At 32.4% G+C, this 60,948-nt stretch overlaps 3 protein-coding genes across 7 annotated transcripts; 1 reads left to right on the top strand and 2 right to left on the bottom strand.

Annotated features, from left to right (window-relative positions):
• Positions 1-1,057: 1,057 nt before the first annotated feature.
• Positions 1,058-11,853, bottom strand: LOC143041868 (ragulator complex protein LAMTOR1-like). Of its 2 annotated transcripts, XM_076213995.1 has the most exons (7): positions 11,731-11,853; positions 9,221-9,285; positions 8,583-8,690; positions 7,033-7,119; positions 5,979-6,053; positions 5,388-5,514; positions 1,058-3,859 (listed from the first exon to the last, which is right to left on the bottom strand). In XM_076213995.1, the coding sequence occupies exons 1-7, from the start codon at positions 11,770-11,772 to the stop codon at positions 3,767-3,769; spliced, it is 597 nt and encodes a 198-aa protein (XP_076070110.1). In that variant the 5' UTR covers positions 11,773-11,853; the 3' UTR covers positions 1,058-3,766. The 2 variants fall into 2 exon arrangements, with proteins under 2 accessions (XP_076070110.1, XP_076070111.1); XM_076213996.1 differs by lacking the exon at positions 8,583-8,690.
• Positions 11,853-37,002, top strand: LOC143041867 (asparaginyl-tRNA synthetase-like). Of its 2 annotated transcripts, none has more exons than XM_076213994.1 (13): positions 11,853-11,900; positions 19,701-19,810; positions 20,258-20,378; positions 20,909-21,049; positions 21,948-22,028; positions 22,695-22,822; positions 24,362-24,494; positions 24,853-24,954; positions 25,889-25,926; positions 31,025-31,091; positions 32,724-32,855; positions 35,407-35,531; positions 36,822-37,002. In XM_076213994.1, the coding sequence occupies exons 3-13, from the start codon at positions 20,298-20,300 to the stop codon at positions 36,964-36,966; spliced, it is 1,173 nt and encodes a 390-aa protein (XP_076070109.1). In that variant the 5' UTR covers positions 11,853-11,900; positions 19,701-19,810; positions 20,258-20,297; the 3' UTR covers positions 36,967-37,002. The 2 variants fall into 2 exon arrangements, with proteins under 2 accessions (XP_076070109.1, XP_076070108.1); XM_076213993.1 differs by lacking the exon at positions 11,853-11,900 and adding an exon at positions 13,216-13,368.
• Positions 37,003-48,693: 11,691 nt separating this feature from the next.
• LOC143041866 (uncharacterized) lies at positions 48,694-57,292 on the bottom strand. 3 transcript variants are annotated; one of them, XM_076213992.1, is made up of 2 exons: positions 57,201-57,292; positions 48,694-51,377 (listed from the first exon to the last, which is right to left on the bottom strand). In XM_076213992.1, the coding sequence occupies exon 2, from the start codon at positions 51,365-51,367 to the stop codon at positions 48,830-48,832; it is 2,538 nt and encodes an 845-aa protein (XP_076070107.1). In that variant the 5' UTR covers positions 51,368-51,377; positions 57,201-57,292; the 3' UTR covers positions 48,694-48,829. The 3 variants fall into 3 exon arrangements, with proteins under 3 accessions (XP_076070107.1, XP_076070105.1, XP_076070104.1); XM_076213990.1 differs by having other exon boundaries at positions 57,153-57,245; XM_076213989.1 differs by lacking the exon at positions 57,201-57,292 and adding an exon at positions 51,930-52,076.
• Positions 57,293-60,948: the final 3,656 nt, after the last annotated feature.

The following is a 60,948-nucleotide window of genomic DNA, read 5'->3' as shown; positions in this document are numbered from 1 at the left end:
ATTGTGTTGCATCTGTGGCTCATCATACAGATATGAAGATTTTTCAAAATGTATATGCTCTTTTTTAACTTTTGATATGGTATTTTGTCTTTTCTTGACTTCTCACTCTGCCTCTGCAAGACTCTGTATCGTTCCTATTGTACTCAGTGGAGGATCCAGGGATTGGACAAAGTTGGAACATCCCCTTTTTATGATCAATGCTTTTGAATAGGGACACACAGTTGGAGCCCTTTTATCCTGGGTTCGAAAAAAAACACCCTTTAAAAATGACTGGATCTGTCCCATGATGTTAATCAAATGGCACTGAACGGTAAAGATTGCTTCAATTTATCAGTGGGAAGTAAAATTAGATATTGAATTGGTTGTTACTCATTTAACAGCTATTCTAGACAAAGGAAGATAATTCCAATTTTAAAGATGAGGTTAACAATGACATAATTCATATTTTTAGAACAGATATTAGATTCCTGCACCTTGCAAAAGTTTTGTAATTTTCTTGACAAGTGAAACATCATTTTGTGCCTTGAATATCGGAGCATTTATTACATCGATAAATTCTGGGAAATGTTAATGGATAGTATGTATAAAGTGTTATTATCAATGCACTATATTTTGTGTATCAAAAAAGGTAGTACTTTACCTAAAAACCGGTGTAATGATGATCTATAATTCTGACACTTACAAAATATCTCAAATCACTCACCAAATTCAGAAATGTTTCCATACAAGTTTAATCAAATGACTCGTAAAATGCAAAATTGTATATCACATATTAATAGTTTAGCAAATCTTTCTAGAAATATATACGTCACAAATGTACCTCAATTTTTTCACATTTCTCTTTTCAGTAATTGTTCTCATAATAGAGTTGGATTTTGTAACATTAAAAACCGTTTCTGCAATAAGGTAAACATCATATCTATTAATGTTAGATTAAATGCTTGGCTTTTCTTATATCAAGCAATGGGTGGTGTATATACGTGTTAGTGTATGTGTGTGTGTGTCTAAGGGAGTTGTCAACATTTGTTGAATACAATTAAGAGAGAAAATCCCAAAATTTGATAAAAAGTCTTTATTCATAATAGTGTTTGTGAAAAATGTCCACCTTCCAACATTACATTTTAAGCACAGATTATGATGTAGACATAAAACATAGAACAATTAATCACACAAAATATTGTACATGTAAATGTCAACATTCTGGTAATATCTACAATTTACTTTTAGTTATTATTTCACATCTATATCTTATCCTAAAATAAGTTACAATCAACAAGTTGGCTTCACAATTCTTATATCCAAGTAATGGAATGTTCATTTTAATTCTAACTTTAATGAAAATAATCTCTATCTCTTTTTGTTGTAGTTTCATTTTGTTATTAGTAGTGTGTGCTATAACTAGAAAACAAATGAAATAAGGAAATTATCGAGAAAGTTATATAGTCTTAAGCATGGGATGTATACTCTACTATTTTTCTTACTTAAAAATAAAGTAAATGCTTTTGGATAGGAACCTGTCAAAAAAATGACAGCTATGCATTTGAATTGTAGGAACCATCACCAACTCATTCTTTCAGCTTTTGAGAAAAGGTTATATTAATATTAAATAAATTTTCACTTCTCCCTTATTGGTAAGCAGGGAATTTTGAAGATTCAGAATAAATCTCCAAAATATCCCCACATAAATCTCATCTTTAAGAAAGAACAGAATCATAGACAACAAAAAATACACAACTAAATCCTTGAAAACTGGTTTGGCCTTTGAATCAGGAAATTTAAAATCTAAGAAATTAACTCATTTTAATGTATCTCAATCATAAATACAGTATCCATCATTATACATTTTCTATAACATACTAGGAAGATATAAAAACAATATGATAATAAAACTACAGATCATGTGTCATCATTTTGCTTACAAAGATTTGACAAACCCCATTTTACTTTCTGTTCCAGTAAATATTAAGTTAGCCAAATAAAATTGCCTTTCAAATTTTTGCAGTCATGTAGCATTAGGACAAATCAAGACGACCCCAAAGGGTCTTCAAAAAGAAAGAAGTGTTTGTCAGATCCTTGTTAGCAAAGTAAGGACACAGAATCGGTATATTTATCATTTCAATATATATATAAAAAAATATAATTAATTGCACATACAAGCAGCATTTATTAATATGCACCAAGTATCTAAAGTTCTTCATAAAGTGAACTTGCACATGTTAGGCCAAAAGATTATTTAACAATTACATTCTGGTTAATATTAGAGCTACCATTCCTTATGTGTATGACAATACGTTCTAATAAACATCTTATATAGTAACAAAATCATTTACTTTCATTTGTATATATGAGGCATAAGCTAATTAAGAAAAAATATATGTATTTTGTAAATAACCTTTTAACATACACCTTTAAATGTTTAGAATTGTATATTTGATTCATCATACCTTTAACCAATGCAATGTTATCAAATGAATAAAAGTAAATAGAAAATATAATTGGAGACAGTATCCAAACAATTAATAGCAACCAAAAAGGTTTACAAATGATGGCAAAAGATCTAGAGTACCCTGCCATTTTAATGCCATATACTCAAGGTAATTGATATAAGATTATTAAAATACCATTGATAGAACATCTTAGGATTAAAGTTAGTTGTAATTGACCTCTCACCTCTCAAAACAAAGATTGAAATTGAAGGAGCTGTGAAATACAGCACTGAAATTAATTACAGTGGGTTAATTTATATATATTAGTGAGGTACCAAATTTGTTGGCATAAGTGAACTGCAAATTTAAACGTTCAAAATAAATACATTTTTCTTCAATTCACAAAATTTGACATCCATGAAATTATATGTATCCAAAGTAAGGCATTTTAATGACATGCAGTAACTAAAAGGCAAGTTGTATGCATAAACAATTTTCCTTCTAAAAGAACTTTTACTCTTTAGACATTTCAATACATGTATCACAAAACGAAAATAGGTAAAAGTTCTAAATCAAGGCAAGTAACGATAGTAGTATGTAAGAGTAAAAAAGAATGATGTAAACATATAAATGCACTCATTCTATCTAATGGACCTAGTAAACATTTATTTTGCAATCATAAAATCTTGCATTGACGTTGTCAAATATTGAAAGAAAACATATTTTATAACATCTGAGCAAGGTTTGTTTTCATCCCGCCTTGATATTGCCCACCATGCATGAACATTACTAGAACACAATAATTAAGGATCTCATACAATTTCATGTAGTCCAATGAGAATCAATCTCTCTGCTATTTATAGAAAAAAAAAATGATTTGATATTTTGAAAAATTTGGTGTGTGCCCAGAAGAACTTCGACAGAATAAACCATGAAATTTCATATTTGGAACACAAAATATTTAGGTCCTAAAGTATATCGGTTTATTTGTTAATATGGTTTTTGTTTGTTTTTCCATTGTATAAATTTGTGAATTAAAGTTGTACAATGATTTGATATACAATAACTAAATCAATTCTAATTCCATTAATTAAATGCGCATAAACAATAGTGACTATGGAACAAAATAAACATTTTCGATCATTATATTTTTACTCAATAAACATGATGAACTCCGACCTTTAAATCATACAAACACACAAAAATTCTTCTCTCCAACTGTAAATCTATCTCGCATTTTATACACTCTCTCATACATTTATATATATACATAAATACATATATGTACATATGTGCAGTAATGAATATTTAACAATAAATCCTAATATAACAAATGACTATCATGGAACACCAAACGGTACGACTAAATTCTCTTTATGCTGAACCTTAATCTCTTTTATGCATCTAGATGCTTTCTCTGTTGCATTAGTTATCTATAAATAGAAATAATTTCATTGGATAAGATGCTGTCAGCTGATAATTATTCAGTCTGGGTGAACAATAATTTGTTGGTCTACTAAAACTTGTATTGATTTCTGCAAAAGACTTTAATTATATAATATCATACTAATATTCTTGCTTTGTATAAAATCATGATGAATTGTTTCTAAAACAGAAAGTTCTGTGTGCATGTTTTTTTTAAATCAAGATACTGTAAATTCAGAAATTATTGGGTGCATTTATTATTGTGATTTTGTCATTTCAAATTTAGCAAAATTGAAAAAAATCCTGCTTGACTCATATAAAAAAATTCAAAATGCGAGTTTAAATGATTGAGATTATAACCTTGTTGCATTTTTTACAATAAAAACACCAAAATAATTTCTGAATTTACAGTAGAGCGAAACAAGCTATAAAAGTAACCCTTATAAGGAGAAAAGCTGTTGAGTCAGGTCATCTTCTGTTAGTCTCAATGACTGTGGATATACCCATGCATTTTAAGCCTCAACTCAAAGGTCACCTTTTACAAAGTTAGTTCTTCTGTATTAATGGTAACCTTTATACACAGGTGTGACTGTTATTTGAACAATGTCAAGAATCTTTACAGACTGGCTATAATCAAAGGATACACTTATTAAAATATCTCATTTTAAACAGATACAAATAATTGATGTCTATTTGATTATTTAATATTTACATAATATATTCTATTTCTATCATAACCGTTTTCAATCAATGGATTTTGCGTTTATTACTGCCCAGTGGATACAGAGTGTAAACCTAGACCCTTTTGTTGAAATATAAGTATTTTTTTTCTGGAGTTTATCATGTTTATCAATCATAAAGGAGTAGGGGCATTAAGGCCTGAATTTGGACCACAAAAATAAACGTTTGATATCTATTTCAAATTGGCACATTATGTTTAGAATTGCATAGGTTCAAGAAATATAAAAGAAAAACATAAAGATTTTTACCTGATGACGTTACAATTACGTCATATTATGTACTATTTTCAAAAATAAAACAATGAAAAATAGATTTTATGCAGTTTTCCATCTTTTTTCTGTTATGGAAATATCGTGTGCATGCAATAAACAACAAAATAATTTAACTGAAGCTTTACTATTACTATTGACATGATCCCACCAAACATAAAGTTGTTTCTTGGGTGCGAACATACTTTTTCAATCTAAAATAGTCATATAATTTTATGAAAAACAAAGAAAAATCCCGAAATTTTACAAAATATGCAAAATAAATCATGATTTGTTGCCATGGAAACTTGTTCAATGTAAAATTTGTTTTGTTTCTCTGAGTACCTTGTGTTTCAGTTTCAGTTATTTAAGAATACATATGATAACTTTTAAATTTGCTGTAATTTTTGGGCCAAATAAGGACCCTATTGACCATACTCCTTTTTCCTCAAGTTTGTCTGACCAATTTTAGACAATACTTTGATCAATTTTGTCATTCTATAATATTCACTGGCTACTGTCATTGACTGTATATTTAATTACTTACCAACTGAATATCATGTAATGAAATCGGTTTACTGGCTAGCACTGACTGTGGAGCAGTAACACAATTAGGTAGGTTTGGTTTCTGTTTTAACCGACTACTGCCACCTACTACCATGTTAACTCTGTTGCTGAATAAAAAAAGAAAATATAAAGTAATACGAATTTTTTAGATTACAAGTTACATTATTTGATCACAAAATAGTGTTAACCAATGATTCAAAAGGGAATATATTATACACAAAAACATAATAATGAGACATTTAAAATTCTCAATGTTTAACAATGGACACTCATTCCTATTAGCTGCTTTTTCTTATCCTTACTTAAAGAATTGAATTTCCATGGGTGTGTCTAGTTTTCATACATTGCTCTACATGTTTTCAAAAATAACTAGCTTAGATTGACTTATTGTTGCTCACAAAATATCTAATGACAAAGTACTAGATGAGTACCAATGAGTTATGTAATGGTTCATTGTGCACTGTTTGATTAAGGCTTAAGGCCCCTAATGAAGAAAATCTACATGAATGAGGTACTGACTCCCTCCATGCAATGATATTTACAATGTATTGCACCCAGAATTGAAAATTACCTATACTGTCTAGTTCTCTCTTGATATTCTGTTTGTTCTACTAAGTTACTCTCATTTGTAACATCTATCACATCCCTGAAAAAGAAAGAACTGTCTGTGTTGGTTAATCATTTCAGATAAGATGAATCTATAGCCATGATAGCAATGAAGACATAAGGCCACAATTAAAAATATTTTGGTTTGCCCAAATCCTACCCAAGGTTGAGACAGTGGGTAGGTAGCTAGGTAGGCATTTTCTTTTCTTTTTTTTAAAGAAATTTACGTATCGGATGTTTATTAGTCTTCATGCCTATCTGATTAAAAAAAAACTTCTTCAAATCAGGACAATAAAAGAATTTGAGTAGGCAGCTTTTTTCTGGGTAGGTAGGGTTTGGGCAAACAAACCTATTCTTTTTTTATGGCCTTATGAGGTATATTCCAAAAGCAGTTGGTAAAAGGTTTTTCAAGAGATATGCTGAAGAAAATCTGTGAAACAATTCTGAACATCCTCGTCCTGTATAAATTTTCATCAATATCCATGAAGCTGTTATAAAGGAGTTCTTCTGCTCTCTAGACATACCACATATTGAAGCAAATAATTTTAATCATCTCCTCTTTAGTATGTCTAATTGCATAGGGACTATATTCCTTCCAGTACATCATCAGGTTGTGTAATTCAACAACTCAGTAAAGTTCGTTTTTTTTTAATTTTGTCAAGCTATTTAGGAGGATTTGATCTTCAAAAAAAACTATGACACTTACAAAAATATATTGCAATATACTTAGATATTTTGTATTATCTCCCCTCTAACATCTGGAAATGATTAAATTCCTTTTTGCACATCCTCTAGAAGTGTTCTACAGCTGTTTAATGTTTCATTTTTTTCTCTTTAGTTAAGGATAGTCTGCACTTTCAATACACATTGATCAACAGATGGACTGACAAGGTAAATTCCTGTATGCAGCTAAAAACTTTGCTGGGGGTATAAAATGTATTTTAAAATGTACATTTAGCATCTACCATCCTTTAAAATGTGTGTTTACACTTTTCAAATGAAAATAATATTGAACCAACCTTGCTGTTTTCTGTAATATTCTTTCTAACGCTGAATGTTCATCTCCTTTTGGATGACTTACTATTGCTGGCTCACTGCTTGGACCACTGTCAACATTCAAATAAAATTGACAATGGACATTAAATCATTTTTGGAGATATTAAAATATGTTGAACAAATACATGAAAAAAGTATGTGCTAGTCATTTGTACATGTTGTAAAGTAGGCAAATCAATCAGTTTTGCAATAACATACTAGAAATTATTATTTCATTTGTAGCAAAAATACTTTATATTTATTGAAAAAAGATTGAATAAGCTTGCCTTTGATTCTCTTAACCTTCAATTTGACAAAACAACCTCATCTATGTTTATTTTGTCTATAAGTCATGCTTTTTTGGTGTAAATATACATTTCATACAATAGTCTATCATGGACTGATGCTTAGTGAAAAGAAATAATATAAAATAATGCATAAGAGATACATGTAGTTTACTCTTTACTTTATCCTTTTATTTAAGGAAAAGAATACAGAACTGACTGAGTGCCATGATTTTCATAAAGTTTATCACTAAGAAATATGACAAGAATTTGAACATATTGGAAAAGCATTCACTTTTTAGGTAGTTATATATAATATTATGAAATTGTACACTGTAAATACAAGCAAGGACGAAAATAAAGTATAAGGATTAAAAAATCTTTCTGCAAGCTAAAAATGTTTCAAAATCACATGATGAAAGACATGAATTTTCCATATTTCTGTTAAATTCCTAAGGTGTACAGGTTATGAATGCACTGTACAAATACATTTTCACTAAAATGATGATTATTGTTAAATATAAAAGCATACCCTGAAATTCTCCTACAGCATATATTTGTACAAGGTAAACACTAAATTTCTAGAAATGTTTGAATTATCATTATGTTTGTTTTTAATTGGAGAATGTTGAATTTAACTTGCACATTGTTGCAGAAGTCATCACTGAGAATATTTCCAAATTATCATATCAACATACTGAAAGCAGGTTTGTCTGATTGTCAAAAATCAGCATCAAGTTAAATTTTTCAAGACCCAAATCACTGACCCTTCAAATGTTTATGGTATCAAACCTGTAGGATCACATCATGTTTGAAATTACAGAATTCATTGCAATTTTCCCCAAAACAAGTCATTGTTTAATATTTTATGAAATCAAATCCAACTATCCAGATTATAAATGAATCCCTGTGAATGTATCGCCCACAAAACCATACTTCAGCAGTCATGGTAGATATCAATATATCTATAAGAAGGAGGCATTACTACATTCATAGTTTCATTTGCAGTTACTTATTTAGTCATGCAAGTAGGGTTTGTGGAAGCTATATATCAAGTCCACTTTGAAGCCACAAACTGTTCATGATGGTTAAAGGTCAAAGCTATATCTAAAGACAACTGTACAAGTGAAGCAACAAACTGTTCATAGATCATGTAGATATTTTATGGTAAAAGCCATTTTTCAAATTTTAGCAATGTTAATTTATAACAGTGCTTTGCTTTAGATTGATCATGCCATACCAAACTTTACCTAGGTAGTGTTTGTATAATAGGAGGAGGATGATAGGGCTGGGGCGGTTCTGTAAATGCTGGTTTCGGTTCTTCTGTTTTGATACCATAACAACAGCAACAACTAAAACTGACAAATTACCAGTAATCATGATAATCAGTCACTCCAATGTTTAACATGTTCAAAGCTTCAAGTTCAAGGTAAATCTTAAATTAACAGAAACCCAGTAAAATTTGCTTTTGTCAAGTTTAATGATATAAGGCACGTCATATACATATTTCTCCAATAAATGCGCAAAATATGATGATGTTTTTTTACTAATTGCATACCGGTAAATTGATAGATTTTATTTTATTTTATTGGTTGTTGGTTTGCTGTATTGTAAAGATATTCCACCCACATCTTGTAGCAGTTTGAATGTTATACATTATTGTAACATGTAAAAGTGGACTTACACCAGGAAACTATTGCTAAGCACTGTCAATTACATCATGTGTACATCATACATGTTACGTGTACATGGTGTAAGATAAATCTCAAACATATATAATACAGTAATCATGGTACTAGTGCCTCCTAAAAATGATGTGTGATAATGCAAGCTATATATGATTACAAAATGTACCTATAAAAGTTTATCAATCATGCATTTTACTTACACAGATCTTGGAGAATGATTTTGTACAGGGTTTATAAGTCTAGTTGTTTCATCAGGTTCATTAGTCTGAAAAAAAAGTATGCACATTACAAACTATACATGTCAAACATATGTTCTAATATCTTAAATGAAAGATGAAACTGTCAGTCTGCAGTTTTCAAAGAAATAAAAACTTTGTAATACATTGTTTACATTTAATGCTATCAAGATTGTCACCATTTATTCCATTTGTCATTTAGCAAGACATCCTTCCTAAAACATTCAAAGTAACATTCTGACATGCTTGTTTTTTTCAGCAATACCTCATAAGTTTTTGTCAGTTGATCTCATTGAGGTCTAAGCGTGACGTGGGATTGCAGATTTTTTTGTAAGCGTAACATGTGAAAGTCAAATTGTTGTGCTGTGAAAATGTAAAATGAAGTCTATTGGGACACAAAAACTTACAAAAAAAGGAGAATTGCTTACAGAATGTTACATTGTACATAGTGATACAGGGAATCTGACAAAACAATAAGCGGGATCCAGGATCAGAACCCCCAATGAGACCCCCTTGTCAATTAACATGATTAATATTGCCTTCTGTATTTTGTAGTTTTATTCTGCTTGATTTTATATTTTAACATATATTCAGCAGGAAAACCCTTGGGTCTGTTCACAATGTTTTCTTATTAAAATACTGGTTGAATTAAAAAATGTTTTCTAAACATGCTAAATGTATATAATTATATTTTCAAAAATATAATTTGTGAATTTTATAAATGAAATATTTTTTGTGATCATGGTGAATAGTTTAATAATTATTTATTGTGATTTATTGAAGATTACCATGATTACTGTTAATTGGTATTAACAAAGCTAATTTCGTTTTATTGTTCTGTGTTTGGTGGACAGTAAAATGCAAGTACAAAATGTAGCAAGCTTTGTACAATGTTGTAAGATAAAAAACAATGAAGATTTTTAATGAAAAAATACTGATAATTATTTTAAACAGTTTCTGACTAGTTTGATAACTGTTTGGAATCTTAATTCTGCCTTTCATAGCCTTTGAGATGAATGACTTGGTCTTCTTATCCATTTCGTCAAGATACAATGTAATCCACAAAAGAAATCCTGATTACATAATAAAAATGTGAGCGAACATGATTTTCAACGAACCGATCTGTATTTTTCTGACTGAGCCAACCAAGTCTTTGCTCTTCATGCTCTTACTCACAATCTTTGTTGCTCAAGTGAGAGGCAGCAAATACAAATTATTGGTTTTTAATTATTTGTACCGCAACTATTTCCAGTACATGTTTACATTTGTCATTAGATGTAACCATTTCTAATTTCTGTTACTGGTTTACGAATTTATTATAAACAAACCAATGCGGCGATCTACACATGTCCTACTAAATTTGTTAAAGGAGCCATCCCTGGCAAACAATCAGCGATTGAACCCTTCGATGTAGACAACAAATATATTATAACCGAGAAAGTGATTCAGATGATGAAATAGATAGTGAAGATGACTGTAAATAAGAACAATCAGAAGACCAGAATGGGTCCTTCATTGTTCATTTGCCAGTGGCTGTGAAAAATATTACTAATATTAATAATAATAAAGTTATATTGTCGATAAAATATGTTAATAAAAATTTTCTTTTAGCAATGTTTAGTATAAAATTTACAAAATTTGTAGGACTGACAAATAATCTTGCTTTGACGGTCCCATGACAGACATGACAGATAGGTCAACAAAAGTTTTCTCGAACTCTGTTAATTAATGAGAGTCTGCATAGTATACAAATATGGACATAATAAATGGTTAGATCATATGTTTTCATAGGACATATGAATTCGTATTGTGCATCCTTTTTCAAGGGAAATTGTGACATCACAAATTAATGCATTCTTAATAGCATGAAAACCAATGAGGAAATAATGAGAAGATGATAAGCTCGAATTTGCTTTTACCAACTTTTAACCCTTTTAACACATGTGTCCACACAGACTGTGCTGGAGGGACACATCTGTCCATGTTTTTACTTACATGTATGCAAGCTTCTTTTCATTGCTGTATCTTTTTCAAATAAAAAACCAAAGATTGACAAATGATTAAACAATGTTATATTTTTCTTCAATGTGTCCCGAATGTAACGGCCATTATGGTGTGACGTCATGTATCGAATGAAATCATTGTTGGACATCTGAAGTCACAGACATCGAGCTGTCATATTTTCTGGCACACGAAATGCAACCTAGAAAATGACTGACAGCAATCTGAGGTTTAAATAAGGTTTATCAGTTTGGTGTGCTATGCGAAACTTGAATAGCTACCATGTTAAATATATCCCAGACCTTAACAGTGATTGATAAATAGTATTGACAAGAGCGAAATTTGGTAAAGAGCGAAATTTAGTAAAGATAACTGTAGTGTAAAATATATCAAGAGGGGGAGGGTCTACACATTTATAAATTTATGCTTCAGTTTGGTTCAGTTAAAAGTTTTTAAAAAGAGGGAATGTTCACCAGTGTGTCTTTATCATCTTCGCTGCTAAAGCAGCATCCCATATTTAATGGGTTTGTTACTTTCTTGAAACTATATATACAGATCTGTCGCTTTTTTCGGTTTTATCCTTGACCTTAGGCACTCACATGACAGATAGGAGGAAATTGTAAAATTGGTTGATTTTGATTGGGTAATATTTAATTTTATTTGTTTAAAATATGTTTCAAAAATTAATTGATTTGATAAAACTATTCGATTTCAATTATTGTTTGTATCTCGATAGAGAAAAAGTAAATTTTGTACTTATTTGATATGTGAATTCGGATATTCATTTCGAATCTACAAGATGTCTGCCTCCATAGAATCCATGACAAGTCGCCCCACTGGCAAGTCGCCCCACTCCTAATCGCCCCACTTTTTCACCAACTCGCCCCACTTTAAAAAAAAAAACGCCCCAACCTGGATTACCAAATCGCCCCACTTTTTAAAAAATCGCCCCACTTGTGAAATGTGTTAAATCCCGTTAATATTACTCCTGAAAACTTGCCCCACTGAATGGAAAACGATAAAATCTAGATTAATATATTATTAACCAGGATGAATTTAGTAAAGCCAACTCGCCCCACTTCTGGAAAAAGATGTTATCCCGTTGTATATAAGTTAAATTCCGTGAATATTACTCCTGCGAACTCGCCCCACTTATGGAAAACGATAATATCTAGATTAATATATTATTAACCAGGATGAATGTAGTAATGCCAACTCGCCCCACTTATGGAAAAAGATGTTATTCCGTGAATATTACTCCTGCCAACTCGCCCCACTTAAAAGAAAATGATAATAATCTAGATTTATATTATATTATTAACCAGGATGAATGTAGTAATGCCAACTCGCCCCACTTATGGAAAAAGATGTTATCCCGTTGTATATAAGTTAAATTCCGTGAATATTACTCCTGCCAACTCGCCCCACTTATGGAAAAAGATGTTATCCCGTTGTATATAAGTTAAATTCCGTGAATATTACTCCTGCCAACTCGCCCCACTTATGGAAAAAGATGTTATCCCGTTGTATATAAGTTAAATTCCGTGAATATTACTCCTGCCAACTCGCCCCACTTGTAGAAAAAGATGTTATCCCATTGTATATAAGTTAAATTCCATGAATATTACTCCTGCCAACTCGCCCCACTTATGGAAAAAGATGCTATCCCCTTGAAAACCTTATAGAAACTTCTTATATTATTCCCTTTTTTTAATATAGCAGTAAGAAGTGAGTATTAATATTTCCACTTATGAATAGTACAAGTATGAATAGAGTTAAAATAAATATTTAACATGATTAAACCAATTTCACATGTGGGACGATTTTTTAAAAAGTGGGGCGATTTGGTAATCCAGGTTGGGGCGTTTTTTTTTAAAGTGGGGCGAGTTGGTGAAAAAGTGGGGCGATTAGGTGTGGGGCGACTTGCCAGTGGGGCGACTTGTCCTGCTTCCCCTCCATACAAAAATAAAAAAATGTCAACATTTGCACTTCGAGGTCTTAAAAGATCCTTTCTATCTAGATCTTTCTCATTTACTCAGTACAGATTAATCAGAAATACAATTAAAGACATTTTGAAATGTAAACAAAGTGACGCAACAGTGAATGCAACGGTAATTTAACTTAGGCAGAATCTTACAAGAGGTTTCGGTCATAAATGGAGCCGGTTCGGCCTTGGTGGATTCGTCCTAGGTTGTTTCGGCCATGTAAAAGAAATCATTTTAGTCAGACCAAGGATTTGTATAGTGCATCATTGCATTGTAAAAGAGATTTGTGTTGTGTATTTTTTCATTTATGTTATTTACTTCTGGCAAGGCTATTTTTTTTTTCTGGGACGCTTAAATGCTTAAGGTTTAAAGCAAAATTGTGATTGAAAAAATTTCCTGAAATATTCAAGTAAATATCATTCTTTTAAAAAGAAAATAATCATGAAACATAAGAAAGAAAACCAGAAATAATTTCAAATATCGTAATTGTGAAATAATATCATGATTTACATGTAATAAGGTAAGTCATGTAAGTGGAATACTAGTAAAAGTGAGTTGTTTTCAGATCTCAATACAAATATAAATTAAAAGTAAAGGTCGAAATATTGTTGCATTACCGGTACTACTGTTAATGGAACGAAACGAGTGAGTAGATTTTCACCTGGACAGACGTGTTTACAATATGTCCTGTAGATGGTAGACCAAGGTGAATAAAATGTTGAATACTTAAATCATGAACTGATGAGTTGAGAATGGAAACTTCCGACCAACTACCAGAGGAGATTACAGTAGTTCTGTCACTCGTAGAGAATCAATCCGCCGATTGGACTTTAACTAAACGGAATGAAAGATACTCCATGCAGATAAAATGGCGACAAACAACACAAAAGCCTACAATCACGACGAAAAAGAGGTCATCAAAAGCACGTCAAGACAGGAATCGCCGTTGACGACAAGCCTTCCTCCTTCAAAAGCAACAGAAGTCTAGTGAACCGACAATAAACACAGAGGAGCAGGGACCTACCGCACCACCCCCAGTTGTCGAGACAAAAGAGTTACCTTCACCAGCCATCAATGATGATATGGATACCGGTATATCTATCTCGCAAATAGACGAAATCTATCAGCAAAACAGACTATAGCTGAAGAGCAAAAGATCAACACAGACATCCAGAAAGGACGACTACAGAAGTAGATCCCGCTCAACAGGTTGTCGATGGTCGATCTGAAGTGGATAAAACTCTACAGAAAGAGAGAAAAAAGAGACAGCTAGATGCTCGAAGCTACACCAAAGGACTAAAGGTGAAGAAAGTATGTTTGGATCTTCCGCAAACTATGTATGTGATGGATATTGCCGACAACGACTTGTATCTGCTCGTCAATAGCAATACTTTGGAGTTTCACGACTTCATCTACAAAGACCAAGACAAAGACACGTACCAATACATCAAAAGAAGTTTCGACACTTGGCTTGATGTTAGGAACAGCAAGAACTTTCTATTCAGTCAAGAAAGGATGCAAGCGATAGTGACAATTGCAAACAAATACAAGTTAAAATTAGTTTAAAATAAAGGGCGATATAAGCCCCAAGACCTGTTAAATTCCCATTGTTATACTTTGTGTTAAAGGGGCGAAATAAGCTCAATCCCTTTTTCTGCCCTTAGAAAAAAAAAAAAAAGTAATGGAAGAATTTGAGTATGATATCAGAGACATATGTCTCTGAATTTATCAAGTATTAATTATTTAATACCATTTTTTTAAAATTCAATATGAAATTATGTCTCTTTTTTCAAGAATATAAATAATACATATCAAAATTAAAAGACATTGAAATAAATAATTATGTATGAACTCAAAATATTTAATTACTTAATATGTTAAATTTAACCCTGAAACAGTTAATTTATACTTAAACATCGCTCTTACTTCAAGTACTTTTAATACTTTGATAATGACTATTACCCAAAGAGATCTTGCGAGGTTTAAATCTGGCCGTGTGATATTACGGGATTTTGCCGAGTTGCAAATCTCTTGTATTATATGTCTCTGATGATATTTTTAACTATATAAATAGTTTTGTCTGGGGACAAAGATGTAGTTGTTGATTATATAGAAATAAGATATTAAATCATAGCATAACAATATATTGGAACAAAAGCAATTTCAACAGATGGATTGTATTTACCTGTGAAATGTTATCTTTCTTATTAAATCATGTTGTAAGTCATCTTTTTATATAAATATGATAAATGAACATATCAAAAATAAGATTCAAGGAAAAATTTCAGTATGAAACAGATTCAGGAATATATATTAATATCTAAAATATAAATTGCTCACAATTTCCTCCCTTTGATTGATAAATTATGCAAATTTGTTGTACCTTTGTGAAACATATAATAACTATAGTCAGGTATATATATATATTGATTGTGAGTAACTTACATAGTAGTTAATGGGACTCAATTTCACAGGTTTCTGTGAAAAATGATACGGAAAATATTTACAATATATACCGATACATACTACATATCCGCATAACACCGATAGATTTTAACTCTTTTGGAAAAAATCTACCTGTGAAATATCATGTCTAGAAAAAAAATATGGTGACAAATTATCCCCAGGATAAAAGATCACAGAGGAAGAAATAAACCATTACAAAGGTGTCCGGACTCCCAGAAAAAAAAAATAGCCTTGCCAGACTAGTTATTTACATACTTTTAGGAAAAAGCAGGCACTACTTGTGAAAGGGGACGAAATCTGTATGAATTTTTTTTTTAATTCAAACATATGTTATTAACTCAGATACTTTCATGAGTTGTCTACTTTTTATTCCTCAATTTTTCTAAATCTGCAATAACATATGTTTGTTATTTGTAAAATTATTTCATTTATAGTGGGCTCTAGGGAACTCTTGAGACTTTGTGCAGAAACTAAATTTTGCAAAGCCTTGGTAACTAATTTTTTTGATTAGTACATTTTTGATTTACCATGGTAAATTAATGAGACAAGGCTATTAAGAGATCAGCTATAGCTGTGATAACAAGGCTCAGTTCTTAAAGGAATGTAACTTATTATATAAGACACTTGGGAATTAATGAGAAACTTGTACAGAACCTCATTACATGCTCTGGTCATTATTTCTTACAATAAACTAGAGTACATTGCATTGTAATTAAGCATGATGTATGCCTGAGCAAATGCTTTGAAGTGATATAGAGAAGCTGTGATAACACCCTTTAGTTATTACAGGCATATTTTTTTCTGTAATAACATATACATTTTTTGTAGGTGAACTATGCAAAATTGACAAACTATGAGCTGTTATATCTTTCAATAGATAAGAATACATAGAGTCTATGGTCAGGTTGTTGTCTCTTTGACACATTCCCCATTTCCATTCTCAATTTTATAGAGACAAAAGTAATACCAATAGAACTTTTATCATGTTTATACATTTCAACTAAACTAATGATGTATATTGTCCCTTTGAAACATGTAACATAGATATGTTCATGTTATCACAGTTCTTTGTTTTTTTTGGTCCACAATAACAAATGTATGTTATTTTTCTGCAATAACCGTATAGAGTTATATCCCTGACTGTAAGTTACGAGGTCATATTCAATGTAAATAAAGAAACTATCATCAGGTATATCAGGAAAAGATGCCTTTTTCAACTGTTTCTTATGAGAGAACATGGACCCCTCCTTTTTTTAAATGGCATTAGGTTTGGTTACCTATAAAGATTATTTGAACCAATTTTAATGAAAAAGTAAAAATTGCATTTTTTTTTAAATTTGATAAATATATGTACATGACGTACATAGTTAACCGTTACAATAAGAAAAATTAGCTACTCCATACATGGTAGTGACTCCACAGTAAAAAGTAGCAGTTGATTAACATGTGAGCTGGGTCACATAGAAATCTACCTTATGCAATTTTCAAATGAATATCAATACATATTTTAACTTATATCAGGTTGAAAAAACTCTGTGGAAAGACTGTAACCATGGTAACTGTTTGAAAATTCAATTGTTATAAGAACCATTTATTCTTCTTTTAGTTCGTCTTTGAATGTTCCAAGAGTAACCAAAGTCGTAAACAATTAAATGTGTATGATTACATGAAGTCGATTTCTATTCGACACTGCTCACATAACAGAAGCATAAACATGATAAATTCTTTTCATGTATACACATGGAAAAAAGTATTGCAACACCAAATTGAAATTGAAATTAAAAAAGCACTTTTTATTTTTTGTGATATAATTTGGTAAAATAGAACTACTTAAACATTATTTAAGTATCACCTGAGTTTAATCAATAAATATCGACTCGGTAAGTTTTTATCTGCACATGCAGCTACTGTACCAGTAAACAGCAAAACAGGTGTTTTCATCCTCATTGTTTTCAACACTTTAAATAACCAAAATTTTAAAGTTATGTGATTGACACCTTGTAATGGGTCATCGACAACTCTTAACTGCAGCAAGATGACAGATTATCAGCATGAGTGAAGCAGGAGGTCGCTGTAATAACTGCACGTATTGTTGGTCATCACCATTCCACTAGAAGTTGTTTTGAGAATTAAAAATGGCACTAAACGATGTTAAAGACCTTCCGAAATAAAGAAGACCCTCTATACCATTTGCTAGGAAAAATCAAGCATAAAAAAGGTTGGTCAGAAGGAAAACCCTTGCATACAATACAATCCAAAAAAGAGAGTGTTTGGCATACAGGGACCTTTTAACAAGAACTGTTCGAGATTGACTCATCGCTACTGGTTATCGTGCGATAAGACCATTTCGAAGACCTTTGTTCAGGGTTGGCAAAGTATTACCCACCCGGGAATTCCCGGGCGGGAAAATCCGGGTTTTCCCGGGCTGGGCAATACTCCCAGAAATGGGTAATAGTGGGCATTACTGGGCAATATGATTTTTTAAGCTTATTTTAACACAAAATAGTAAAGACTTGTTATACTTTTTTACAGATAACCATTGACGGTTATTTCTAGAAAATTAAATTTCATTCTCTTCTCTAGATCATTTGTCTATTAATCTTATATGTCATATATGTAGGTAGAATACAAGATTTGCACATTTAAAGATACCTTTTAATTACCAAGTATTGTTTCAATAATCCAAACTTTGAAGAATGCATTTTATTGCAGTGTTAAAGTGAATTGTTAATTTTAATTGTTATACATTCATATTGCTAAATAAACACCCTACAGGGTCATGCCATTAACACTTATAAACTTAAAAGGACTGATTATTGTTACATAAACAAAACTGTGTTCTAATCTGAATAATTACTTATTAATTAGTGACAGTACATATACATTATTTAAATGTGATTTTTCTTTAATACATGTAATTATTAATTCTTAGTGGAGCTATATTCATTTGAAAAAAATGATTTATTTGCTGTCTATTTACAGTTTGCCAATCTAGACAAATGCTAAACAAACAAAATAGGGTATAAATATCTTATTAAATGTATTGCAGTGTGTTTATCACTGAATCCTCTTTAAAAATTCAGACAAATATTTCATATTACCCAGTATTACCCACTAAAACCCAGTAAAACCCGGGTTTTCCCAGTATTTCCCACTGGGCTGGGCAATACTCATAAAACCCGGGTTTTTGCCAACCCTGCCTTTGTTCACGAACAGACACACAGTTTTCCGTATCCAATGTAGTGCAGAGCTCGCTAAAATTGAAAAATAGCATCATGGAGGAAGATTCATTGTTCCAATGGAATTCGGGTCATCTTCCGTGGACGGATCGTAGCCCAGATTTGAACCATATCGAGCATATATGGGACACTATTGGGCGGGAAGTGCGCGAAAGGACACCCCAGTTCAAACACATCATGAAATAAACAATGCCCTTCATCAGAAATGGTTGCTGCTACCTTAGCAACAAATTAGTCGATTTTTGGCAGGAATCAGAAGACGTTAAGATGCGGTTATCCGTTTGAATGGAGGCTGCGCACAAAGTACTAATTCTTTGGCGTGTAACGATCAACCATGATGTGAACAGTCATCTGAAGATTAATTTTGAAATGTCTGACATTGTAAAGTTCGACTACAGTCAAAGTTGTAAAATGCATTTTTTTGTACAAAAAACGCTTCATTTTGTTATTAAAATTGTGGTTATGTAAATCATTTTTTTTTAAACATTTTTTGTTCGTTTCAATGCCAATGTTATCATAAACTATGTTTCAATAATATTATACAAATATCTTATTATATATCATCCAAAAAAAGAGGCTGATTTTTCAATTTTTGAAAAATCAAGGTGTTGCAATACTTTTTTCCATGTGTATATATTACTAGAAAACTTTAGATTTTTTAATTTTTATTATATTATGGTAAATAATAAACATGTACATGCATGTACTTCACAATAATGGAAATGATAGAATGGAATGAACATTTTTTTGTAGGGTTGGGTGAAGACATTACAAGTCCACAAGAATGTAACTTTCATCAAAGTTAATGATGGTTCATCGTTGTCATCACTACAAGTTATAATACCTCCAGAGCTCAAAAACAAGTAAGTTACCATCAAAGATGAGAAAATCTTTAATAAAGGTTTTGTTCTAAAATTGTACAAAAATATTGTACAATTTTAATAATAGTTGAGGCAACTTTATGCTACAATCATTTTGACAATGAAACAAACTTATTCACTTAAGGTGGTACCTAACACTTGAACTCAAATTAATTTGGCTCGTTTAATTTTCTTAAAATTTTGACAAAGTATTTACTTTGACCCTTTGACAAAAATATAAAAATTTCAAAAAATTTGTACCAACCCTTTTATCAGAAAATTTACACTGGTTATATAGCAATTTGACAACCACTTATTTTGATCATTGAGAAGCTTAATATTCCCTTAACAACACAACGTAATCAAAACGTTAAGCTGATTTTACAGAGTTATCTCCCTGTAGTGTTAGGTACCACCTTAAGACTAGAAAACTTATGTATGTATTTTCAGTGAAATCACATTTGGTAGCAGTGTGTCAGTAGAAGGGAAGATGATAGAAAGTCCAGGACAGGGACAAGATTATGAACTGTTAGCAGAAAAAATATCTGTGTGTGGAGCATGTAATCCTGAGGTTTGTTTAGAGTTGTCTCCCATTGTCCATTTTTTTTTTCATCTTAAAATAAAACACTAAAACATTTTTTTTGTGTTTTTCATGTTGAAATTCAAAGTAAATTACAACTGACAAACATTTAGGACTGCTACATTTTCAATTTGTGTACAAAATAGTCATCATGATCATGTGATTTTGGAATCCAAAACTCTTATTTACTGATATAGACCATATGTCTTGAAAGTGAAATACAATGTACATATACAATAATGAAACACACACAGACTAGACATGTACAGTTATATAAATAGATCAGTTTACCTATCTAGGCAATGTGACATGAAAAGAAAAAAAGTTTAAAAAAAAAAAGAAAAACATGTTACATAAAGAAAAAATAGAAGGAAAAAAATTTAAATATATGTTTATTTGTTAGCATTTCAGGATTTCCATGGATGGTAGTTCTATACTTACATGTACATGCTTATACAATAAATAGTGTGTTCTATTGATCTGTATGCTGTATGCCTATTTCACATCATCTATTTTTGCAGGAGTTTCCATTTCAGTCCAGAAGTAAGATACCAGTTGAGTATGTTAGAGACTATTTACATTTGAGGCCCAGAACAAACTTCTTCAGTAGTCTCCTTAGACTTAGAAATGCTACAACCAATGCTATTCATAAATATTTTCAGGTATTTCTATTTACTAGAGTTATTTAAGTTGAAATATGATCACTTTGTTACCACTTTGAATATAAAAGTTTATTAACTTTAAAATTTATCGAATATTTTTGACAGAAAAAGTGGGATAACATTTTGACATCAACCCAACAACACAATAACAAGATATCTACATTTACAGGTCCTCATATCCTGATCATATTATATTCGTTTATAGTGTATTAATGTACGTTTTTTGATTGAGTTAAGCCTGCCAATTAATATTTTATAGTGTGTTTTTCTATGTTGTGATGTTATGCTATTGTTTCAGAAAAAGGGAGAAGGTTTGGATCCTTTAAAATGTTTAAACCTGCTGCAAATGTTTGCAACTGTCCTAAGTCAGGAATCTGATGTACAGAAGTTGTCTTTGTTTATGTAATTTATACGTGTTTCTCGTTTTTTTATTTTATATAAATTAGACCGTTGGTTTTCCAGTTTGAATGGTTTTACACTAGTAATTTTTGGGCCCTTTATAGCTTGTTGTTCGGTGTGAGCCAAGGCTCTGTGTTGAAGGCCGTACATTGACATACATGTATAATGGTTTACTTTTATTTAAATTGTTATTTGGATGGAGAGTTGTCTCATTGGCACTCACACCACATCTTCCTATATCTATTTACTTCACTATAAAACTTACTGTTTCAGTGATTTTTTCTTCTAATAATGTATCATTTTTATTCCAAAGTATTGTTTCTCTTCAAATTGAAATTAAAAATGCAACAACTTCAGGATATCTTTTTTATGCCCCCGCCATTGCAGAGGGGGCATCAAGTTATTTTAAACAACAGCTTTGAAGGTGACTGTGATCATACATGTAAATTAAATTATTTCTCCTGTGACAAATTTATTGAATTTTTATACCTTTTTTCAGGAAAATGATTTCCTATTTATACATACACCAATCCTGACATCTAATGATTGTGAAGGTGGTGGGGAAGTCTTCAGTGTGGAGGTAATTTTATCATTTTCAGTATTTGTTCATCCTAAAAGGCAGGTAAATGACATTTTTCTAACTTTCACTTAAAATGTTTTTAGGTCACAGAGAATATCAGTCACTTAAAATAATTGTGTTAAGTGTTGCATTTGGAAATATGGTTGTCCTTTCTAATGGTACGATATAGGGCAAGAATGTCAAATGAGATCACATGTACCTGCAAGACTTTCTCCATGTTGATTAAAAAAGGAAGAAAAAGAAGAAAGGTTTTTGTTTGCAATAAATTGTATTGATTTGGTCTGTTTTAATATTAAATGTTTAAAACTGTCTGCGATCATAATTTCTCTTATATTAGAAAAGGAAAGTTAAATGGAGAAATTCAGATCTTTGAAGGAAAATTATATAGACACATGATCTATAGTCTAATTATATTGTACCCATTAGAATTTAAAGAGAAAATAATTCTCCTTCAAAAATAGAAGAGAAAAGTGTATAGTTTTTGTCAGCATCCCATAAAAGATAATTGGTAACTATGGTCATGATGGTAAAAAAAAGGATTTTATAGTAAAAAATGCTTCTTTTTTTTATATCAAATTACTTAGTAATGAGTAGTTACCTTAATTGACCTTAAGCATTAACAATTGAAACAAAATATGCATAAAATGTTTGTACATTTTATTTTAGCCACATAATAAAGATTTGATACCTGAACTTTCAGACAGTGAAGAAGAAAACAAGACACCAAAGTTATTTTTCCGAAACCCTGCTAATTTAACAGTGTCAGGACAACTTCACCTAGAAATTATTACAGGGTACGTAAGTTTATTTTTTCTATAAAATTTTATTGATGCTAATTTCAGTTTTCCTATCAAAATGGTACAGATTTCTTTTTTCAAGTGCTTAGTAGTGCAAAACATATGCATATTTTGCAAGGTTTGACTTTCAATTCGTCGATATTCATGCAATTACCCTAAACACAGCTTAAAAAAATGTATAAAACACTTTTTTGTCATCGATGAGGTTGATAATTTGAAGCTATAATTGCACTAGTGCAATATGAAGTAACATTGCTGCTCAAACTTTTCATTATGTTCTGCCGGATATTTTATGTTGCTGTGCATTTAAAATCTATACTATTAAACGAGAAGACCTCATTTTGGGTGTCGCTTCTCTTCTTTCCACAATAAATTAATCAACACGCCTCTGTGTCTTATAGGTACAGTGCATAGTCGCATTTGTCATCCATTCATATGATTATTCAGATTGAGTTATTTTGGGAGAAAAACGAGAAAAAAGGCATCCGGATATTGTCCCGTCATTGGACGAAATTATAAGTCAGATTATACTTCCGGATTGCGGTTTTTTGTATACTTTGAACATACATATATACTACGAATATTTAATTCTTATCTGCTATCATTTTCAAGTTTACTATGCACGGCGGTCACAGAGTTTATTAAATAGAGGGTCTGTATACTATATCAATTACCACCATGGATCGATTAGTAAAATTAGAATTGAAAGTAAATACACTTTATTTATATAGTAATGAATGTTCATAATATCCAGATAAGCGCTAAAGTTATTCATGTGAACTTTTGATACCTTTTTTGAAATTCTCCAGTCATTAAATCTTTTACAAAATTCATTGATTACAAAACAAGAAGATGTGCCATGTTGAGACAACTCTCCACAAGAGACCAATGAATGTTAATAATATCCAGATAAGCGCTAAAACTATTCATGTAAACTTTTGATACCTTTACTGAAATTCTCCAGTCATTAAATCTTTTACAAAATTCATTGATTACAAAAAAGAAGAAGATGAGGTATGATTGCCATGCCGTGGAGACAACTCTCCACAAGAGACCAAAATGACACAGAAATTAACAACTATAGGTCACCGTACGGCCTTCAACAACAAGCAAAGCCCATACCGCATGCTCAGCTTTAAAGGGCCCCGAAATGACAATGTAAAACAATTGAAACGAGAAAACTAGCGGCCTTATTTATGTACAAAAAATGAAGAAAAACAAATTAATATACATGTAACACATAAACAAACGACAACCCCTGAATTACAGGCTCCTTACTTAAATGTTCATGGCATACTAAAGGTATGTTCATATTGAAATTGATAGAAAACCAAAAATTGGGAATTTCGGAAATAAAGGAGGAGGGATAAAAAAAACACATTTCCCTGTCCCCAATAACCTATGACACTTTTGCTGAAATTCTCCAGTCATTCAATATTTTACAAAATTCTTCCAACAACACTAAATACATACTGTAAACTACGCTCTGAATGCCCGCGATTTCGCGGGTTTGTTCTAGTAAATATTTATTTTTAGTGCAATATCAAGATGTTACAACTTTGGTCCAACGTTTCGTGCAGACATGTCAGTAGATAGAACCCACTTGGCAGAGTTTTACATGGTAGAGGCTGAAATGGCATTTACAAAATCATTAGAGGATGTTCTTGAGGTAAATATTTGGTTTAATATAGAAATGATTTTAAACGCAGAATCTTCCAAAATAATTAGGTTTTAAATTTACCTTAATGTCAAAGGCATATCACAGTGAAATCTTATCCCATTGAGAGTAAAAATCTGGCTCAGCTTGTCTTTCTAATGCAATGTAGGCTTTATACTCATCATCATGTTCTGGCCCTGAATATACATTTAATTTGCCGCTGGACATTAAACAGCAATCATTCATCCATCAAGTCTCGAGTGACTTGAGACAAAATAAATCTGAAGAAAATCAAATTCAACTTTGAACATTGACAATGGAAATGGAAATCAATATTATAGCTTTTGTTTTATTTTGGTTATTTTAACAGGTGATAGAAAGTCTAGTAAAGTTTACCATTAGAGAATTACAGAATACTTGTGATGATGATTTACAGTTCTACTATAAATATGTAGCCCCTAAAGATCAACAAGTAAGTCAGAATTAAAGTTGTCTATTTTGTCTTGTAAATAATAAATGTTGAAGAATGTGAGACAAAGCCAAGGGATGCTAATCTGGCGATAGTTTTAATATTAGGTCCATTCTCATATATACTTTAAGCAGTACATCAATTTTATGGAATTATTATAAAGTGGCATGGTTCATCTGACCTTGACATCATATCCATGGACCATTGATAATGTTGAGTTATGTGCTATACTAGTAGAAAAATCTAGATCTTTTAAAGATATTTTTAATAAAATTCAGTCATGATCAGAAAAATAAGGAGATTTCTCTCTAAATGTCCATGTTTTAAAACTAAACTTACCGTATGGTTTGGCAATTAATGTATGTAACAGCAGTTACTGAAAAAAATGAGGAATAAGATGTTTGTGGAATAAATTAATTCGCCGTTTCAGATTCTAATGCATCCTGGGTAATATTTTCAAAAGTGTACACCACAACGTCCTGATTGGTTAAACATGTCATAAACAATGGAAATTTAACCAATGACGTGGCGTTATTTTCATTTTGGGGTACGAACAATGAAATTACCCATGATTCTTTAGATTCTGAAACGGCTAATTGTCACTGCGTCTATAACAGCCACACAGATAAAGGATAGATATAGCAGTATACAATAATCTGATTTAAAAAGGATTATTGCAACAATTACAATTTGATCATTTTTCTCCTACTGGTCAGGAAATATTGAGTTATTTACCTTTGCATAAAATCATTTTCAGTTGAACACACACCATTTGTTTAAAAACGCATGTTAAAAAATGAATGTTGCAGGATTACAATATAATGCCAAAAATGTGTAAAGCAAAATTGGGAATTACAGTAAAATTTGTTAATCATTTGTAGCATTAAATTTATTACATTTATGTTTCACATTTTTATTGGTGTCCTTTATATTTCAGAAAACAGTTCAAACAGCTCTAGATAAGGCTTTTACAAGGTACTTTTAATCTTAAGATATGTGTTGGATGATAGCTAAACATGTTAAAAAACCATTGTATAAAAAAACTATGTTAACATTAATTAGGTTGCTCTCTGTAGGATAGAATGTATGACCCTCCACAATATGTCCATTTTTTCCAGCAATATTCAAAATTCTTTGCCAGTTCTCCTTTTCTACACTCATTGTCTTACAGAAAACCAAGCAGACGCTGAAAATACTTTTGATATATTATTGATTGGAAGGTTGGGATTGATTTTGGAAGTTTTGGTCCCAACAGTTTAGGAATTAGGGGCCAAAAAGGGCCCAAATAAGCATTTTCTTGGTTTTCGCACTATAACTTTAGTTTGAGTAAATAGAAATCAATGATATTTTGACACAAAGTTTATGACTACAAAAGGAAGGTGGGAATTGATTTTGGGTGTTTTGGTTCCAACTGGTTAGGAATTGGGGGCCAATAAAGGGCCCAAATAAGCATTATTCTTGGTTTTTGCACAATAACTTCAATTTAGACTGTTATTGAACAATTTAATATCATTATATGTATTATGAATTAATTATATAATTATGTATCACAATATATACTTGGTGTATTTTCAGATGAAATAAAAATAAATTACAAAAAAAAATAACTTCAATATAAGTATATAGAAATCATTGAAATTTAAACACAAGGTGTATGACCACAAAGGGAAGGTTGGGATTGATTTTCGGAGTTGAGATCCCAACAGTTTAGGAATTAGGGGCCAAAAAGGGCCCAAATAAGCATTTTCTTGGTTTTCGCACTATAACTTTAGTTTGAGTAAATAGAAATCAATGATATTTTGACACAAAGTTTATGACTACAAAAGGAAGGTAGGAATTGATTTTGGGTGTTTTGGTTCCAACTGGTTAGGAATTGGGGGCCAATAAAGGGCCCAAATAAGCATTATTCTTGGTTTTTGCACAATAACTTCAATTTAGACTGTTATTGAACAATTTAATATCATTATATGTATTATGAATTAATTATATAATTATGTATCACAATATATACTTGGTGTATTTTCAGATGAAATAAAAATAAATTACAAAAAAAAATAACTTCAATATAAGTATATAGAAATCATTGAAATTTAAACACAAGGTGTATGACCACAAAGGGAAGGTTGGGATTGATTTTCGGAGTTGAGATCCCAACAGTTTAGGAATTAGGGGCCAAAAAGGGGTCCAAATAAGCATTTTTCTTGTTTTTTGCACCATAACTTTAGTATAAGTAAATAGAAATTTATGAAATTTAAACACAAGGTTTATGACCATAAAAGGAAGGTTGGGATTGATTTTGGGAGTTTTGGTCTCAACAGTTTAGGAATAAGGGGTCCAAAGGGTCCAAAATTAAACTTTGTTTGATTTCATCAAAAATTGAATAATTGGGGTTCTTTGATATGCCGAATCTAACTGTGTATGTAGATTCTTAATTTTTGGTCCGGTTTTCAAATTGGTCTACATTAAGGTCCAAAGGGTCCAAAATTAAACTTAGTTTGATTTTAACAAAAATTGAATCCTTGGTGTTCTTTGATATGCTGAATCTAAAAATATACTAAGATTTTTGATTATGGGCCCAATTTTCAAGTTGGTCCAAATTGGGGTCCAAAATTAAACTTTGCTTGATTTCATCAAAAATTGAATAATTGGGGTTCTTTGATATGCCAAATCTTACTGTGTATGTAGATTCTTAATTTTTGGTCCCGTTTTCAAATTGGTCTTCATTAAAGTCCAAAGGGTTCAAAATTAAACTAAGTTTGATTTTAACAAAAATTGAATTCTTGAGCTTCTTTGATATGCTGAATCTAAACATGTACTTAGATTTTTGATTATGGGCCCAGTTTTCACGTTGGTCCAAATCAAGATCCAAAATTATTACATTAAGTATAGTGCAATAGCAAGAAATTTTTAATTGCACAGTATTCAGCAATAGCAAGAAATTTTCAATTGCACAGTATTGTACAATAGCAAGAAATTTTCAATTGCACAGTATTGTGCAATAGCAAGAAATCTTCAATTGCACAGTATTGTGCAATAGCAAGTATTTTCAATTGCACAGTATTGCGCAATAGCAAGAAATATCTAATTGCACAATATTGTGCAATAGCAAGAAATTTTCAATTGGAGTTTTTTTTCTTTGTCCAGAATAGTAGTTGAATCAACTTAAATCATTGTTTTACACAATATACAATGTATATTCACTTTTACTACCAACTGATAAATTAAAACAATCTTTACCATTCAGTGATAACAAGCACTTTTTTTAGCTCACCTGGCCCAAAGGGCCAAGTGAGCTTTTCTCAGCACTTGGCGTCCAGCGTCCGGCGTCCGTCGTCTGTCGTCCGTCGTCTGTCGTCCGTCGTCGTCTGGCGTCGTTAACTTTTACAAAAATCTTCTCCTCTGAAACTACTGGGCCAAATTTAACCAAACTTGGCCACAATCATCATTGGGGTATCTAGTTTAAAAAATGTGTCTGGTGACCCGGTCAACCAACCAAGATGGCCGCCATGGCTAAAAATAGAACATAGGGGTAAAATGCAGTTTTTGGCTTATAACTCAAAAACCAAAGCATTTAGAGCAAATCTGACATGGGGTAAAATTGTTCATCAGGTCAAGATCTATCTGCCCTGAAATTTTCAGATGAATCGGACAACCCGTTGTTGGGTTGCTGCCCCTGAATTGGTAATTTTAAGGAAATTTTACTGTTTTTGGTTATTATCTTGAATATTATTATAGATAGAGATAAACTGTAAACAGCAATAATGTTCAGCAAAGTAAGATTTACAAATAAGTCAACCTGACCCAAATGGTCAGTTGACCCCTTTAGGAGTTATTGCCCTTTATAGTCAATTTTTAACCATTTTTCGTAAATCTTAGTTATCTTTTAGAAAAATCTTCTCCTCTGAAACTACTGGGCCAAATTAAACCAAACTTGGCCACAATCATCATTGGGGTATCTAGTTTAAAAAATGTGTCCAGTGACCCGGCCAACTAACCAAGATGGCCACCACGGCTAAAAATAGAACATAGGGGTAAAATGCAGTTTTTGGCTTATAACTCAAAAACTAAAGCATTTAGAGCAAATCTGACATGGGGGTAAAATTGTTCATCAGGTCAAGATCTATCTGCCCTGAAACTTTCAGATGAATCGGACATTCCGTTGTTGGGTTGCTGCCCCTGAAATGGTAATTTTAAGGAAATTTTGCTGTTTTTGGTTATTATCTTGAATATTATTATAGATAGAGATAAACTGTAAACAGCAATAATGTTCAACAAAGTAAGATCTACAAATAAGTCAACATGACCAAAATGGTCAGTTGACCACTTTAGGAGTTATTGCCCTTTATAGTCAATTTTTAACATTTTTCCTAAATCATAGTAATCTTTTAGAAAATTTCTTCTCCTCTGAAACTACTGGGCCAAATTTAACCAAACTTAGCCATAATCATCATTGGGGTATTTAGTTAAAAAAATGTGTCCAGTAACTCGGCCAACAAACCAAGATGGCCGCCATGACTAAAAATAGAACATGGGGGTAAAATGCAGTTTTTGGCTTATAACTCAAAAACCAAAGCATTAAGAGCAAATCTGACAGGAAGTAAAATTGTTGATCAGGTCACGATCTATCTGCCCTGGAATTTTCAGATGAATCGGATAATCGGTTGTTAGGTTGCTGCCTCGGAATTGGTAATTTTGAGGAAATTTTGCTGTTTTTTTGTTATTATCTTGAATATTATTATAGATAGAGATAAACTGTAAACAGCAATAATGTACAGCAAAGTAAGAACTAAAAATAAGTCAGTATGACCAAAATAGTCAATTGACCCCCTAAGGAGTTATTGCCCTTCATAGTCAATTTTTAACAATTTTCTTAAAATTCTTAACATTTTCCACAGAAAGTACTGTTATAGATAGAGATAAATGTAAGCAGCAAGAATGTTTAGAAAAGAAAGATCTACAAACACATCACCATCACCAAAACACAATTTTGTCATGAATCCATCTGTGTCCATTGTTTAATATTCACATAGACCAAGGTGAGCGACACAGGCTCTTTAGAGCCTCTAGTTTACATTTTAATATTTTATGATGTATTTAAATGAGTAGTTATTGTTGCAAACTCCATTAGAAATTTGAATTGAGATCAGTTTTGGAATAAGGGAAAGGGGGATGTGAAAAAAAATTGGGGGGGGGGGGGGTTCAATTTTTCTCATTTCAGATTTCATAAATAAAAAGAAATTTCTTCAAACATTCAACAGCATAGTGAATTGCTCAAAGGCAAAAAAAAATTTTAAGTTCATTAGACCACATTCATTCTGTGTCAGAAACTTATGCTATGTCAACTATTTAATCACAATCCAAATTTAGAGCTGAATCCAGCTTGAATGTTGTGTCCATACTAGCCATAACTGTTCAGGGTTCAACCTCTGCGGTCGTATAAAGCTGTGCCCTGCGGAGCATCTGGTTTCAGCATTAATTTCCCTTTAAATATAAATTATATTATGATAATTGCATTGTAAGCTCTCTAACACATCTTTTTTTTGTCTATAACTAAATAGGTATATAAAAATAAGGAGATGTGGTATGATTGTCAATGAGACAACTATCCTCCAAAGTTCAAATGAAGTGGATGAAAGCAATTATAGGCATCTTTTTTGCCTTCAACAATGAGAAAACCCCATACCGTAGGGTTGGCTATAAAAGGCCCTGACATGAAATATATGAAACCATTCAATTTAGAAAACATAACAGCCTAATTTAAAACAAAACAATATAAGAAACAAATATGACAGACATGAAGCAATGAAACTTAAAATACAGGATCCTGTAGGTTTATATCAGCAATATCTTTGAAGAGTTCACTAATAAGTTCATCTCAATGATTTTTACAGGAATAATGCATCTTGGAAATGAAATAGTATTGAAAATAACATTGATAGAGGTCACATGCCTACATTTATGTATCAGGGTTTAAAAGATGTTGTACATTTGTATGCATAAAACATGTGGGTGACAGTGGAAGGCTGTTCATCTATTTGAAAATAAATGTATTAATTTTAAGAATATTTTACAGAATACCATATACAGATGCAGTAAAGATACTTGAAAAGAAGAACAAAAAGTTTGAATTTAAAATAAGAGTTAGTTTTTTCTCTTTGCTTAAAGCAGATATCCAGCTATGTTGAAAAGTCGTTCACCTAGGACATTTTTTTTCTTATTTTTTCTGTAGACTTAGCTTTGATTATTTATTTAAGGAATGACTGTAATATTTTTTCTGTCTATTCGAAATAACATAAAAAATTTGGTGCACACTGAATAACGTGTGTAGCGGGTTATTTAACAGTGTGCACCACATTTTTTATGTTATTTCGAATAGACAGAAAAAATATTACAGTCATTTCTTATAATTTAATTCTAAATTCCATTTTAAACTGTTGAAAACCATGAAAAAACGTTGATGATGTCACGGTCACATGACTTAATTATATCTATGGGCTCATAACAAAATAACATCAGCCAATCAGAAGACGTGTTACATCCAAAATTAAATTATTACCATGTATTGTCAAGCTTGGTAACTCATAATTGTTTCTTGGTAACTCAATGTACGATTCTGTCCCATATTGAACCTATTGACCTTGTTTGTTTACATTCAAATTCCAATGGCGTCAAAATCACCTGATGTATAATCGTTCTACCCAATCAAATTGCTCTATTGTCAATTAGGTGATTTTTCAGTCATTGCCAATTACATTATTCGTTTGTGGGATATTGCTTTAAAATGGTTTGCAATAATTTGGGGTTTTATTCAACAGGAAACCTCATTTTTTGCCATTCCTTTCGACATCAATGGAATTTTGTATGAATATTTACCTACAGTCATGATGGTCAGAATATCGATCTTTTTATAATGAATCTTTTTTTTTTCTATGAATAATAAATGTAAATTGTTTTTTATTAACCTACTCTATATTCCTGCACAAAATTATGGCATGGACATTGTTTTTTCATATAGTTTTCCTTTCATTTTTGATGGGCTTTTTTCGCTGGAAAATTGCAAAAGACGTAAGAAGCTTGTCATTTTGAAATTCATAAAAAGACGATTTGCTTGACCTGTATTGCCTTCAACAAGATTGATGACCCCTGAATGGAATGTACAAAAAGCAATGGAGGCCGGAAGTGGGATTTTGTGAAGTTCTAGAAGGTTTTAAGACATTGGGAAGTCAGGATTGAAACGGCCATTAGAAAATTGGCATGGTTGAGCAATACTTGAGAATAACAATGAAAACTTACCTTTAGACATGTTTTTTTATTCAAAAGTGTAGAAAAAACGTATTCAGCACTAATTTACTACGCTGAAAGTAGCGTAGTGACGTCAATGCATAGTTGCCCCGTGTGTTAAGTTCAAACACAAATACCAAATGAACTAACATGATGACCAAATTTAGACTACAGTAGGATATGTTTTCAGCAATTTTGTTTCTGTTTTGTATTTTAACTAGCATTTTTTTACAGATTTTTAAATTGCAAGAATATTTTTTTTATACAGCATACCAAAAATCTTTTTTAGAATTAAAATTTGTGTGTAATATTGTATAACAAATTTTAGTTTTACTGTCTGGTCTTAAAATAACTTTTTTTCAGTAAGTCCCATGATAAGGTTTTAATACAAGCTTTTACAATAAAGAAACAATACATTGTTCCAAAATCATATGGCTATATTTGTTTTTATCAAGAAGAACAAATGCAAATAAATTGATCTTTTTTTACAGTGGGGAGAAGATTTGAAGAGGGAACATGAGAGATATCTGGTGAAATATAACAATGATATTCCAGTGTTTGTAACAGACTTTCCTGCTGCTATAAAACCATTCTATGCCAGGGATAATGATGATACACAAACAGTTAGTATACTCTTACAACATACTGTTCATGACAGTGGCGGATCCAGAACTTTTCCTAAGGGGGGGGGGGGGGGGGGGGCCTCTGACTGACCTAAGGGGGGCCCGCTCCAGTTATGCTTCAGTGATTCCCTATATAATCAACCAAATTTTTCCCACGAAAGGAGGGCACGGGCCCCTGAGGCCCCCCCTGGATCCGCCTATGCATGATATACTAGTTTTCATGAATTTCATTGGTAAAGGTGAATCATGAATTTAAATGCTCCCAAAAACTTATTTACATAGTCTTGTATGCAGACTTTGCTGAAACAACAAATTCAAAAATGCACAAAAATACAATGTATCCTCTATCCATGAAATTATGTACTAACACCAATGAATGAATTCACAGAATAATCTCTACTGTTCATTGTCATCACCTTCCAGAAAGGTTAATTTGTTGGGTTTTTTTTTAGTCAGTCAGTGGTCTAGCCTAGTTGAAAAACGTTTTCACAGAATTGCATTCCTATCTTTAATAGAATACAGTTATGAATAATTCAATTGCTGTCATCTCCCCAAATTGTTATAACTGATTTTGCTATTGCATTAGCATGAACAAAAATTACCAGACCTAATGAATTTGAACAATGTTTAATGAAAAATAAGTACAAATTAATGTTTCCGACATCTTTTCAAAAAATTGCAGTCAACTTCAAATTTATATTGGTGATTCTAATATGACATGCTTCTTTCACTTTGTGAATAAACCCATGCTTTAAATCCAATAAAATTTTTTTTTGCACATGCGTATATTGACTACTGCAGAATAATGAATTTTATCAAATTGTCATGCATTTAATAATATTCATTAGTCTATGACAACTCGACATAGCTTGACAGTGATGGGGCAACAACGGCAGTGGCATCGGCATTAGCTTACTTCTTAAAAGCTTTATATTTTAGAAGGTGGAAAACCTGGATGCTTTATACTTTGTATGAAGATGCCTCATGTTACGAAGTTTCAGTCAATTTCATGTTCAATGTCCTTGACCTCATTTTCATGTTTCAGTGACTATTTCAAAAAAAAAAAAAAATTGTAATGTTAAATTCTCTCTTATTATAAGTAATACAATAACTATATTTGGTATGTGCGTAACTTGCAAGGTCCTCATGCCCATCAGACAAGTTTTCACTCGACCTCGACCTCATTTCATGGAACAGTGAACAAGGTAAAGTTTTGGTTGTCAAGTCCATATCTCAGATACTATCAGCAATAGGTCTAGTATATTCCGTGTATGGAAGGACTGTAAGGTGTACATGTCTAGCTGGAAGGTGTAATCTGACCTTGACCTCATTTTCATGGTTCACTGGTCAAAGTCAAGTTTTGGTCCTTTCCTAATACTATATGCAATAGGTCAACTATATTTGGTGTTTGGAAGTATTTTATGATCTATTTGTCAGTCGCGCAGGTTTTATTTGACCTTAACCTCATTTTACGGTTCATTCAATGATCACTCTTAATTGTCTATTGTCCGACTTGAAGGGATTAAAGGTGATATTTTTTATGATCATAAGCGGTAATTAGATGAAAGTTCAAAATTTAGGACATAGCTTTGCCATATAGAAACGAGAAAAATAACATCCTCAAAATAATTATAGCGTCGAGGAAATTATTATAGTGCCGCTGTGCCGCGATGCTAAAACGGCCTTTTACCAGAAGGTTCAATACTGCAAAAGGAAAGTTGGGATTGATTTTGGGGGTTACGGTCCCAATAGTTTAAGAATAAGGGGCCAAAAAGGGGCCCCAAATAAGCATTTTTGTAGTTTTCAAACAATAACTTGTCGTTTAAGTGTATGAATCTCTCTGAAATTATAGGTTTTTCTGGTCATTGAAAAGCAGTGTAATGGAGGTAATTAAAAAACAGTTAACATTCAATGTTGGGTATGTTTGGATTTACCTCCCTTACACTACTTATATATTATGTATAAAGAAATGTCAGATTTTGGACCTATTGCAAAAAAAAATGGGGTGGTAGTAGTTTTCAATTTTTTCCCCAAAATTTTTTGAAAATATTGCATAATAGATTTGTAAGATCTTGACATTTGTTTTGTGTCAAAAACTCATATTATGTCAAGAATTTGATCACAATCCAAATTCAGAGCTGTATCAAGTTTGAATGTTGTGTCCATACTTGCCCCAACTGTTCAGGGTTCGACCTCTGAGGTCGTAAAAACCTGTGACTTGCGGAGCACGAGTTTTAGTCTGTTTTTCATTAACTATAAGCAATAGGTCAACTATATTTGTTGTATGGAAGAATTGTTAGCTGTACATGTCTGCCTGGCATGGTTCATCTGACCTTGACCTCATTTTCATGGTTTAATGGTCAATGTTTAGTTTTCTTTGTTAATGTTAAGTTTATGTGACAGTTGTAATAAAGCTTTATATTTAGGACTATAAAAATAATATCAATGATTAGTAAAGAAGGCGAGACATTTCACATGTGCAGTTTGTGCACTCTTGTTTCTATTAAGTCCTGGATCTGCTAAAATTATTATCTCCCCTTGTTTTATACAGGTATCCTCTGTAGATCTTCTGGTACCTGAAGTAGGAGAGCTAGTAGGAGGGACAATGAGGGAGGAGAGATATGATGTTCTTAAAAATAAACTGCAACAACATGAACTCCTAGAGAACTTGAACTGGTGAGAATTTTGTTAATACTTGCCTCAACATTTTTAGCTATCACTAACTTCAGGGATGACTGAGGTATAAAAATATGGTCCTCTTTGTCTTCTTTCAAAGGACAGTTAAATCTTTGCCAAAGTGGTGTGTGTGTTTAGCCTAGAGGGATGTACACATTTGCAGCCTTGTAAGATTGGGGACATTTAAACTGAGCATTTAGAGATCAACATACAGTCTTCAACAAAAGACAGGTTTCTACAAATTATTCAAAGCTCTACAAGTAAAAAATAATGTTCTGAATACATTTAGCAGAGACTATCAAAGATTCACTACCAATGCAATACAAAATTTTCCAACTACTATGGATTCAATATTATTCGTTTGATACCAATTTTCGTAGATTTCGTGGGAACATGTGAACCACTAAATTAAGTGTTCAACGAATTATATGCAGGTTTCGCAAAACAAAATCAAATATTCACAAAAATGCAAGTTTTCCTCAATCCATGAAAATTGGTACCCAAGAAAATAGATGAATCAACAGAATTGAAAAAAGAATATTTGCTTATAGCTTTATTTATAACTTTTATTTTGGATGTTCAATGAAATGTTTTTTTGGATTATGTCCCTTGAACTTCAAAATATCAACAGTAAACGAGAAAAGACTCCATTTCTATGTCACAAAAAATTAACAGAAAAATACATAAATATAGAACTATAAGTCATGTACATCCATCTGAAATCACTGTTTATTTTTCACAAATAATTAAAGGATCACTGTAAATTCAGAAATTTTGCAAAATATTGTTTGAAAAATCCCCCTTGGAAATAAAGTCATATTGATAATTCGAAATAATTCAGTCCCTTCCAATAATGAATCTCTCCTATTTGGTGGACCTGAATTCCTTACCAAATATAAACTGTGTATGAATCCTAGATTTGGATTGATGCCCTGTAGAAGAGGAGGCCAATCAGCAATCAGCTGCATTTTATCAAGATAGGTAAATCCTGAGCTAATTCTGAAAATGTCTGAATGATTTATTAAAGACTATTTATTGTCAATGCATACAAGCCTTAAGGTTTTAATCTTAGATCAGCTAAACATAACAGCTGAATTATTCAGGTTAAATATTGATAGGATTTTCTGATATGTATACAAAAATCAATCTCACATTAATGTGAATTGTTCAACAATTGGTTTAATTTATATACACAAAAATTTCTCAGTTTACAGTAACAGATGTATTACCAATCAGAAATAAATAAATTATGCTGTGCTTATAATATTTTATATACATTATAATTTACAGGTATTTGGATCTGCGGAAGTTTGGAAGTGTTCCACATGGAGGATTTGGTTTAGGTTTTGAGAGAATGCTACAATTTATACTAGGCATTAACAATATACGTGACACTATACCATTTCCTAGATCTTCAAAACATTGTAAACTTTGATGCAGTATTATTTATTAAATGTATATTGTTTTGTTATGATGTTTCGTCTTGTATAATCTGTCCATGACTATTTATGATGTGTGCAGTTTGTTTGCATGTAAGAAAATATGGATTATCAGGTTGTCTACATATTGTTATTGTAAAATATTGTCATAATGTAAAGCTTTCTGTCCAGAGAACTCTTTGAATAAGTTCAAAATGCTTCATATTGTGTGGAGCAGCTGATATATAACAATATAGAGATGACAAAAATTTGGTAACTTATTCATCAGAATGTATTTGTGTATTCTGCATTATAGATAAAAGTTTTTTCTTTGTTTCACCAGCAAACTGGAAGATGACTTAACAAGTTCATTTTGACATTGGCTCTATGTCTGGGTCAAAGTTTTTGTAAAAGGTCAGGTTTAAAAAACACATTTGATGTCACGCCGTGATATTCAATTTTAGGAAAAGCTGAGCAGAGTACTACAGACATTGGGAACACCAATAAGGGATATTATTACAGTCCATATTCTTTGTATAAATTCATAGACAATTGTCTGAACCAGCATTGCTAATTGAGGTAGAATGCCCTCCCCCTTTTCACACATACATGAAATAGTAGACATGTGTAACTTTATCCTTACTCATTATTATGTCATATCTTTATACATCAATGTTCTCCAGATTTTGTTCAGACATTAGACAGTATATATGCATCACAGGCAGTATTTAGCTTGTGATGCATTGAAAAGAAATTATTTTTCAAAAGTGACAGAAAAGAGAAAGTCGAAGCTCAGCTGTAAGGTCTTCCATATAAAAAAAAAGAAGATGTGGTATGATTACCAATAAGGCAACTCTTCATATGATACCAAATGACAGAAATTATAGGTCACCCCATATGTTTATCAATATTAATAGAGAGATAGAAGATAAAAAAAAATCAGTTTTTATTATGAATAGTTTAAACCTCTGCATAGCATGGAAAAAGTGTGTAAAAGTCAAAAGTAATTGTGACATCCTGACTCAAAATCTTATTTTATAAGGTTTCTTGATAGAAATTAGATTTTATGACCTTTTTCAATTTAACAAGGGACACTTGAATGATTTTTACTACAAAAACGAATTTGATGACCTGCTGTTAATTTCATATTCCTGCAACAAAAAACATATTTCAAAAAAAGGCATTTTAAAATTGATTTATTCAATATTGTTTGCAATAATGACCTGCAGTTTATACATTTGTACTTATTCATATACATTATTTAATTATCTGTACCTCATATAAAGTCCTATTTTTCAGTATACGGATATAGATAGTAAACTGCACATTGCCAGAAAACAAAGAAATAGTGATGGCAACGTTAAATACGTTAATAAAGTAATGCAAATAGACAGGAAATAATAAAAAATAAATTAAAAACTTTGATTTACAAAATTTTAATCTGCTAACCGAGTCCCTGTGTTTATAGTACGGTGACCAAGTAAGGAAAAGTCGCTTATTTAAGGAGTTTAATCGTCATTCAGACTATACGGCTGTAAATCACAGTATTGGTAGTTCAAAGGTTACACTTCACATTTTGACTTGTCGTCAAAAAATCGTACGGTGCAATTTTTGTAAAATGGGCTTTGAAGTTCGTTCCCTTACTTTAAAGAAAAAAATACTTTCAAAAGATTTTTGGCCTACATTCTAAAAGAACATTCGGGATATGCTTTTTGTTATTATATACATTGTTGTAACACATTATTTTAACAATTTCAAACAAAGTTGAGCAAAATTAATCCGTTATTGAGGATTTTTTGTAAAAATTGAATACTACGAATATTTTGCATTTAATAGAGTACGTTTCAATTCATTTTCATCATTTATTTTTACGCAAAATGTAAAATAAACAACATTTATATGACATTTCAAACCTTTATTGAACAACACTTTCAAAATCAGAAGCATTATTTCAACTTGTGCATTAAAACAAAATATACACTACAAATTGAAGATACAGGTTTTCCACTTGAAATTCGACTTGTAAAAAAAGTTGAACCGGACCGATACTATTATTTTAATCTATAAATGATATTTTGTATCACAACGATTTTTCATTGTTAACATTTGTTCAATTCGATTTTTTTTTTTGATAGTTTATGGTCCCATTTCGTGTTGGTTATCGTGGTTTTTTTTATGACTTTTTAAAAGATTTCATATTTTCGTATGTTTATTTGATATGGGTTTTTTTCTTTTTATACATTTCAAAAATTAAGAACCAAGTCTGAATTTGGACATGTAGTTATCTGGAAAATGTTTGAACTAGGAAGTCTTTTACGATTAGGTTCTAGTAGTTAAAAAAGGCAACACATGGCTTTTAATTTTGAAAACTGTATCGTATGACAGAGAATAAGTACTGAATCAGTCACCTCCTTTACTGTAAAGAGTAAACGTTGCTTCTTAAGTTCTGTTGAAACACTAAATGATGGAATCTGCCAGCAATATGTTGTAGAGTATGGGTCGTTTGTTGAACCTGATTTGGTGAACCAATTCAATTCTGATGCTACGTGTGCATTTTCCCTACCTTCCTTTGGCCCATCACTCACAACTTACACCAGTCTGAGAGATGGTATGGCATTGCTTAAATGTATTGATGATAACAAAAAAGCAAAAAAATGGTGACCTTGCAGGTGACTATTATAAAAATATGACCCAATGCTTTTCGCTAGCGCACACAGTAGCAGACATATTTTTACCGCTACGACATGAAAAGCTCAATAAAGTTGTCTGTTGAAAAGGAAACCCGCACAAAGAGTACACCTTCAACCAAAGTGTATCAGATTATTGAAGGGAGAAGGATACTGACTGGAAGAAGTTTCTTTCTGTTAAAGAAAAACATCAGGCTCTCCCTAATTTCTTTGGTAGTTTTTCTTTTTTAAAACTAGTATGACAAATCCCCTATGATTCCACCTTATAGTGAGCTTTACTCAGCTGGAACGTTTGTAAATCCGAAATTGTCGAACTTATTTCAGACAATAATGTTAATGACTGTTGTAACTTGCTTAGAACTCACCAAGGGCCAATACTCGTATAATAAGTAACGCCTTATACTTAACAGAAAAGGGAAAGAGCGACAGAATAATCCTAAGGACCTCTGATACGGTGTGATTGTTCTGTGTGTTCACTACTGCAAACAAATGACACATGCATGCGAGTTGTAGGCGCAGTTGGATGTGTACGGATTGCTATTTTAGTCTTGTACATGAATGATTTATTAGTTGTTGGTGGCTTTGAACTAGCTGTCAGATAACTGCGAGTACTCTCAGATCTGTTCCTAGTGTCTTTTTGTTGTTTGGATGTACAAGTACGTCCAATTGTATTTTTGTCCATCTGATGAGTTAAGCCTTTTTCAACTGATTTTTATAGTTCGTTCTTATATTGTACTGTTATACCACTGTCCCAGGTTAGGGGGAAGGGTTGGGATCCCGCTAATATGTTTAACCCCGCCACATTATTTATGTATGTGCCTGTCCTAAGTCAGGCGCCTGTAATTCAATGGTTGTCGTTTGTTTATGTGTTACATATTTGTTTTTCGTTCATTTTTTTATATAAATGAGGCCGTTAGTTTTCTCGTTTGAATTGTTTTTACAAAAGACTTGAAAGGACACACACGACTATTGTAGTTACAGAATTTTGGGAGTACTGACGAAGATGAAGCCCTTGTTTGTGTAAGAATTTAGTTTCGAAGATGTATGATCTGAGGAATGATCTCTTTAAATCATTCCATCTAGATATTAATAAAATTCGCGTCAAGCTTGCCACCAGTAAAAAAGTATGTTTAGTCAGGTTACCTCTCTGTGAAGCGGAAATTTTGACCGCTAAACATTGCTAACCCCCTGTTTCGTCACCTTTAGAATACGGTTGGCGAAAATTAATTATTTCATTACACCCCGTTTATTTTAAAGGGCATATGTCAGCAAAATTCTTGCAGGATCTTTTGTGTTCATGTTAGGGAAAATCTTCATGTGAAAAGTGTTTGTTCACAACAAAACCTTACATGTACGGATCTTTGCTCCTTTCAAGGGTAAGAATTATGTAGAAATTCCTTGACAGATGAATCAGAAGATACTCCTGGATGAAATCTGTTTTCTGATCATTTTGATTGGATTTTTTAATGTTCTTCGAGCTAATTAGTGGTTTTTGGTTGCAATGAATTACATGCATGAGCTTTTTTTCAAAATAAACATTCAGGATAGAAGGCTTTACTTGAAAACAACATTTATCTTTTATTGCTGAGGTTGAATGTCACCCGACAAGGTAACTACTGTAACTTTAACAGAATTTGTATTGATCTTGTATAATAGAACAAGTGTTGAAAAACGCCAATTTTCAGAATTAACCGATTACTAAGTAATATGTTCTTTTTTTTTTACATTTTCGAGATAATTCATTTTCAATTGATTTGAAATTTAACACAAAATGCTGCTTATATCTTTCAATTGTTAAGATACAGAAAGAAAAAAAGAAAACAGTATGTTGATCTTTGACCTTAATTTATGCAAAACTGTTACCATATTTCTTTTTGACGACATCGATATTCCAAAAGTACTCATTTTTCCGAATCCAATGATATATGATATAGCCATATAGTATGTTTGACGATTAAATTTTTAAAATATTGGGTCTGGTCACCGTACTATTAATTTCACATCAATATAAGCTTCAATTTTCAGTATTCAAATTAATATCCGGAAACATTTTTTTCAAAAACAACCTCTTTTTCTTGGTAACTTCGATCTGGAAGTTGAGTCCCAAGTAAAAACTTTCTTCCTTCACTTTAACTTTTACCTATAAAACTTTCAATTCAATCCATTAAGGGGATACAATTACAATATTAGTTTTGAACCAAGACAGGTGACGTGCACCCGATTTGTATTCGGAGGCATTAGTAATAAAATGATTATTTGTGAGACCTTGGAGCCATGAACCAGTATTTTCTGCTTCATCTTTTATTAAGTCAAAATAAATATATTAATTTTTATGAGTGTTTAATGGACTAGTGAAAAATGGAGGTATCAGATTTCTTGAAAAATGCAACAAAACAGACTTTATAAAAGAAAGAATTCAGACATTTACGATCAATATAGAAATAAGAAGATTGGTATAATTGCCATTGAGACAACTCTCCACCAGAGATCAAATAAAGAAAAAAAGACAATTACCAACGTGTATTATGTCACTGAGCGGCTTTAAACGATGAGCATAACTTATACCGCATAGCAAGCTAAAGAAGGTTTAGAAATGACAAGTGTAAAACAATTTAATGGAAAAATCAAGCAGCCTCATTTATGTACAAAACAATAATCGAAAAACAAATAGGACATTCAAGACAGGACAACCACTGAATAAAGGGCCCTTCACTTGGGAAAGGGAAATCAAAATAATGTGGGGTTAAACGTGAATTTAGAGGGCGCTCACAACTCTCCTAGCATGGGACAGTGGCACCACCTTAAATCTGTACAAAACAAACATGATATACAGCAACGAATGACAACCATCGCGTTACAATTTCCTGACTTGGGACTGACCATCATGTTGTCTGCTCTATGATAAGACTATCAATAACGTTGGTGCCTGGTGTGTTTAACTTCATTCTGCTTATGTTGCTAACAACATAGAGTATATTGTCCAGCAAAACCAAGTTATTCTGTATTTATATATTTATACAATAAAATTGTTGGGTTTACTTAAACCATTGCATGCATATCATGGAATAGCTGATTTTTCTAAGCTACGGTTCGAATTTGAATTACATTGCAAACGACTTAGTTTATTGACAAAAGCGCGAAATTTGGCTAGCCGCAAAACCAGGTTCAACCCACCATTTTTTCCTGAAATGTCCTGTACCAAGTCAGGAAAATGGCCATTGTTATATTATATAGTTCGTTTCTGTGCGTTTTACATTTTAGTGGTGCGTCTCTGTTGTGTCGTAATTGTCCTCTTATATTTGATGTGCTTCTCTCGGTTTTAGTTTATAACCCGGATTTTTTTTTTCTCAATCGATTTAAGAATTTCTAACTGCGGTTTACTACTGTTGCCTTTATTTATGAGCGATGACACGATGGACTATTACTATTATAAAAGTAAAGTTAACGCTTCAACAGGAATTAAAGTGTTTCCTTTAAGTTTACTGAATATGAAAATATGTATTTATTAGTTGGTTATGATTTTTTGTATCTATATTTATTTTGCTATTAGGAAAAGTATTTAATGTTAAACTAGTACTAGTACTGAACCGAGTGAAAGATATATTTATAATCAGTTAAAACTTTTTTTTCAAAGTGCCGTAATATGTTCATATAGGAACACGATTTAGTTGAATAACATTTAAATAAATGCCATTAGTCAATCATACAATCATTTGTATTATCATGGGTAATCTAAAAGTCGCATCTTCATGAAAGAATTTTGTTTTCGGCAAAACATTCGATTTTATCACCATTCTGTTTTATGCGTTGTTGGCCATCAGACGAAACAATTATCTAACACAGTGACTGTAGCCTTAGGTCTTGTGATTTCATCTGTTAAAATGTGTGTTTACAAATAAAAGAAAATAAACAACATATTTAATGTTGTTTAAAACATGGTTCGGATGTCACTGAGATGATTTCAAGATATGTTCCGACATATTGATACACAGTTAAACTTTGGTGGAAAGTTTGTCATATGAGCAATCATACCAGTTCTCCTATTTTTTTTTATAAATTAATCTAATTTTATTTACATTGTACAAAATGTAGATGATGTTCGTCGAATTTGATGTTAATTGTACCATTGCGTTTGGCTCTTGATTTGTTTTGCAATTTGTATAGACTCTGGTTGATGTAAAGCTTCACATGCATATATCATGAACCTTTGCCTATCATTGGCGATCAAACGTATGCTGATCTTGAGAAATATAGAAACTTGCCCATCATTGGCGACCATACGTATGCTGATCTTGAGAAGTATGGAAACTTGCCCATCATTGGCGACCATACGTATGCTGATATTAAGAAGTATAGAAACTTGCCCATCATTGGCGACCATACGTATGCTGATCTTGAGAAGTATAGAAACTTGCCCATCATTGGCGACCATACGTATGCTGATCTTGAGAAGCATAGAAACTTGCCTATCATTAGCGACCATACGTTTACTGATCTTGAGAATTATGGAAACTTGCCTATCATTGGCGACCATACGTATGCTGATCTTGAGAAGTATAGAAACTTGCCAATCATTGGCGACCATACGTATGCTGATATTGAGAAGCATGGAAACTTGCCCATCATTTGAAATCATACGTATGCTGATCTTGAGAAGTATGGAAACTTGCCCATCATTGGCGACCATACGTATGCTGATCTTGAGAAGTATGGAAACTTGCCAATCATTGGCGACCATACATATGCTGATATTGAGAAGCATGTAAACTTGCCAATCATTTGCGACCATACGTATGGTGATCTTGAGAAGTATGGAAACTTTCCAATCATTGACGAGCATACTTTTTCTGATCTTGAGAAGTATGGAAACTTGCCATGCCAATCATTGGCGACCATATGTATGCTGAAATTGAGAAGCATGGAAACTTGCCAATCATTGGCGACCATACGTATGCTGATCTTGAGAAGTATGGAAACTTGCCAATCACTGGCGACCATACGCATGCTGATCTTGAGAAGCATGGAAACTTGCCAATCATACGTATGCTGATCTTGAGAAGTGTGGACACTTGCTGAGTGATCATGAGATGCCTATCATTGACGAACATATAGTTGGAAAACTTGCCTTTCATTGAATTGAAGACCATGCGTGTGTTGATCCTGAGACGTATGGACACTTGCCTATCATTGAAGACATACGTGGGTTGATCATGAGAAATTTTGAAACTTGCCTATCATTGAATACCATATAGATCTATGTGTTGATCTTGCTTGAGGTATTTTGTATGGAAACTTGCCTATCATCGAAGATATAAAAATAAGATGTTGTATAATTCCAATTCTATTATGACGTGCTTCTTCCGCTTTGTGAACAAACCCATGCTCTAAATCCAATAAAATGTGTTTGCACATGCGTATATTGACTACTGCTGAATAATGAATTTTATCAAATTGGTTTGTTTTTATAATTTAAAAACCAGTAATTACTTGGCTGAAATTCGTCTGTTAGTTTTACTGGATAGCCTTAAGGTATATAATATAAATAAATTTGTAAGTGAGTGAAACCTGCTCACACTGTTATGTTATATCTTTATTATTTGATTTCGATTGTTTGAATTAGACGTAAAAGTTTTTATGCATGAAAGAGTAGCTATTGTGGTGTTTGAATGGACTAAAACTATACAATGTGGTGAACGAATTTTAAAAATACCTTTGGTCAAAATAGATGATTCTATTTTATGTCCCGTTACTGCATACAGTAGAATGTGCCGCATGATTCCTGCTCCTGAAGAATCTCCTGCTTTTGTTATCAAGAGAAATGCTAGTCTTAAAACAGTAACTTACAAACAGTTTCAATCTAAACTTAAGCGTATCATTTCATTGACTGGACGAGATCCTCGCCTTTGCTCTACACATTCTTTTAGACGGGGAGGTGCGTCATTTGCCTTTCAGGCTAGAGTCCCTAGTGAACTGATACAGCTGCACGGTGACTGGGCAAGTGATGCCTATAAGCTTTATTTGAATTTTACTATGCAGGAGAAAATATCAGTTGCAGAGTCAATGGCCAAACTTTTATAATATTTTTTCAGACATAACCAACAAACATGTACTGGTGTTATCCGATTCAATCTGTAAACATTTATCTGGCATTTCTAACATGGACCTTCAAGCTTACAGTGGTGCTCGTATTTCCACTATTAAGAAGAAACTGGATCAAGGTGAAATAAACTTAAGTAACTATTCTTACTGTCTTATTCATGTTGGAACTAACGATGTAAGAGACTTTTCTGTTGATCGTATCATTGCTGATTTTAGAGAGTTATTTGTAAAATTTAAATCTTTGTCTCCGCATATCAAGCTTTATATATCTTCTATTTTACCAAGACCTGTAGATTTTGATTTAACTGGTTTTAAATGTGCTAATATTAATAGGCAATTACTTTCTGTATGTTCTAAATATAACATTATTTTTATAAAATCATATAAAAGGTTTCTTGTAAGAGGGCGTCCTATTAGGTCTCTTTTTGCCTTTAAGGATGGAGGGTTGCATCTTAATGAAGCTGGTCTATACGAGCTTCGCAGATGCTTTCAACATGTTATGAGTCATATATAATCTGTATTATCTACCTTTTGTTTTATGATAATCATCTAAATTTTTGTTTGTATGCTTTGTATATTGTTAGGAGGTCATCGTTGTTAATCTTATAAGGGAGCAATTTATCCCTTAGGATTTTGATCTTACAAAGGAGTGTACTATTCTTTGGGATCATAAGCTTACTTGAAGTTAGTGCACTTACAGGGAAGTTCGTCATATTCTCTGGGTGTGTCGTATAAAGGAAGTTTCTTATTCCTTTTATATTCAACTGGAACTTACAAGGAAGTGTCTCATTCCTTGGGTTTCAATTTCTTCTATTTGCGTGTGTGTACAATTTGTTTTTGTTAATCTTTTTTGGCGGGTTGTTTGGCGCATTTTGTTATTTCTTTTAGGCCCGCTTTATTTAGAGTATTCGTATGTGTATCTTTTGTATTGTATTATATGAATATTTTGTGTGTAAATTATACTTATTTATGTATCTTATATGTTAATTCAAGCTGCCAAAATTAAACTATTACTGGTTTATATCTTCTTTATTTGAAAGCCCCCGTAATTGGTTTGTTTTTATAATTTAAAAACCAGTAATTACTTGGCTGAAATTCGTCTGTTAATTTTACTGGATAGCCTTAAGGTATATAATATAAATAAATTTGTAAGTGAGTGAAACCTGCTCACACTGTTATGTTATATCTTTATTATTTGATTTCGATTGTTTGAATTAGACGTAAAATTTTTACCCACCCACCCAAACCCATTTTACAAAATTGAAGTGTGCTTTTGAATGTGCAGTTGTGAAGATGGCGCATTTTGTTATTTCTTTTAGGCCCGCTTTATTTAGAGTATTCGTATGTGTATCTTTTGTATTGTATTATATGAATATTTTGTGTGTAAATTATACTTATTTATGTATCTTATATGTTAATTCAAGCTGCCAAAATTAAACTATTACTGGTTTATATCTTCTTTATTTGAAAGCCCCCGTAATTGGCATGCATTTAAAGGGGCACAAGCTACGAGATATATAAAAATTCTAAAGTTTGATTTTTTTTTTTGTTCAATCAATAATGAAAGTGAAATAGTGAAATAACAATTCGCTTTTTGCAGCCAAAAAGGTTCAATTTTGTCAAATTACGCTAAGAAACATTGATAATTAGTTATTCACTTACAAGTGAATGAGTCGACCTCTTTAAATCCGTATGCATGTGAACTTCAATTTAACCCCTAGATAGAGATTAACAACGCATGCATTGTACGTGTACTGGTTATTTAAGGAAAAAGAATGTCAACAATGAAAGTGAAACTACGGTAAATCATTTGATTACTAATTCGATGCACATAAAATCATTCTTGTACGGTTAAAAGCAATGAGAGACATCTTTTTTTAATCTATAAAATAAAATCAAACAGACCTATAAAAAGCCAATTGCACGTGTTGGTTTAATCTATTCATATCTTTATTTATGTTTACATCGCTTATATGGTCATCTGAGGTCAAATCGTTAGTTAATTAGATGGCGTCTGGACTAAAATACACACGAAACGAACCTATATATTATCTACCCCATGCTCTGTAAACTGTTTATTTTAGACTTTTGATAGTTTGAATAAATGTTTTACATTGTTACAAATCAAATATGAGAATTTGAGTCAAATCGGTGACCATGAATTTGACAGCTAGTGCCCCTTTAATATATTTCATTAACTTAAAACACTTTCAAACTAATTCATTTATTATGACTGTGATGTGTTGCATTTCGAAATTGACATATTTGACCTAGATACGACAACCGTTCATGCTGGCTGTTCAAACTCCTCCCTCTGAAAAATCAGTCAGTCGTTTGATTCTTTACAATAAAAAAAGGGAGGTTCATGGAAGAGCCTACAAAAACGATCTACACTTATACACATCGGACATAGAAATTACCTTAATTGTCGAATCGAAATATTTAATGCAAGCTATAATACTTTATTGTAGTTTAAACAAGGGTAGGCATTATATTCGTGTTATTTTAGCCCTCACTATCGCTCGGGCCAAAATAATCACGAATATAACGCCAATCCATGTTAAAACTACAATAAAGTATAATAGATTGCATCAATTATTTCTTAAATAAAACAACTCTCCTCCAACAACTCTCCTACAAAAACCAAATGACGTAGAAGTTGACAACTTTAATAGGTCACAATATGCAGTCTTCCAAAATTAGCAAAACCATAGAAGTATAAACCAAAAACTCATACCACACAGTAGGCCTTGAAATGAGAATGGTATAAGAAATTCAAACCAGAAAGCAAAAGACATTGATTGATGTTTAAAAGCATAAACGAAAAAGATTTTTTTTTCAAATATATATTCTGTTGATAAAGTCTATGTATTTTTTGTGATATTGTGTATTCGGATTTCTTTCTCGTTGACATTTTCCCCTCAACTGTTTTTCGTATATGTTCAAGAAGCTAAACAATTGTAAACCATTAACCTTTTATTCACAAGCCAGTTATAATTAAGGCATAGCCGTTAGAACAATTTACAACATTTATTTTTGACTAGATTCCACAAAAATATAGATTTTCAAATTCATCATGTAGAAATGTCTCCTTTTACACAAATGTAAACTGAAATTTTGTTTCATTATTGTCATAAATTTCGTCACCGTGTACGTCATTCCGTCTGGTGAGATGTACATGGTCAATGTCTGTTTCATCTGATAACATGGTCCTCCATGTACCCTTGAGGTAATCGTTACAATGAATCACACCCCCGGGAATATACAAGGTGTGACGTTTGGGGATTTTGAATCCAGTAATGTGAAATTCTCCGTTCTCTGTAAATTTGGTTAGAATGAATGTACCAGACTCGTCTGTCAACGGACAGTCTAAGTGAGAAAACTCGTGACGTTCGAGACCCGCACCACCGTTGGTTGCAGCAACATATTTTTCTAAGTACCCATTCTCGTATGTAAAGTCCTGTATTCCATGTCTATACAGCAACGAAATCTTTTCTTGTTTTGCGTCGGCAAAACTGCAGTCATAATATCGCAAAAGTTCTGTAGTGGCCACATCAGTAACAACTCTTCCATTGAAATCTGGCGGGAAAGTAATTTTGCCCGACTTTCCAGGTACTGTGCCTATTTCCCATTTTACCCCTTTAACTACAGTGTGTTTGGGAATTAGAGGCGGAAGATCACTGAAGCATGCCAGATCTATTAAACTATATTCCCCTGGAACTAAATCTGCCACCATTCCATGCCCGCCTTTCATTACAATTGTTCCAGTGTTTCCTTTTCTTCTGAAAGTCGCAAAGTTCTTCCACCTATCACGAATGTATGTTGTAAGTTCTTTTGAATCTGTGTCACTATAGACCTGTTTTAGCTGGTTCTGGAACTGATCTACTGATGAGTCATTTAGGTCGATATCCTCAATTTCCTCCTCGATTATTGAAGTTAAAACGTCCGAATTGCCACCCTGGACCATTTTCTGAAAATCGGAGAATGTGATTTCATCTTTCGCACTTTCAGAAAATGAGGTCATAATTTTAGACATCCTAATAGAACGCTTCTTCTCCCATACATATTCAGTAAATTCTCTGAAGTTCAATGTGCCAGAGCCATTCCGGTCCGCTTCTAAAAACGCCTTCCTCATGGCGTTTACACATTCAGCAGTTGATGTCTCATCCATTACGTGCTTCGAAAAGTACACTTCAAATTCATCGAAGGTGATCTCGCTTTTATCGCGTGTGTCTACCGTTTTAAACACTAAATTTACTTCTTTTTCAGACATTGTTAGGCCTATTTCTTTGATAAATTTGTGAAATTCAGTTCTATCTAAAAGACCGTTACCGTTTGTGTCTATTTTCATGAATACCGCTTTTAGTTTTTCTCTGTTAACTGCTATGAAATCGGTGGTGTTGTTATTCCCCAGACTACCTGTGTTGTTCCCATTTGTTCCATTGAGTCCTGGTTTAGTAGTGACTTTGGGCACAATCTCAACAGTTACAACGTCTGCTGTTTCCTGAATACCTTGTAGCTGAATGACTGGTGTACGAATTGGACTTGGCATGTTCGAAATTGCACGAGATACTCGTTTGTGATTTTCATTTAGTGCCGTTTCCACTTTCTGCAAAGAACTTTGTTTGGTTATAGATGTAGAAGACTGTTTAATCCTTTTTGTATATCGATCACGCAGCAATTTCTGTACTGGAGTTGTGTTTTCTAGTATGCATTCAATGATTTCCTCTACAGAAGATAGCCATGACCGTTTTTCGTAGTCATCTTCAACTGCTATTTCCAATTCTATAACTGGATGGTTTGCTATACAAAATCTGCCTTTTAAATGATGTATTATTCCACTGTACATTAGGAGACTTTCTACTTTTGTATTCTTAGTAATTACTAACTCTATTTTCTTAGTGCTGCTTTGAATTCTGACTTTATCTGGACTTCCGGTATATACACTAACACTTCGCGGAGTAAGGACGCAGCTTCGCTTTGCCCAGGTTGACCAGTTTGATTGCTTTCTACATCGAACGTATACTTTCTCTTTTTTCAAAATCTCTAATACAAGCCAGGAATAAAGGTCATCGATGCATGCTTTGGTTTTATCTACCGTTACTTCTTTGAACACAAGATCTTCTAGGATTTTGACGAAGTCCATAAAAATGAAACTGTCTGCTTTAAACATTTCATCAGTTGATTTGATTATATTCCCGAAGTTGCCAAGGACCTTGTCGGTAAACCAGCAAGCTTCTTCTTTACACAAAACAGGAGGATATGTATCTTCTCTCACTAACCGGTTGTTGATTTTCCATAATTTGTATAGGTCAGCATTAGATATGGAACTTTTACATGTTGTTTTAATCACATTCCAACAGGCCTCTTCAATACTTTCAAGGAGAATACCGAAAGAAACTCCTTTCTCTCGCAGAGAATTTTTAACATATATTTTGTAATCCTCAAATTTGATGGTTTCGTCTTGAAATGTCTGATTGAAGATGTGTTCCGAGAAGTTCACAGTCTGTAAGCCACTGATACTTTTGGTTACTGCTTTTACTATTTCTGTTGGTGCGCTGACTGCACATTTCTTGGTGACATCTAGTGCTGCCACCGCCTGCCACACGCATGCTAGTTGCTCTCCAGGCATGTTAAGTTAACTGAAAGGAAAAACAAAACTCGTTAAAAAAATTGGAACTCTCAAGTACATAAAGTTTTACTAAGAATAAAATGTATGTCGGTCACAAGAGACCAAATGACACAGTTAATAACAACTGTAGGTCATCGTATGGCCTTCTACAATGAGTACAGACCATATCGCATAATCAGCTATAAAAGATCATAAAAGGCCCTGAAATTACAAATGTAAAACAATTCAAACGAGACTATTTACAGCCTAATTCATGTATAAAATAATGAACGAAAAACAAATACGCAAGACAGCAACAAACGACAACCTCTGAATTGCCGGTTCTTGAACAAGTTTACTAAACCGATTTGTTTTTATTATAAAAGTTGAACTGTTTCTAGAAAATTAAATGAACGCTTAGTTTGTTGAAATATATAATGTTTACTACACTCAGGTTTTTTTTTTTGCAACAACAAAAGTGTTAGTAACATTAAAAATTGTTTGAAAAACATTGCATTCAATATTATTTATTTAAAATTCTACCGATAAGTAACTTTTATCATAATTGAGCTAATTGACTTACTTTTGTAAAAGTTGTTTACATCTATGGTATATGATATCAAATTATTTTAAGTGGTCTATTTTCAAAAAATACATGTAGTTTGTATCCAGAACGCTTTATATACCATTGCATATATACGATTCACGGTGGGTTTCCCCACATTAAAAGGTGTTCTACCAAGAATTGACCAATCGAATTGACAAAATATCTGAAATAACGTACATTTTAGTCTTGATTTAATCGCGCCCTCAGGTACAAAATGAAATTTTCTAATCTATTTTAAAATCTTTTCTGTTTAATGATTTATATATCCGGGGTTTAAATTATTTCGTCTTTTATAAGTTTACCTATATAAGAATATGTCTTATACGTAAACTATTATTAGATTCTTTTTTAACGATTTAAAAAATGTAAGTTATTAGTTTTGTAAGGAAGATTGTTGATGGCCTTTGTGAAATTAATTTCCATTTGGGTTTTTTAAAAATCAGTTTAATGTTGAAGACTTAATATGTTGATCACTAGATGTCCTTTGACTAAAATTCTTTGAAATCTTTCAAGATTTCGTTGATTCCTTGCATAGATTTGCAACTAGATACAAAGTAGTTTATATGTTCTTATAACACTTTCATTGTGTAACACATTTAAATACAATGGTGGGGCAATAAAGATGTTTATCAGATTTGTTAAAAACAAGAATTTTAAGTTCACATCTAAACACAATTTTGATAATTGTAACCTTTTCATTTTCTCTTATATAAACATCTTCTGTTTCGGAAAAAAAAACTGAGTCATCTGCATGCATAAGACAATCAAATCTTGTGTTTCTGAGAGAATTACTATTGTTATCTGAACGCAGTTGACAATCTATTATGATAATAGGATCAGCACATAAGGAAAATGTTTCTGACAAATCACGCACAGTAAAAAACTTTGAAATATAGATATAACATCGTTACATGTTATTGTTGACACATGATTTAAGTACAGTCACATTTTAATATATGTATGTATAAATATATCCATGTGATTTTGGCTTTGAAAGATATGACAACACTTTTCCTGGAAAAATAATGATTCACCATTAAAATCAAATTTACAAATAAATATATTACCAAGAAAAAGGGGAGACGACCAAAAATGGCGTATATGACCATATCACTCTATGAGATACACATATAAGTTATAAACTGTGCTTTATCATATACTTAGACTAAATAACATCTGATTTTTATTGTATGATAATAGCATTAAATTAACGTAAATTCCATATTTTTCGAATTGGTGCTTAGCGGGCTGATATGAAAAGTTTATCACATGCTTCGATTGTTATCACATGCCTTTCCGTAACGTTATCGCATGGCTTCCCAGTGATACTCGGCAAATTCCGGAAAATACACCTCAAGGCTACGTTTTCTATGAAAAACATTACACAGTAGTGTACAAAACAATTATTTGGATACTGGAAAGTATATTGTGTAAAACTATAATAAAAAAAAAAAAAAAAAAAAAAAATTATTAAATAAATGCATTTTTTAAAAGTTTCAAACATAATTTAGAAACTTATTTTTAAAAAGTTGACTTTTCCAAACAGTGTTTATTATGTATATTTTTGTCGATCTGGTTATATTCAAATATGTTTCTTCTCTGCATATGATAGAAAGATTTCATATCGAATGTACTAAATTTAGGGTCCGACGTCTGTGAACTTTTCACTCTTTGAACTTCTTTTTGGAAACCACGTAAAAGGATCAATATATAAATCTGTTATTTTTCTCCATTGTTGAAGCATATGATAAAAAGATCATAACATGTCATTTTTCATATCGCATGTATTATCAGCCCTTGGTCAGTATCAGCCCTCGAGCCATGCGGCTCTTGGGCTGATATTGAACCTATGGCTGATAATACATGCGATATGAAAAATGCCATGCAATAATCTGATAATATCGCATTGCTTTGCCATCCGTTTGATGTGTTTAAGCTTTTGATTTTGCCTTTTGATAAAGAACCTTTCTACCACTTAGATGGCATATTTGAATACTTCAATTACTTTATTTGCACATTTTCTCGAAATGTATTGCAATCGTTACACGCTAATTCTATATAAAAAAAGAATGTTTTCTCACCCAGCTAAGTTGGAAATGAAATACAGAAAAAAATTATGGTACTTCAAAAAGTTTTTTTTAAGCCTCGTTGTTCTCTTAATATTGTGCTCGCCACGACTGCTCGCTAGAGGGGTGATTTGATCCCAACCTTTTCAAACAGATGACTTCAAAATTGATATAAGATCTTCAATCCCGTGCAGGTGACGTTAAACAACAATCCATCCACTCTCGTTCATTTTCAATTATATAGCTACGAAGTATTGTATCTATCAACAATAACAATAAATGTCACAAAACAGTCATCTTTAAATTAAAGTTCGTAAGGAAAAGGGCGAAAAAACACCGTCTATTTGTATCATTCGAGCGATGTTAATACATAACCGAGTTAATGAAGAAAAACAAAAGCGGATCTAAATTTTCAAGGATTTAAATAATAACTTTAAAAAGTTCTTAACACATTTACATTTCCTTATTCTATCAAAGAAAGGTTGTTTAGCGGTACATTTGTTGACAAAGACAACATTTTTTTACATGTTAGAATAAACAAGAGTGCACACGCTGAAATGTCTCGCCTTCTATACTAATCATTGATATTATGTAGATAGTCCTAAGTATAAAGCTTTATTACAACTGTCTCATAAACTTAACATTAACCAAGATAACTAAACAAAGACCAATGAACCATGAAAATGAGGTCAAGGTCAGATGAACCATGCCAGGCAGACATGTACAGCTAACAATGCTTCTATACAACATATATAGTTGACCTATTACTTATAGTTTAAGAAAAATAGACCAAAACACAAAAACTTAACACTGTGCAATGAACCGTGAAAATGAGGTCAGGGTCAAAAGAAACCTGCGCTACTGACATAAAGATCATAAAATATTTCCATACACCAAATATAGTTGACCTATGGCATATAGTATTAGATAAAAAGACCAAAACTCAAAAACTTAACTTTGACCACTGAACCATGAAAATGAGGTCAAGGTCACATGACATCTGCCAGCTAGACATGTACACCTTACAATCAATCCATACAACAAATATAGTAGACCTATTGCATATAGTATGAAAAAAACAGACCAAAACACAAAAATTTAACTATAACGACTGAACCATGAAAATGAGGTCAAGGTCAGATGACACCTACCAGTTGGACATGTACACCTTACAGTCCTTCCATACACCGAATATACTAGCCTGATTGCTTATAGTATCTGAGATATGGACTTGACCACCAAAACTTAACCTTGTTCACTGATCCATGAAATGAGGTCGAGGTCAAGTGAAAACTGTCTGACAGACATGAGGACCTTGCAAGGTACGCACATATCAAATATAGTTATCCTATTACTTATAATAAGAGAGAATTCAACATTACAAAAAAATTGAACTTTTTTTTCAAGTAGTCACTGAACCATGAAAATGAGGTCAAGGTTATTGGACATGTGACTGACGGAAACTTCGTAACATGAAGCATCTATATACAAAGTATGAAGCATCCAGGTCTTCCACCTTCTAAAATATAAAGCTTTTAAGAAGTGAGCTAACACCGCCGCCGCCGCCGCCGCCGCCGTAGCCGCCGCTGGATCACTATCCCTATGTCGAGCTTTCTGCAACAAAAGTTGCAGGCTCGACAAAAACATGACAAACTTAACCAAATGGAATTAGTTTGTACCTGAAAATATTTGATGACTTCAATTACCATACACATTTGAGTGTAGTATTGAATGTCCCTCTTTTTATTCATACTAAAATATGCCATTTAAATTGTCAAGGTTTAATTTTAACTTGTTTACAAGGTTGAAAGTTAGACATAAAGTTGTTTTTTTAAGTCTTAAATTGATTTTAATTTGTTGACGTGTTTGGTGTAAGACATTATAGTGTCATCATGCCATCAATGGACGGCCTGGTGAGAAAAAAAATAGAAATTGGCTCTACACTATTGCTTTCAACTTACGTTAGCGCAATTGTAATAACTGTCATTATTATTTGTTTAACCATAGACAAATATCAGTTACAAATAATATGTATTGTTCAAAAAGATCGCCTGATACTTAACGCCCGGCGGCATATATTACTAAATGTATATATTTCTATACTCAACACTCATTTGTTGCTTATGAGTATAATAGCAAGTTTATTTCCTCCCGTGACAACTATTTCCCGACGCGAAGCATTAACTTGCCGCAGTCATATCCGATTTCTAGTAAATTAGTACCGCTCAGTAACGGGGAAATGTTTGCTCCTAGGAAATAGATAATACCAAGATTAACTGGTTTTGAAGAAACTATTAACCGATTTGAAATTATTGTAGAAAACGAGAAGTGGTGTGATTTGCAACGAGACAACTATCCACCAGAGTTCAAAAGAAGTGGACGAAAGCATGTATAGGCAACTGTCACGTACAACCTTCAACAATGAAAAAAATACTATATAGTCGGTTTGAAAAGGTATTCCGGCAGAATTGAATTTCTGCTGTGTTTTGGGCTGACATATTTTAGGCATTAAACTTTACTTTTATTATTTTAACATTCAAATATGACTATATGCGAGGCTTTGTGAGCATGATGCGAATTAAAGGAAACAGTAGTATACCGCTGTACGAAATTCATAAATCAATTAAGAAAAAAAAAAACAATACCGGAAACTCAGGGAAACGCATCAAATATAAGAGGATGAGACCGATGAATACAGTGCTGAAAAGTCCTTGGTTCGATCCTGACGTGGGGGCGCTTGAAATTCTGGTACATTTAAATTGTAATTTTCACCCTCCCACACACATCTGTGATACACAGAACAGAGTTTAAACTAGAATGAATACTTCAGGAGCCTAGGCCGGTGAAAGTCCCCCCTCCCCCGGTCCCGACTTTGACCAGAATCAGTCTGCAGATATCTCTCCAGTTTGTCCGTTCCGCTGAGTCCGCCTGATAGTTCGCCACTGAGTTCCTCGGCTTCCTTCCCCATGTTAATGACAGATTTTCCTGTTTCCTTACACACCATGGTGTTGGGTTGGGGAGTGTCCATGATGTACATAAATTATTAACTTTTCCCTTTAATCCTGATAGAGACTGTACATGGATACCACTGTAGTCATGTAAAAATATGAAAATTAAAAAATTCTGGACTCACCTGAACAAAAGCCCATATAGAAGTGCCACTTTTAAGAGAGAAATTTACCTGTACAATTTCGCGTTACTGGTTCAGGTTTGACAAATACGAATTGTCGAACAATCAAGTAACTTGAGTTAATATGACATATTTTTCTAAACTCTCACTGAACAGAACAAAGACCCTTAATTAACTTAATAACATAGCCATGATATTTCTAAAAAGGACAATAGACTTGATTAGAATTACATGTACTATTTTGTCAACTTGGCTTGGAGCTCAAATCAGTCAACCGTGGCATTTACGGTTTCTTAATAAGATATTAATTCTTTATGTAATATTTTGATTAAAATGATACTTTAACAAAGAGAACATATGAAGGCGAGACGCAGCCTTAACTTGTTAATCTTGCAGACAACTAATAATTGCTTGGAGCTAAATTAAGACAAACGTTCGCGCTTAGTTTATAAAATATAAATTCATTATATAAGTATCACGTCCACTTGTATTACTGTGCATCTGATAAGTTAATTATATAAGCCTTTTTTATAGTTCGTTCTTATGTTGTACTGTTATACCAATGTCCCAGGTTAGGGGCCGGGTTGGGATCCCGCTAACATGTTTAACCCCGCCACATTATTTATGTATGTGCCTGTCCCAAGTCAGGAGCCTGTAATTCAGTGGTTGTCGTTTGTTTATGCGTTACATATTCGTTTTCGTTCATTTTTTTTTATATAAATAAGGCCGTTAGTTTTCTCGTTTGAATTGTTTAACATTGTCATATAGGGGCCTTTTATAGCTGACTATGCTGTATGGGCTTTGCTCATTGTTGAATGCCGTACGGGGACCTGTAGTTGTTTATGTCTGTGTCATTTTGGTCTCTTGTGGACAGTTGTCTCATTGGCAATCATACCACATCTTCTTTTTTATATATGTAAGAGAATGCTAATCCCTTTCTTCATGGTTAAGTACGAGCGACAGCGAGGACTTATCCTGTTAATCTTGTCAAAAACTAATTAATACATTTTTTTTATTTAGGTCTTTATTGACCCTTTGTCAACACCCCCTTACTCTAGCTCTGTTCGACTCGAAATCACAAATGGAAAATACTTAGTCTAATATAAAAAGTAATTATTATTAGTATATGTAAAAAACTAAATGTAAAAAACTAAATGACATGAATATATATATACACATAAATATACGATCAAATGAGTTCTTACTTATAAGGTCATCTTAAAGAATTGTCCATTGCACCATTTAACAAAAAAAAAGTTATAACTGATCAGAGACATATATGTTGCAGGTTATACCAGAAAAATATAACACACGGAATAATTTATTTCAAATACCGTTACGGATTTCTTTTGAAGCCAGATTTGACCAAAACATGAATATCAGAATTGCCCTGAACAGCAATTTGTAGCATTGATAAACAGTTTTACCTAATGAATATTATCCAGTGGCGGATCCAGAGGGGGGTCCGGGGGTTGGAACCCCCTTTTTTGGACGATCAATGCATTTGAATGGCAACATACAGTTAGACCCTCCTCCTTAATGTGGGTTTGAAACCCCTTTTAAAAACGTCTGGATCTGTCTCTGTTGTCGAAGACTTTATAAGCATATTTTTTTTTCAGGCTTCCGTATAATCGCAGTAAACTGATTTCAAAATCTCATTGAAATTAAATCATGTATGTGGGCAGTGTTATATCGTTATAATTTACCGTCACGGTGTTATAATTCGTCTCAAGTATTTGTTGTGATACTATGTAGATAATACAGTTTTCCGAAATATAGGTTTGATTTCTTATTGCTTCATCACATCCCTATGTATATATCAGCCATGATATAACATAACTGTGTTACTTTCATACTTATAAAAGTAAACAACCGCTGGATCGGGACTAATTTCGGGTTCGTCCATATAATCCACCCACGACCGTTTACTTCCTCGTATAGTTCATTAGTTTACCCACATTTAAATGTAAAGTCATAAATAACCTTGACACTATATGAATTTTTGATAGTCACCTTTGAGTTTATCTGAATTTACCCCCTCCCCCTTTTTTTTGGGGTGTAAGTTTGACATTAGTTAAAACTCAGCTTTCTGAAGTGTTCTGCCTTGTCAGATTTTTTTTTATTGACGATTGTTATGAAAATAATAGACAAAACTTGTAATTTACCCCTAAGATCTATCTTTAGCAATGTCGGCCATCTTGATTTGCGGATGGAATCATCCGGCACATTTTGAAAACTAGATAATTCAAAGATGATTGTGGCCAAGTTTGGTCAAAGGACAAGGTACGATAAAGCCCGTTTTTGCGCCCCCCCCCCCTATTTTCTCATTTTTTTTAATTCTGTTTTGGAAAGCTACTTATTATGTTACAATTTTCCCTGATGCTTGAAGTTTGTTTGGATGAACATGAAAACCACTAATTTTAGCAACTGGACGAGGTGAGGGGGGTAAACTTTCTGTTATTATTCAAATATAATGTTGTAATTATTATTCACTTTATTATTATAAACTTTCTGTTATTATTCAAATATAATGTTGTAATTATTATTCACTTTATTATTATAAACTTTCTGTTATTATTCAAATATAATGTTGTAATTATTATTCACTTTGCAGGTGTTTTATAAAACCAATTTGTAGTTTTTAGGTGCCTGGGCAACGTGACCCAGAATTTTTTTATTCCAATGTCATAAATAGGCACTGTTTTTTGCTGTCTAAATCGCCGTAAATTCTCCGATCACGTAGGCGCACCCTATTATATTTTAAGAATCAATGACCAAAACTCGTAATTTTTCCTTCTTTTAGCGTTTTTGGTGCCCTTCCCCCTTCCCTCACCTCACCCATTTTCTGAAATTAATGGTTTTGAAGTTTATGCAAACAAACTTCAAGCCTTAGCAAGTATTTTAACGTGAAAAGTAGCCTTCCTAAACAGAATTTGAAAAATGAGAAAAAGGGGGGTCAAAACGGGCATTATCGTACCTTGTCCTTTGGCCCAGTGATTTCAGAGAAGATTTTTTGAATAAGTTAACATACGAAGACGGGCACCAAATATTGAGAAAAGCTCATTTGAAATTATAGACCAGGTGAGCTAAAAACGAAGGAGATGTGGTACGAGTGCATGTTAATAAGACAACTTCTATCAGAGATCAAAGGACGTGCACAATTCATGAGTATTTATATAACGGAAGATATCAGTTAGTGGTGCATGGCCTCCCTGAAGACCATTTGATATTTTTTAAATGCATATAATTACATTAGATGTATGTTTCATTATAATATTTTATTCTGATTGGCTAACTGCACATCACGTGTTATTCCGTAAGCAGTTGCATTGCTCAATACAACTTTTCATTCATGATAACACGTGCTCCAACAATAAAGTGCACAGGTAAATTAAATAATAAAATATATAAAATTCGTGTTTTCATAATCATAGCTAAAAAATGTAATTATAAGTATTGAATGCTTCCTTTTGTAACTTTATAGGGTTGTAAAAGCGTTGACCGTGCGTACATGTTTAAAATGAAGCGCTTCCGCGCTTCATACAAAATGTACTTCGGTCAACGCTTTTACACCCCAATAAATTTATAAAAAGAAGCATTCAATTCTTAAATAAAAAATGTTTCTGTATTATCACCTGTTAGATCGCCATTTTGATGAATTTTAATATGTTGAGCCGGTTATAGTTTTGATATCTAACTTGAGGTTGAATGTTTAGCTACTGCCATAATCAATATAATGACTTTCTTTAGGCGCAAGTAGACCAGCCATCTTGAAAGTTTCTTCATAAGGACAATTTGT

This window comes from Mytilus galloprovincialis, chromosome 8 (assembly GCF_965363235.1).
Source record: "Mytilus galloprovincialis chromosome 8, xbMytGall1.hap1.1, whole genome shotgun sequence".
In the NCBI taxonomy this organism is placed as follows: domain Eukaryota; kingdom Metazoa; phylum Mollusca; class Bivalvia; order Mytilida; family Mytilidae; genus Mytilus; species Mytilus galloprovincialis.
This window is presented reverse-complemented; position numbering and strand designations above follow the sequence as displayed.

What these genes read in the sequence shown, in the direction of transcription:
- LOC143041868 (XM_076213995.1), bottom strand. Translation starts at nt 11,772, where the DNA reads ATGGGATGCTGCTTTAGCAGCGAAGATGATAAAGACACACTG. An exon ending in AATCATTCTCCAAGATCTGT is followed by an intron (nt 8,691 to 9,220) that starts GTAAGTAAAATG and finishes GTAATTTGTCAG; the next exon opens with TTTTAGTTGTTGCTGTTGTT. An exon ending in ATATTACAGAAAACAGCAAG is followed by an intron (nt 6,054 to 7,032) that starts GTTGGTTCAATA and finishes TTTCTTTTTCAG; the next exon opens with GGATGTGATAGATGTTACAA.
- LOC143041867 (XM_076213993.1), top strand. Translation starts at nt 13,231, where the DNA reads ATGTCAACATTTGCACTTCGAGGTCTTAAAAGATCCTTTCTATCTAGA. An exon ending in CTATTCATAAATATTTTCAG is followed by an intron (nt 21,050 to 21,947) that starts GTATTTCTATTT and finishes ACCTTTTTTCAG; the next exon opens with GAAAATGATTTCCTATTTAT. An exon ending in TAGCCCCTAAAGATCAACAA is followed by an intron (nt 24,955 to 25,888) that starts GTAAGTCAGAAT and finishes TTTATATTTCAG; the next exon opens with AAAACAGTTCAAACAGCTCT.
- LOC143041866 (XM_076213992.1), bottom strand. Translation starts at nt 51,367, where the DNA reads ATGCCTGGAGAGCAACTAGCATGCGTGTGGCAGGCGGTGGCAGCACTA.